The sequence below is a fragment of the Struthio camelus genome, chromosome 2, assembly GCF_040807025.1.
Source record: "Struthio camelus isolate bStrCam1 chromosome 2, bStrCam1.hap1, whole genome shotgun sequence".
In the NCBI taxonomy this organism is placed as follows: Eukaryota; Metazoa; Chordata; class Aves; order Struthioniformes; family Struthionidae; genus Struthio; species Struthio camelus.
In genome coordinates this window covers 29450839-29522927 of record NC_090943.1, presented here as the reverse complement: position 1 = coordinate 29522927, position 72089 = coordinate 29450839, and the positions used below count along the sequence as shown (strand labels likewise).

Genomic DNA, 72089 nt, shown 5'->3' with positions numbered 1-72089 from the left:
AAAGAAAATGAAGGAAAAAAAGTCCTTTCATTTTTTGAAAAATATATAATTTTGCTTTGAACTGAGAAACAGAAAAACACGGTCTTTCACACAGCCATAGTTGTAAACTGAACATCTCCTATTTCATCAGGCACCACTGGAGTGCTAGTTGCCTCAGTGCTAAATGTTCTACTTCAGAGATTTAGGTTGTTGCTGCCACTGAACTCATTCACACAAAGGTTGAATTCATCACCTGCCCTCGTGCCATTTTATGCAGACATCTCCTTCTGTGAGTCCCAGTCTACAAGGACTTTCTTACTGTGAGCAGTCCTACTTTAAAGGAGTTTCCTGTGCTTTCACTTGTGCTTCTGCTTTTATTCTAGTGTGCTGGGGAGAAAAGCCAAGACTGCCTGTAAAGGTATCAAAATCTCCTTTAAAAATTTGTCCAGACCTCTTAGCTAGTAATATGAGTCCCACAGACTATAAATTAGGTTTTTCAATATAATTTGTTCCTTTTGTTATTTTTAAAGGCTATTGAATTTGCTGCTTTGAAAAAATCTTTAAAAATTTACCTTCTGAAAGACTCGCACTGGTGCTTGGTCAGTGTCTAATGGTCTGGAAAAGTGTTGGTTCAGAACAATTCACTCCTTGCGTACTGGTGACACAGATGCTTGTCCAGGCTGGTGAAAGAGAAGCAAAGTGCTGGTTCATAGGAAAGAGAAAGGCTGTCCAGGTGCATTTTAGAAATCTCTGATGTGAAATACATTTGCACGTCACACTTCCTGTAACTGGCGCAAGTGGAGCATAGCTCTCCCAAGGTGAAGAAGAGGGGTCTGAAAAGCCAGCTAATGTTTGTTGGGTGAGCCGTCCTTAAGCCATAAACAAACACAGAACGAGCTGGGTGCACTGCCAGCTTACATTGCTTCCCCTGCTGCTCTGTAAAGCACCTTTCGAGGGGGTATTCTGTGGAAGCAACTAGAGAAACTTGTAGAAATACTGGTTTTCCTCTCTGGCACCAGAATGTGAGAAAAGCACTAAATATAAAGCTGCCCGCTACCTTGAGCACAGCTATAAAGACAGGTACAGGTGTGAGATGAACTCGTAAGTTAATGAGGGCCAAAGACATTTCCTCAGTCGGACAGCAAATCAGCTCCTCTTCGAGTCAAAGCATACAGGCACCATCTGCACAGAGATATGGCGGAACAGAGTCCTTAGACTCTTTAGCCTAGATTCTGCTCTGTCCTTACCCAAGCCAATTCCGTATGAAATCTATGAGAGTTTACTTTGCTTTTAATATTTTCAATATTAAATATTTAAAGCTGAGATGGAAATACAGGAATTATTATTAGTATTTCCACGGGAAACCTAGCTCAGGATTTGTTCTATTACTTTTTTAAAATAACATAACATAACATAACATAACATAACATAACATAACATAACGAAATAAAATAAAGTAAAAAAAAATTAAAGTAATTAAATCTGTATTCTGAGCCTCAGGAGCTTAGCAGCTTTACTTACAAACAGATCTCCTGTGCTGAGGAAGTAGTTGAAAAACAGACTTGTAAATTATTATTATTATCCTCTACTCTAGATAAAAAATGAAAAGAATGAAGTAGTTGTCCATCAAGAGTATTATCTTCACTCTGTAATCAAAAATATGTACCTGAAGGACATAGAGGCATTGTAGGAAAGCAGAGTTTCAGCATTTCATATCCATTTACAAGTTTTTTTGCATTGCCGCATTTTTTACTGTGATTTTTCCAATGAAAGCACTTTCAGCAGTACAGCAGTACTCAGCAGAGCTTTGCACACTGACTGGTGTAGTCAGAGTCAACTGTTTATTTAAGACTAAGGTAATATAATTTATCATGATGGTATATATGAGCATTTCCCACAGAAAACAGCAATGGAAGAGGCTGGGTGCAGGAACAACAGCAATAAAATGCCAGAAAGATTTTGTAAATGAGACCAATGATATTTCAAAATTTTGTATTAATGTCTTTTTACATACTCTTTCCAAAACAGCTTTTAAAAACAGTTTTCATACGGTTTTTAAAAGTCAATTACATAGCACTATCTGGCAGTGGAAGATGTAACAGTCTTCTATTTGTAATGTATCAGAATGCATTAGGTTAAAAGGATTTGTTCCACTTTCAATAGCTAACAGTTGCTTAGAAATTGAATAAAGAAATGATTTTAATATCTGATCTTTACTCAAGAGTAACCTCTCATAAAAGGTCTATTATTTATTCCTTCAGACTTTATTAAACATATAATATTGCTTGCATCCTGCAGCTCAGCTTCTTAATTCAGCTCATGATTAGAGAGAAATGCAATTATCTTAAAACGAATTTGATACATATATACATTTTGGGAGGGCACAACCACTGTCATTGTTCTGGAAAACAGAATTAATCCCAGGTTCATCGAAACAGAACTGTCCAGAGAGAATCACCTTAAAAACTGATGGCAGCTTCATTTATTGACTTGAAGCCGGTAAACAAACGTAGTTAGAACTGTGTGTTGAAGTACACCTTTGGAGAGCGGGCAGGAAAGGCCGGGTTGCCAGGCCTTTGGCATTATTGGCCTCTTATTCTTGTCTGACTAAGAAAAGAAAAAAAAAGACTGAAAAAAATCTGGATCGAACTGTGAATCAATGGGTGCTTTTTGCTTCAGCAAAAAGTGAATAAGAACTTCTAGATGTAGCTTAAATGATCAATATTTAATACTGCAGCTAACTGACTCATGTCTTCAGCAGTTGTGTTCCGATATCTAATGCCTGGCTCCACAGACCAGTTTTCCAAGGATCATTTGTATATACTTGCAATTGTTACAAGTAATTTCCTCACTGGGATAAGCTTTTCATTCTTATGCCAGTGATAAATTTTCTGAAATAGCTGTTACTGTAAAACTCTAATACAGTGAAGTCATTTATCAGTGAAAGAGTCAATGTTGCTGGACAGGAACCCAGCTCACTGCAGTTCAGCAAAACAAAATCAAGAATTTCCACCTGCTTCGTGGTGCACACAGTCCCTCTATAGTCAACTTTACTATGAGCAAATTTGACTTTGTACATTTATCTTTCGGCTTTATTTCATGCTATTAATTTTAGAGCAATTGTAAAAGCTTCATCCAGAGTGTCTTCTCCAAAGTACCACAATACCTCCCACCTGACCGCCTCTGCATCAGTCTGAATGCTCAGCAGATCTCTCCCTTTCTCTCCTTTATATATTCATCTAGAAAGTTTGGTTCAGCAAGCTCAGGGCTTTGGCTTGTTTGGTTAGTTACTGAGAGAAAGAGAGGCACATCGGAGGTGATATAAGGACCCTGAAGAAAGCATATGTGAGCCAGCCTGATCCTGGTTCCTTCCTGATCACCAGCATGAACAAATTTGCCTGAAACCTGGATTTCACACTCATGTCAGAGTGTCTGTGGTCAGTAAAGATGACAACAACAGTTTCATTCAGGACTGAGGGACCTGGACAGGCTGGAGAGGTGGGCGGAGAGGAACCTCATGAAGTTCCACAAAGGCAGGTGCAAGGTCCTGCACCTAGGCAGGAATAATCCCCTGCACCAGGACAGGTTGGGGGTTGACCTGCTGGAAAGTAGCTCTGCAGAGAAGGACCTGGGAGTGCTGCTGGACAACAAGTTAACCATGAGCCAGCAATGTGCCCTTGTGGCCAAGAAGGCCAATGGGATCCTGGGGTGCATTAGGCAGAGTGTTGGCAGCAGGTCGAGGGAGGTGATCCTGCCCCTCTACTCAGCCCTGGTGAGGCCTCACCTGGAGTCCTGGGTCCAGTTCTGGGCTCCCCAGGACAAGAGAGACATGGCACTCCTGGAGAGAGTCCAGCGGAGGGCTACCAAGATGATTAGAGGGCTGGAGCACCTCTCCTATGAAGAAAGACTGCAAGAGCTGGGTCTGTTCAGCCTGGAGAAGAGAAGATTGAGAGGGGATCTCATCAACGTGTACAAGTATCTGAAGGGGGAGTGTCAAGAGGATGAGGCCAGCCTCTTCTCCGTGGTGCCCAGCAACAGGACAAGAGGCAACGGGCACAAACTGAACCACAGGAAGTTCCATCTGAACCTGAGAAAAAACTTCTTCACTGTGAGGGTGACAGAGCATTGGAACAGGTTGCCCAGAGAGGTGGTGGAGTCTCCTTCGCTGGAGATATTCAAAACCCGTCCAGATGTGATCCTGGGCAATATGCTCTAGGTGACCCTGCTTGAGCAGGGAGGTTGGACTGGATGATCTCCAGAGGTCCCTTCCAACCTAAACGATTCTGTGATTCTGTGATTCTGTGACTGGTCAAGCCTGTCTTGCAGCTTGGAGCAACCCCAAAGTGTAGAGGTGAGAACACCTTCTCCACTTCTCACCAGTGTACCAAGGGCTGGAGTTTTGCCTGGAATGCATTTTTCTTTCAGGTCCCTGTACTGCCCTGCACTAGTAACCCATCTCCAGCAACAGACTCAATAGTACATTTTATTCCTCCTTTGTTCCCGTCAGCAGAAGCTGGCCTTGACTGCAAATATTTTAAGCTCCTCAGGGCAGAACTTGTCTTTTAGCCACACAATTGCCTCTCATAGTGGAAGGCAGATTTATTACTAGGCAGTTTATAAAATAGACAACAAATCGCCTTTATTGGAGTACGAAGGGTCAGTGTGTACCCTGTGCCACCCCACAGGGAGAACTCCTATCCTTTAACACTACAGCTATAACCAGACCTACATCTCTAGGCCTTTTTACTTCTTGGCCTTCATGCCCACAAGAACTTCAGGCATTATTATTTTCCTTGAGATAACTTCTCCATCTTTTCCATCTCTTTCAGACAAATCTCTAGGCTAAAGGCCCCACAAAGTAGTAGTGATTCTCTCATAGATCTGATTTCTCATGGCCGCCCACACTCACTTAATTTCCACTTATTTTCCTACCTGCTGGCTCTCACAGAAGTCTGGGATTTGTTTGATATATCCAGTGAGGCATATGCAGTTGGTGTTTACTGCTTCCTCTCACCTGGCTCCCCTTGTACCTGAGTTTGTGTCTGCTCCTACTTTAGTGTACACAGTCTTGTCTCTTCTCCTCCTGCAGACTCCCTGTAATGTGTCTCATCAAGGTGGCATTTTTTTCCCTCTGCTGCCACGTTCATCTGTTCTGGCTCATGGATCCTTTCATCCATGAAGGCTCACAGCATGTCGTGCTCAAAAAGCACAGACTCCTTTCAGTTTTAGGCTTCAGATTCCTCAGCTACCTAGCTCTTCTGGAGCATGGACGAATGAAACACGGTAGACACATTTGAAAGGGCCTCAAAGGGGCCTCTCACCAAAAGAGAGTGAGTTAAGGCAGCCACAAGTGGTGTTTCAAGCTAGCTGGTTCAACAGTCAAAAGCCATACACACCAGCAGCACCAGCACCAGCCCAGACTGCTCACTCACTCTCCAGCACTTCTCTTAGGAAGGCAAGTCATTGCTGTAGAAATCAATGACAATAAGAAAAATAAAAATGATAAATGTGCAGACCTTTACTTTTTACATTCCAGTTTTGACCTATTTTGCAGAGATTGGTCTAAGATTATGATCAGTCCCTTGCCCTTTTCTCAGCCCTACCATCTACCATATGCATATGTAATCATTTGATCACAGTGTAAATCTATAATAAGAACAAGTTTCAGTGTGGTGAGCAGGAAGCTATAATAACCAAGAAATAGACTTAAACTGTATTACTCCTAACATCTGCTGAATATATGATTATATGTATACAAGTGTGAACCTTGTAGCCTTCCCTCTTTGGAAAATAAGTTCACATGAATACCTATATCTCTGCAGTGCTGATTGGCAACATATTCCTGTGGGATAATAGTGCTGCTTACAAGTGGTATTTGTACCTAGTCCATCTAGAACAAAAGCTTGCTACCCTAAGATAACCTCATAGAGCACCTGAGAGCGGCAGCAATACTGAAATTCGCCAGAGAGTATTTGCATTAGGATAAGCTTGGTAATACTTCTTCTGTCCCCCCTACCTTGGTGCCTTGGTTCTGCAAGTGGGCTCCCTCCACCACCCAAATGGTTAGAACGGGCTACGGCTGGCTCTACCTCACTCTTTTTGTCTTTCTTGGACAAGAAGAAGAAATCAAAAGGATTTCTTTCCTAGCTTACAGGTTTGCAAAAAAAGGTTTTGCCCTGCCCTCTGCTAACCTCCTCCTCCGTCTTTGAAAGTGCATCAAGCTAAGCTGTGAGCAAGGTATTTTTCAACTCGGAGAAAAAATGTCCACACATTAAGTTATCTGGCAAAAGATGGGTGTCATTACAAGTTCAGAAAACTTCATCATAATGCCTAGGCAAATATCTGAGATGAGATTATCTAACAGACTCTCATTAACTCTGATGCTATTTGTACCATTTAACATCACCTTTGCAGAGTGAAGACTACCACAAAAAGTGCAAGAATCCCACATACTGAGAACAAGCCAGAAAAGAGAAACACCTTTGTAGACTTTTTAACATCTTATTCCTAACTGTTTTCTACCCTTCCATAGAAAGATTAGATGAAGCGGATAAATATCTATTTTATATATAAGACAGAAGAACTAAGCAATAGAATGCCTTTTGCTGTTGTTGTTGTATCTAATGGGGTAATTTGCTTGCAGGTAAGAGTTGTTATCATTAAGGGATCTGACCAAAGGTTATTGGTTTAGTTTAATTAATCTCATATAATCTGTTAGCTAGCATGTACAGATTTATTTCTAATTATATTTAAGTTGACATTAATATCTGTGATGCTAAGTTCCATGTGTTGTGTCAAATTACCCATGAAATATTATTTTACAGATTCTAATAAAAATAATGTGATTGGTTAATTTGAAATGAAGTAAATTGAATTTGTTTTTATGAAGTGATAACATGACCTGCTAAAAATATCATCTTGTTTGAAATGCTGTTCTTACCTTTGAGGACACGCTACTTGCACGACAATATGCACAATTGTTGCACCTAGTCTGGCTGCCAGTCAAGCAGGTTCTCTTGTCTGTGTTCCCCACCGCTATCACCTTGTGTCCCTCAAATGAGCTAGAACAGACTTCTCTGGCGATCTAGACAGCAATAAGATAAGATACTTAAAATCAGAAATTAGAAGTGTAGCCTGAAAGCACTTAGCCTCTCTCATTACGAGAAACTTGTTTGGTAAAGCATATTAAATATGTCCAGTATGTCATGAACTGATTTTTTTTGTTTACCTACTGAAATGCAAAAGTCAAAACCAAACAGGCTTTGGTTAATCTGAAATCCAAATGTTTTGTTTGATCTAAAAATGAAACAGCCTGTTTAACTTTCAGGAAGGATTATCTAATAAAGTATAAGTTAAGTAAATTATCTCAAAATGGAAAATGGAAAGATTTCAATAGTGTAGAAAAATTCACCTTTTTCCAGCCAAAATAATCCAAAAATTCATGATTTGTTTTAATCAGTCTGAATATATATTATATATCTAAGAAGTCACAAAAATAGTCGTCGCTGATTTCTGATTAGACAAAGGAAACTTTAAATAATCAGTCCTCAAAGGAGCTGCTTTGTAAGCAAACCATTAGAAAACTGCAGGGAATCTTTGTCACATGAGAAATTCAAATTGCTCTTAGCATTGTACATTATTTTGGCTTTTCCACACTCCTTTGTTTTCTCATATGTATGTTCAAAATATAGACATCAGTTTAAAAATCTAAATCAGCCTGCAGACCTAGGCTCGCTATGAGACATGAAAAGCTACAGTGCACTGAGGAAAACATATGCAGTAGTGGGAATATAAATGACTTTCAGTAATAAAAGCTCCAAAAGCTCAAGCGCTCCCCCTGGGTACCATATGTGGCAGCTGCCTTTCACTCTGCAGTACCAGGCACAGGAGCGGGCTGAGAGGTGCTGGGGTGCAAGGACTCTGGGGGATACTCAGAGATGGGGCTTCTTCCTTTGAAGGTTCACCCCAAGCTGTGGAAACCCACATGCGTTCCCTGCAATTTAGCTGGTGCACTTTCAGTCATGGGATTTGGAGGCCACCAAGCACTTCTATGTCCTAATTAAACCTCAGAGCTAATTTTTAAGACAGGTAGGTAAACGCTGAAAAACTAGGTGGGGGGTAACAGGACAAGTATTTTGGAAATTTTTTATAACTCCCTTGTGGGGTTAATAGCTGTTTAAATTCGAAAGGGCAATGCAGAGAGCCATGCTGCTTCCTAGCTCTTGTCTCCAGACCTCTTGCTTCACTGTCTCAAACAGTTAGTAAAAATGTGAATAAAAAGCAATGCAAGACCTATGGGTATTACGCTGATAGATATCAAGGATCTATAGAAAACAATAATATGGTATCTACTTAATAGTGGGAGCTGGCATCCTTTGGAGCTGCTCATTAATGGAGCATGAGCAAATAAAATAGTTTCAGCTGTGAAAAATATGCACACGCATAAGAATGATTAATAAGGCACATTGTTGTGTATAATAGTTATTCACTTACATATACTTATATTAGTATATATATACTTATAAAATAATGCACTTTCTGTGCATTATTTGTTCAACTGCTTCAACAAATTCATCCGAAATTAATTTAACCAATAATTTCACTTTTGTATACATCTTGGTATCCTACAGATGCCAGGTTCTCCATGGAGCAAGTCAGTCCACTCCACCTGACAAATATCAGTTCATAGTGGTCTAGAGCAGCAGTGCGAGTACTTTCCCAAAGAAGAGACGTTACAAAGAATAACTATGATGACTAACTCAGGACTACAGCTCATCCTATGAAGGACAATTTTAAAAGTATTTTTCTTTTTTGTCAGTGAAATGTTATACCATCAGAAAGTGCTGACCTATGAGTTACACTGTAAATGACCCAGTTCTGCAGTAAGATGAAATTTGACTTTTCATGGGGAAGACAAAGTAAGCCTCAGTGACCCAGTCATTGAAGCAGGGCACTTGTGAATCTGTTTGATTCAGAGAAAAACCCAGAGTCAGCTTCAGGTTGGCCAGTCTTCAGAAAAGAAGAGCCACTGGCTCCCTGTGGAAACCTCTGCAAGATTCATCAGAATGATTAGATGCAACAGAAATTTGCCTATACGAGAAAAAGCATTGGCAGCTCTTATGTAAAACAAAGCAAAGGGCTGTAAAACTACTTATAAATGAGACAATTAATATAAAACCAGGATCATCATGTTTTCCAAGTGCAAGACAAGTGACATGGTTTCACAGTGGAAATTAGGTCAGATCAGGGTTTCTAATGTTAACCAGAGCTGGTATCTGGTTACCAGACACCTATTAAGAACATAGATGCCATTGTTGTATATTTCATGAGTAAAGTAGATTTTGAAAAGTAGATCCAAATGGGCAAACCACAGTGCTTTTAAAGAAAGGAACAGGTAACATATGGATCAGGTGCCAGTAACCAATTGCTATCAACTCACAGAAAGAAAAACAAGATGAAAACAGTCTTCACATGCTGAAAAAATATCTGAACTTTTGGACAACCTTCTCTATCTAATTTTAGCTAGACTGGATGCTATAAAAATGCTGATAGTGTGGGATAATTACTCTCATGTCTCTGAAGAGCTGAAATTTAGAGCCTGGAGATTGCTAGCAAATGGGAAAGGACATGGCTTGTGTCTATCTCAGGCCACCAGTATTGAATGAGTCCTTGATTATAATATCTGCATCATACTTAACATGGTGATAAACACACCAGTCACCACTGAATTTTTGTGCAATTCCATGACTGAAAGGTCCTCTTACATTTCTTTCATAATTCAATGAAATATTTAACATGTTAATATTTATCCCTTTCTTATGACAGTTCATATTCCGGGTTTTTTTTCTCTTAGTATCCTGGCCAGGATCTTTGGCAAAAGAAGTAATTAGTGTTTCTCATGTCTGAAAAGAGCAGAAATTTGGGGAACATTGCATCTTCCACCCTATGGCTTTGAGAGAGGAATCACTTTTTGTAGGTGAGAAGGAGCTAAGAGAAAGGCGGGAGCACCCGGTGGCTCTCCCTACTGCCCACCTCAGCCCCATGCACATGGCTGCTGTCCAGAGCATCCCAACAGCACTAGGCCACCAACACTCACATCCTCACAATTAAGCACATGGGGTAGAAAAAATCTAACCTGTCTTTTGGCATTTCAGAACAAATATTTTCTCTTTTTTCAGGCACTTAGTCCAGAAAGGATCAGATTTAGAGTGATAGCATATTGCAGCTTCATAATCATCACACAAAAAGTCATTTTATAGTTCAGTTGCCAGTAAAGATGTAGGGGACTTAGATGTAAATTTCGACTCTTAAAAGGTTAGGATTACTAGCAATACATAAAAGGTATTAGTCATAGGGGATACTTTTGTAGAGCTATTGATAAGAATCTAAAGATCACAGAATTCCAGAATCACAGAATGGTTGAGGTTAGAAGGGACCTCTGGAGATCATCTAGTCCAACCCCCTGCTCCAGCAGGGTCACCTAGAGCGTGTTGTCCAGGGTTGTGTCCAGATGGCTTTTGAATTCCTCCAAGGATGGAGACTCCACGACCTCTCTGAGCAACCTGTTCCAGGGCTCAGTCACCCTCACAGGAAAGAAGTTTTTCCCCATGTGCAGATGGAACTTCCTATGCTTCAGTTTGTGCCTGTTGCTTCTTGTCCTGTCACTGGGCACCACTGAGCAGAGTCTAGCCCCATCCTCTTGACTTCCCCCCCTTCAGATACTTGTACACATTGATCAGATCATCCCTTAATCTTCTCTTCTCCAGGCTGAACAGGCCCAGCTCTCTCAGCCTTTCTCTCTTGTACTGGGGAGCCCAGCACTGGACATAGTATTCCAGATGTGGCCTCACCAGGGCTGAGGAGAGGGGGAGGATCACCTCCCTCGACCTGCTGGCAACACTCTGCCTAATGCACCCCAGGATCCCATTGGCCTTCTTGGCCACAAGGGCACACTGCTGGCTCATGCTCAACTTGTTGTCCAGCAGCACTCCCAGGTCCTTCTCTGCAGAGCTGCTCTCCAGCAGGTCAGTCCCCAACCTGTCCTGGTGCATGGGGTTCTTCCTCCTCAGGGGCAGGACTCTGCACTTGCCTTTGTGGAACTTCATGAGGTTCCTCTCCGCCCAGCTCTTCAGCCTGCCCAGGTCCCTCTGAATGGCAGCACAGCCCTCTGGGGTACCAGCCACTCCTCCCAGCTTTGTATCATCAGCACACTTGCTGAGGGTGCACTCTGTGCCTTCATCCAGGTCTTTGATGAATGATTTGAACAAGACTGGACCCAGAACTGGCCCCTGGGGGACACCGCTAGCTACAGGCCTCTAAGTAGACTGCACCATTGATCACAACCCCCTGCACTTTGCCATTCAGCTAGTTCTCAATCTGCCTCACTGTCCACTCATCCAGCCCTCACTTCCTGAGCTTGCCTACGAGAATGTGATGGGAGATAGCGTCATTAGCCTTGCTGAAGTCCAGGTAGACAACATCCACTGCTCTCCCCTCATCTTCCCAGCCAGTCATTCCATCATAGAAGGCTGTCAGGTTGGTTAAGCAGGATCTCCCCTTGGTGAATCCATGCTGACTACTCCTGATCACCTTCTTATCCTTCATAGGCATGGAGATGGCATCCACAATGAGCTGTTCCATCACCTTTCCAGGGATGGAGGTGAGGCTGACTGGCCTGTAGCTCCCTGAGTCCTTCTTCTTGCCCTTTTTGAAGACTGGGGTGATGTCTGCTTTCTTCCAGTCCTCAGGCACCTCTCCTGTCCTCCATGTTCTTTCAAAGATGATGGAGAGAGGCCTAGCAATGATGTCCGCCAGTTCCTTCAGCACTTGTGGATGCATCCCATCAGGGCCCAAACATAATTACAAATACCTCCAAATTTTGCAGATAAAACAGCCCTCCTGATGTGTTTTTACAAATGCAATAAACAGCCAGGACAACATAATTTCTTCCCTAAGAAAACAGATTTGGCGCCGCAACCATCATGCGCTGAAGGAGCTCTATCCCAGGCAGTTGGATCAGTGAGGCTGGATGTTTGAACCTGGCTACTTCATATGCGGCAGTAGTTAAGTCATGCCGTCAGCGAAGGGATTTATGTATATGAGTGTTGGCAAGTACAAAGCTGCTCATGACTTCTATATGATTAATGCAAGCCATGTTTGGCAAAAGCATATGGCAAACCCTGACCCTCATTAATCACATTAAGAAGGGGGATTATTTTGCCTGTCACAATGATTAGTCTGTGTCAGAAGGAAAATTTTTCCACATCTGCAGTTCTTAATATTTGCTGAAACACTTTAAAACATTGCTTAATTAAACTTCTTTTCCCTACAAATAATTCCCTCTCTCCTGCTCTTTTCACCCAATTCACTGAATTGTGCTGATAAGGGTGCCTTTGTCACGTTAATTCTTTTGAATTTTTTTTTTTGGTTAGCTATGGACTTTCTAGTGTTTTTTGATGAAACTGAATTCTGAACCTTTCTGGTCTCTGAATTGCAACAATGGCATGCAAGAAATTCTTCGTAGTGTCTGTGTTTCCACTGTCTTCTCTGAGGTGATCTTATGGCTAGCCAGAAAACAAGACTTCTCTTTCAAAAAAAAAATCACATATGATCTTGTTCCATGCAGGAATGACAGAGGGATCTTTTCCAAAAAATAAAAAGGACACCAGAGAGAGAGTTTAGACAAATCAATAAAGATGAAGATGTGCAGGATCAGTAAGAATATGAATCTGGGTCTGCTCTTTTCTCAGCTCTGCCGTCTATCGTATGCACATGTAATCATTTGATGATAGTGTAAGTCTATAATAAGAACAAGTTTCTGTGCTATAAGCAGGATATAATAACTAAGAACTGGACTTAAACTGCATTATTCCTAATAAGCAAGAATGTGCTTCTGTGTGGATATTAATTTCCAGTGAATCTGTATTTGGCAACGGAAAAATGTATCATCCCTAACACATTCAGTTAATTGTAATATTTCTAGAAAATAGAGTTTTAATCCAAAACTCTTTTGAATCAATTTGGAGACTTTGTCTCCAAAGAAGTTTTTATATTTATTTATTTATTTATTTATTTATTTATTTTTGGAATTCCAGCACTGATCCATTAACTTATCAGGGATAATAGGGAGCATGTTGCTTCTTGTGTTACAGTACTAACATATAGCATTTGTCAGATTTGATAATCTTCTGTTTACAGGAAGCTAACATTTACCGCTCATTAGTCTTTATCCTTTTCATCCTTTTGCGGCAAGGAGTGATCTGTATTTTCTCCAGTGGAGTCGCTGAGATTTGTAAGCCATGTAGCCTTGAATCTGATATCGTACACAATGGGAATACACTCTCAAATTAACTTATTGGAGAAAAATGTAAACCAATTAGGTTTACAGCTCTCAACAAACAGAATTAAAATCTTCCACCAGTCTGCCTCTAGTTCGTCTTTATTTGTGTGACTAACCCAGTGTCTGGGATTTGCAAGAGAGTATGAGATGAATTGGTTTCTCTTCATTATTTGACATAGTTCAGTTATTCCTGAAGTGTCCTAAAGAAAAAAAGCAAACAAAACCCCCTTAAAATAACTATCCATTGAGAAATGGATAACACCTACTGCCATACCTTGGGATCACTGCAAAACCTCTGTGGAAGCCAGAAGGTCACTCTCTTGAGACTGCAAATGAAGTAGAATCAACCACAGACCAAGAGTAAATGTAAGATCAAACTGGCTGTGGTCAGCTCGTTCATGAAGAAGTGTGAGTGAAGGAAAGAGGATTCAGTGTATGATACTTAGAAATGTAGTACTTGAAAGTAATGAGCAACAGCCACAGAAGGTGAAGCTGTAAGTGCTACTTAACTCCCTACTACAACATTGTAACCTCTGCAGTATCCGTTTTGGGTCAATTCCACTTTGCTTGGATTGGTACAATAAGGAGACTTTGCTGATCCTCAGGATCTGTCAGCTTTTGCAATTCTGTTAAAAGACAAATCCTAACTCATCCATGCTCAGCGCCTAGTTTGGTTCCCAGCCACGAAGAGCCTTTGACGTGTGGACGAGTCTGCCCCGGCCACCCCAGGCTCGAAGCCTTGGCGTTGCACTCAGGCTCCCCATCCCTCTGCTGAGACCCATGCACCCACAGCAGACAGAGAGGACTTTGTGCATGTCTGAAAGACAGTTGGGACACACATCTCTACAGGGATGTGCCAGGATACTGGGCCTGGAGATCTTCGGTGGCAGTTCTTCTTTATAGTACTCTACAGACGTATATCACCATTTTTAACAGAGGACCTGGCATCCTGTTATCACTTTTGTCTTTACAGCACTCATGTGAAGTAGGAAACTGTAGCTGGCCCATTGTGCTGATGACAAACTGAGGCAGAGACAAAAGCCTAAGTGCGCAAAGGCTCAGTAAATAGCTAACTTCCACCAAAATGCATTATTTCAGGGGAATGGGGTGTCCAGCAAGTGTCTAAGTGCTCAGATGGCTTTTCTGAGATGCAATGGCTTGGCCAAACATTCACAATAAGTCTGCAGGGGGTTAAGCTAACCAAGAACCACCAGACAGTCTCCACTGATACGGAGAAAAGAGACGAGACTTTAATCTCTGTAGAGCTTTAGTGCAAACAGATCAACTGAGAAGAGGTAAGTCACATTTTCTGTACACACAGTCTGCCGAGAAACACTGTGCTGCAACTGGCTATACCAACATGCAGTATGTTTGTAAAATGAGTTTACTGTTCTTAGAAAGAGTGTGCTGTTCTCAGCACCTTTTATCCATCTCTGAATTTTAAGAGCTCAGATCCCTCAAATACTCATTTCAATCTCTGCTCACTTTACAGTTTTAATTCCTAGGTGTAAAAAATACAGATCTTATGTACAGCCTGTACTGTTATCTATAAATCTAGCATTTACTGGCTTGACACACTGATAAAATATCACATATTATTCATTCCAACCTTATAATCAGAAGCTCAGAATTACAGTAAGTGGAATCTTTTCTATCCACTCTTTTAAAAGGTCTAATTATTTTATTACTCCATGTATGTACATGTGGATAAGTAACAATTATTCTGAGTATTATCCTGCATCGTAGAGCCAGTTAATGCTCAGAGATAATAGCACAGAGACAGCTCATTATACCAATTTGTACAAAAATAACAGAGAATTATTTTTCTTCTGAACAAACTTGGTCTGGTTTGATAATAGCAAGTTTCAATCACTTCTTTATTTGCTGGAAGATTAAACTATGTGCAGCCAGTATAGTGATTATTATTTCAATGACGAATCACCATGTGCTGTTTGTACCAGATTCAAAGATGAATTAGCTGTCCAAAGGATTTGCAGACAAATTCATGTAAGGCTACACTGAAAGATGTGTAAGGATGATCCTGAAATTATCCCACATCTGTTTATAAACAGCCTTTTTACAAGAAATGTCCTTTATGAGTTTGTGTTGTTAATAGCTGAGAAAACTCCAGCGAGAAGGCAAAGGAGTAAACCATGATGTTTTTCCAGGGTTACAGAATCTGGGAAGTTCATGGTGCAGATGACATGTCAGGGCACCGAGTAGGTTCATTTTTACTAAAGCCGGGCTTTTTCCCCAAAACAGGAAAACCGTTACTTACATAATGCAACACAGGCAATGACTTTCCTGTGCCCAGCATGAAAGAAATCAGCCTGGCTCCTTGGTGCTACAGCTGCCCAAAGCACTTAGTGCTCTCTGGTGGGTATAACAGCATGTCAGCCTCAATGTGTGTAAGGAAGGGAAGTTTTCTGAAGAAGATTAATTTCATCTGTCCAAAATTGGAAGTCTAGTGTAAACGAATTGTCTACACTCTTGTAAGCAATGTAGAAAGAGAAAAATGTGATGAATCATCCTCACCAAGTGCCTTGCTGCCTTGTGCACCGCAGAGTGAGCCTAGACGACAGATTAGCAGGGCACCTAACTGGCGATGGCTAAGACTAGCCGAAATGAATCCCAGCAATAGCTGGGGTTATTATTTGTAGCTGATGTTGAACTCAGCACATTTAGTACTAGAGTTATGCAATGACAGCTTCTTGGTTACAGGTACTTTTTTTCAAGTTTGTCACCTGCTTACCTCATAAGTTATTTAGGATTCGCAGTCACTTTTTAAAATTAAAAATAAGGCACATTTCTAGAAAATAGAAAAATGACAATATATTTTTCTAAAAAACCAAGTATTTTCTGCATACATGCTGCTTTGAGATGAACAAATTGATGATGCAGCTGTGGACCCTCGAGCAGCGCCACATCTCAGAGCTGGCTCTCCCTGATCGGGGAGGGATATATCAGGCTCTATTATTAACAGATATTACTCTGAAGACAAACCCAAGCGTCTCTGGCAGCTAGTGTTTTCCAAGGCCAGCACTGAGAGCGATATGGCGGAGAGCCCCAGCTCACCCACAGCCGCTGCCCAGGCCACAGAAGAGCTGGAGGAGGGAGCTGGGGCTCCCAGAGAGGGTTAGCAGCACAAGAAAAAACCCAGCTGTGGATCTGTCTACCTTCCTTCTCTATACTTTAGCGTGCAAGCATTACTGATGGCTATTATTCTTACTCAGGATTTTCCTACCTAACTGACTGTTTGCCTCAAGAATCTTCTACCCTTTATATTCTTACAAGCTCTCATCTGGTTTGTCTAGGACTTCTTCATCACTCCTTCCTCCTCACCTGCCAGTTTCCTGTTTCTCCTGCTTTTTTTCTGTAACTCACATGGTCCAAAATCACTTCATTTCCTCCCTATATAATCCCTTACCCCACTTTTGCCCTGCACAAAAAAAATCTGAAAAAAAGCAGAAAGTATAAAAGAAAGAAACAACCACTTGTCCTTCTGCAGCCTGGCTCTATTGTCTCATACTCCAACTTGTTTTTGCTCCCTCCAGCTTGCAAGATGCCCACGCAGGACCTGGAAGCGGTGCACATGATGCTGCCGAAGCCTCAAAGGCCACCAGGGTGGGACAGGACTGGTGGACTGAACTAAAGGCACAGGAAGCCAGAAACGCACTGCTGGTGTTAGGGCACAGCAAGGAGGGTGTAGAGGCAGGTTGGGTTTGGTTTTTTCCCAGAGCTAGGAATTCCTGTTTCCACAAAAAAAAAAAAAAAAGAGAGATGTGGCATGCTGGGCTAATGGGGTAAGGCGTAAGGCGGACTGCGCCTAAAGCAGGGCCTGGCAGGAAGATGCCTCGGGAATGAGGGTGGCCAGATGGCGCGGGACAGCGCGGGCTGCCTTGTTCAGCAGCCACCTCAGGGTCACTCGCAGACAAATGCAATTAAATTGCTATCAGCAGGTTTCAGAGGAAAAGATTGGACATGTTTGCTGACACTGGGGAGAGAAAACAGACCAGACGAGGGGTTGTAAGTCCTGATGCGAGACTCTCTGAGCTGGGTGGCTGATGGATATTTCTAAAGCAAATAGCGTCTGTCTGCTCAAAGGGAAGATGCTTCTGTCTCATGATTAGCCAGCACCCCTTTTCCTTTCCCCGTATTTGGGTTTGGGAGGCACTCTGAATCCTTTGCTTAGCCATTGGTGCTTTCCTCAAGTGAGTCATTCGTCACTCTAAATTTATAAGAGTATAAACATTGTTCATTTTGACTAATTATTACGGCAATTGCTTCTTCATTAATATCAAATTAGTTCAGAACGAGATTTTACTAACGAAGGTCCAGTGGGAAGCAAAAGTTAATATTAATGCTAAGCCATTCAATGGCATGTACATTTAGTGCACTGCAAATTAATAATAGGTTGGAAACTGTTCAGGAGGATTTCTATTTCTGATCTGTGGAAGTGCCCATTCAGTTTCTGTTACATCCACCAGTAATGCTTTCTCTCGGGCATGCAGGCACTACTCACAGTCGAGCAAGCTGCTGCACTAAAACTCAGGGCACAGTGCGAAGGGACAGGACTAACCCCCACAGGCTGCCCTTGCTGCAGCCGCTGCGTCTCCCATCCGGCAGGGGCCCTCTAGATGCCAAAGCCACGGCCCGTCCAGGAGCAGGGTTCCTGGGGGGACCCCACAGCTGTAGCCACCTCAGTGCCACCCACAGGTCACACAGGTGCCTATGGCCACACAACAGCCCCATCAATGCAGCAGGTGGATGACCATGTCCACCTGGCTTTGGCCAGCACCGTGCACCACTTCACCAGCATGCATAGCTTCCTACCAGACTCCCAAAACCCAGCCCTCTCTCTGCTAAAATCCCCATGGAGAGCGACAAGCAGAGACGGGCTCACCCATCCTTTCCTAGTGAGGGTCTGTTTCCAACCTAGACGATTGCATCAGCAACAGGATAAGCTTGGCTCTCAGAGACTATTTTCAGGTATCTGTCTGGTTTATTTTCAGGTCAAATAAAAATGTCTGGAAAAGTCTCCAAACCTAGCCTTCAAATCTACCAGTGGAAAGGTCTCGGTCTGGCTCTGGCTGGCCTTTGAGGGTTTGTGACAGGCTGAGGAGCACAAACACCTTTGGCTCAGGGGGATGGTTTTGACCTGAGTTTTGCCAACTGCGAGATTCCTGCAAAGTCCGCTGGGAATTTATTAGAAAAGGAGGCAGCTCACCCCATCTCAGAGGGGCCGCCTGGCAGAACGAAGTACCAAGGGGCCGTGGCCACAGAGCAGAGCAGGGCCAGGCTGGGCAGCGCGCGGAGGACTCCCGCCTGGCACCCCCTGGCTCTCTTGCTCGACAGCAGCTGTCAGCGGTAGCGTCTGACGCCCGCCGTTCAGAGCAAAGGAAGAGCGTGTGGGCTGTGCTTTCCCTTAACGGGGAGCGTGGCAGGGGACTTCAGACTACAGACTTACTTTCAAGGCAGAAAAATGATTTTCAGAGAAAGAAGCAAAATAAAATCTCCGTGGAAAAGGAAGACTTTCATTTTAATACTGTCTATCTTGCATCCCTTGGAGTCCTATCCCGCAGCCGAAAGAGAAAATCACCACTATATTGCACACAATTTCTTAGCTCACTCCTGCTTTTGATGAAAACTCGTTCTTTATTTTTCCATATCAAACATTTATCTGTGTGCCCAGGGACTGGGAAGATTTCCTTTAACCAAATGAAATATTGTACCTGCCTCTAGGCAAACATTACAGCCATTCTTACAATTTCTCTCTTCCTGTAGATGAAGCTAAGACTGTGAATGTATTTGTTTGCGGCTTTTGTTTTTTTTCCTACAAAAACCTCGTCCGGGTGAGTAATGCTGCTACTCACTAGCGTAGCACCAACAGCCAGTTGTGCGCTATAGTGCCTTTGACTGGAATTTCAGGTTCACTCCCAGGGCAAGGCGCTGACCCATTCCCATTAGCACACGGTCCCGCTGTCAATATGAGCCTGGCTCCGGGCACGCAGGTGAACTCTGCCGTCTTCTTCACTGTGTCTGTGATTTATTGGAGGAATGGTGCTTTCTGATTTCCCGGTTTCCAGATAGGCAATGCCAGCTGCAAATCTTATTTCTACAATGCTAGATGAGCTCCTTTTCTGTAGATTACAAAGGACATTTTTATCACCTGAGTCACATGAGCTAGCAATATAATTCACTGCAATACAATACCTCTATAAATATTTCATAGAAAAATGCCAGTACTAGAAATTGTTTCATATAGACACTTTTGAATTCTTCCAAAGCATGTTACACACCAAAAACATATTGTAAGACCTGTGGTCTGAAGCTTAAAAGGAGGAGCTATCTATCCCTGTCTGTTGGCAAACGGCAGAAAATACAATTAAAAGTTTGCCTGGATAGGCCATTCACCAGAATGCCACCCCAAGTTCTGTGACAGCTCTGAATTTTTGTGGCATGCAATCTCCACCACTGGGAAAGTAGAAAAAAACTCATATTTGCAGTGGAGAATACCCCCTCTCCAGTGAAGAGCTCCTGCTCAGGAATCCTACTGCTCCTTGCTCCTAAAAGGAGGCTGATGAGTCCTGCGGATTTCTCTGCCTTTAACCTGCCAGGCTGTACCTTACATGTGGGTCTGGGGTATTCACATACCACAGTCAGGTCCCGCAGCCTGACTGCAAGCCTTTCATTTAAATTCAGTGTGTTATCAACTGTATTCTTTACATAGGAAAGATTTTTTTCTGGAGGAACCACTTCAGCTCTCTCTAGGCATAGTTACAGCTTAAAAAGTGCAAACAGACACCATCAATCTCAGACACGCTCACAAATTGCAAATGCAGGAATTGGGCTGTCTTCAGCAAGCAGCGGCGGCTGCAACAGCTCCGCCAGGCTCCATCACACGGAGGAGGACCCTGAGAAGCGCAGTGATGAGCAGTAACGAGCACGCTCATCCAGGACAGTCCAGGATGGCCCTGGAGCCCATTAGCAGAGCTCACCTGGCAATGCCCTGGGTGTCCCGAGGCAGGAGGAGGAGACATAGCGCCACTAACCAGCCCGCTCCTGCTCCCGGCTGCAGCCCCTTTCTGCTTTGCCCTATCTCCCAGCACCCTCAACATCCCCTTATGTCTGTTTATTCCCACATGCTTATCATGCTTTCCAGTGGTGATTTCTGGCTTTTGTCTTTTCCCTGTGTCTGCTCACTCTACCTCTGCTGAGCAGATGTGCTTTTTCTAAGGCAGGCCCGCGCTCTGAGACAGGTAACAGATCTTTCCAAGCACAGGGAGTGAGAACTGTCTCTAAAATAATAAAGTAATCAGCATGTTTTGGGGCTTACTGAGAACATTCATTAAAAAAAATTTCAATTTTGATTTAAATATGTGGCATTTTAAGACTGTTTTCTTAAAAAAGTTGGCATTTCAGGCCATAAGCAGTGTCCGGAGACTGGAAGAAAAAAACTGGAAATGTTTTGATCTCTGATTTGTAAACGCTGGAAGTGTCACAAAACTTAGACTTGCTCTTCATTATGAGACATGATCAGATAAAATATACACACATTAAAAAATTCCCACACACAGCTTGTTTCTAGCTTTCCCACTTGCACAAGTGAATAGCAGGGCAATGTGAATATGATGCAAATAAACATGGCAGTAGAAAGAACATTAACTACTGCAGCCCACAAAGCTACCTAACTTCAAAGCCCTGTATTTGGAAAAGATCAGAGGCACAAAGTGACTCTAAGTGCGCCAAGTATAGACTACGGAAGAGGTTGCTCTTGTCAACTGCTAGCTTAGAACAAAAACTACCACAGTCACTCCAGGGAAGGGCTCTCAGACAGATTTTCCACATACAAATGAGACCAAACAGGAACGCTCCAGTGAGGGGGGAAAAAAAAAATCCTTGCCTCTTCTCAGGCTTTGCTTTACTGTCCTTCAGTCTTTCTAAGGGATCATAGGATAGGGAATGAGCTTCCCACTGAAGATGAGCTGCCTGCAGCCTTCCCTCCATGCTGCCAGTCCTCTCATCTTCCCACTGTAGATAAGAAAATCAGAAAAGTTGGAAAAAATCCTTTTTGGAAAAAAAATCATTTTTCCAAGTTTTCTCAGCTGAAAAGGAAATAATTTTGGTAAAGAAATGACACCTTGGGACAGAGAAAAACATAATCTGAACAAAAAATGTTGGAACGGGATGTAATTTTCACTTTCTTCGAGTTTTTCCCCCCGAGAAAAAGGTGAAGCCTGACTGACCCCAGCCTCTTGGCACAATTCACAAGAGACGCATCAATGAAGCGTGACCCAAGGGAGAGTCAGATCCTTTGCCATCCAAACCTTGGCCCATGAGGGCTGTGGGCCAACCCTCTCCTAAATGCAACAGGACTCCACCTCGTGCCCACAGGTATGATTTCCTTCAACGGCTTTTAGTGCCATAGCAGAAGTGACCTCCCCAGCAATGTGGAGGACAATCATGGCCACCCGACACCAGCGGTACTGCCTGGGGAGATGCCCAGGAGCTGTGGCCATGCAGGGTGGCCCCGGTGGACAATTTTCAGGAGGGCTGCGTGCTGCAGTGGGTGCTGCGGGAATGCAATGACCCAGTGAAATCTGCTTTAGAGAGAAGGCAGACGGAGCCAAATGAAAGTCAGAGAGGGTGGCTTAGCTTTCAATGATTGCTAAGCATAACGCCTTGTGTTCTCAAAACATTTGTGCTACAGAAATAAGCTGTGCAGCATGCTATTGATCATATCAGCTATTGTAAAAGACCAACTGACTCCCACTGGTAGCACTGCTATTTCATGTTTATAGCTGTTCCAGTTCCCTTCAGGCAGGAAACTAAGATTTGCTCTTACAAATGACTACACTGTAACTCATTATACAGGGATCCATTTGTTTTAATAGAAGGGGTTATGTAGTGATGATTAGACCAAAGAGTGACTGTAAATCACAGTTGTGTTTATGTGACATATCCGTGTATATCTTTTTCCATATGTTATATCCAGGAGGAAGTAATAATATTATTCATTTTCTAAGTAAGTCTGTCTGGTTTTTTTCTTTCTTTTGAGTATAGCCTAGGAATTTTCAGATTTCTAACATCTTAGTTACAGATGGGAACTTTTTATAGTTGTCTCAAGAATTCATGCCTTTGCTTTTTGTAATTATTCCTGACTTGAAAAGAAACAGCAACTTTTAAAATAATCAAGTGGTTCCTACAGTAATAAAGAGCTGAACAAAGCAAGGTGAATTCTGAAGAACAGGAAAACTGATTATCTGGTACTCGTATGGAAAAGCGCCGACTTCAAGGATGCAGAATGAAACAAAAAATCAAAACAAAAACCAAACCTCCAGTGTGACAGGAATAACCAAAAAGCTAGCTGAGTAAAGATGAAATCACTCACCTTGAAATTCATGCCACCGCTTAACTCCTATCACAACTCACGGAAAGGTAGCAAAGCAGCTTTTATCTTTGAAAGTTGCGGATTTGCTCTCAGAAGCCCCATTGACTCCGAGCACATCCACAAACTGCTGTCCTGGATTGGAGCAGAAGAGAAAGCACGCGCTCTCTGCTGAATGGGTTGGACCAAGGATGAAGACACCGTACTTCAAAGTAAGAAGTGAAAACAACTAACTTCAACATAGTGTCAATTCCTTAGGTCACGCTTGGCATTTGAAGAACCTCTGAGATTTGAAATCTCTCAAATCTTTCTTCTAGTTCTCTTAATGTTTTCTCAGGAGCTGCTTTACACTCCCTTCCTTTGGCATTGGCTCATCCAGTTCTTGAGGGGAGAGAGCGAGTTATGTTTTGGCCTATAAGAATGCTGAGTATTAGTTTTGAAATAACTGTATCCATATGGTATGATGTCGATTACACATACTAGCTTCTACAAGATTCCCTCTAAATCTAAATACTCTTTTGGCATTCCAGGTAGATATTCCTTGCTTGTTTTGTCTCACTTTATAGCTTTTTTCTGAGCAGAGATTTTTTTAAAAAATATATTATAAAATCCCTATCACAGTTTAGCATTAGAGATCAAACTAGGAAATTCCGATAACTCCTCTGCTTCTCCCTTCTGTCTTTTTTTTTTTTTTTTAAATGAGTGCTATTAGCCATTCTTTAAATCACTGCCTGTCAGCACAGAAAGGTTGTACACCCTCACCTTGGCTGCTCTTAATTCATGGAGACTATACTAAACATATTTACAAATAACCAGGAGGGCACCACTTGCTTTGCGAGCCAGCTGTTGCTTTGCAGAGCCAATGTGAACAGAGAGAAAAAGAAAATTAAGCTAATCCCATACTATGTACTTATCCTGAAGCATCTCTTGTTTGGTGGACTGCTGTTTCTGGACTTAATTAACAACATTTATGGTCAGAAAAGGACAGTGATTCAGGTATGTCTTGTAACAGAATCATACTGACAACTAAAAGAGGTTGCTGATGGATCTGAATGGTGAGGGATGAGGCCATACAGTCTTTGCATTTGCTGCTTTAACATACGACTTCATCACTCATGAACAGAAAAGGGTATTTTAACACCATGCCCTGAAACATCTTTGATTTCAGAGGAAAATAACAGGAAATGGTCTATGGCCTATTCCTATTTTCCTATTCCTGTCACTTTTGTTCCCCTTTGGGATGTTGTTGAGAGGTCACTCAAATTATGATCTCCCGTGCCACAGGCTTTGTTAGTGATTTTTAGTGATCTTTTTGGGGGAGCATAAAACTAAGGAGATGGCAGTGCTGACAAACTGAACAAGTCATTACTATATAAACTCCAGTCTCCATAGCAACAGTGAAAAGTGTTTTCCTTCCTCAGTTTTCCAGTTTCGAATCTATGGTCTCTCCTCAGGCCTGGATGAGCAGAGAGAGGTCAAAACGTTCCCTATCTTACTTGCTCATTGCAGAGTTTCAAATGCAGGCTATTGGGGTGAGTAGTGAGGGACCAAGCAAGACCAGACAAGTTTTCCTGACCTCTGGGACATGAGACAGGAGCTTGGGAAGGACAGGTCAGATGTTTATCTCTTTAGGACTTCCACATCAGCATACAAATCAACAACAGCAGAGAAAGGGGTTGTTCAAAGTGGTAGAGCAGAGAAAACACAAAATCATACAGTGACACTGTTCATCAGAATGAGTGTCCTACATCTACTGTGGGCTCAGGAAGGCAACACTATTACAAACTCACCTGAGAGGATGGAGCCATTTCGCTATATTTGTGACAAAATCAAAAGTAATTTCTTTGCCTCATATTACTGTTTTGTATCTCCTGCAGATATGCAGAGAGTGCACTGTAAATAGGCAACACTGAACTACTGAGCTTGGAAAAGCTGAGAGGCACCACTGACCACTATGTCCTATAGCTATTCAATTCTGTTACTTCAAGTTGGGAAGTACAGTTCATGATATCCTAAAACTGCTAAAACAAAAAAACACTTTGAAAAAATTCAAAAAATCTGTGACTGGCAAATTGAATTCTCCAGCATAGATGTTCCATTTTTAGCATGAGGAAGGCTGAAAACCATAAGGTTGGGAAAGGGTAAAGGGCGCAGCTCTCATTTACAGAACGGTCTCCACTGTCCGACACTAAAGTTCATTTCCCCCCTCCACTATGCAACTGAAAGATGATGTTTTACATGGCACCTGCACCCGGTTGCTTGATACTGGGTCCATGCCAGGAAATTTGGCTGCTGTTTGTTCTTTTGGAAATTGGTGGAGGAAAGATTTAGGCTTTCTGATGAAATCTCCTCACAGTCTCGGTCAGTCTCTGGCACTAAGATGTCTGCAGTGGTTTTGGCACTCTGCGTGATAGACTAGCAATTGGCAGAGGTCCCTCTGGAGGAAAGTACATTAAAGTACCAACAAGGTAGGAAGACCTTTCTATTGCTTGTAAAGGACAGTTCTTAAATCTTCTTTTCTTAAAAAAAAAAAAAAAGAAAAAGAAAAAGAAAAGAGCAATATTCCCTGTCTTCTAGTCTCCTATAGCAGTAGCTCCAGGCAAATGACATGTCAGGTGTTGAGGATCTGTAGTTATATACACTATGTTCCTCCCTGTGCTATTGTAGTAATGTGTGTTAGTCACAAATAGTTAAGGCATTTAGTCATTTAAATGAAAAGTGTTGATTTCCTGTCTCTCACAATCAGAGCAAAGTCCCACTGCATGAAATTAGCAATTAACAATGCAACAAGAAGGGCAACAGAATTAGACTGAAATACAAATGTATCCAAATAAATCTTATTGCACCTCAATGGACACAAAAATGCACTTAATTTATTTTCAAAGCTGGTCATTCAATTTAGAAAGAGCCACACAAGTTATTTGGAATAACTGAACTGGACAGGCATGGCATATTTTAATTCAAAAGAAGAAACAAAAAAGACAGAGTTCAGTTTCCTCATTTTATATGAGGAAGTCCTAAATGAGTTTGCCTTTCTACTATACCTTAAGGACAGATCCAGCAACATTCTGGGAGTACTTTACAATACCATCTTTAGCCAATGAGGTTTTCCTCTTCCTAGCCCTAAAAGACGAGGAAACTGTCATTTTAAGATATTTGGTCAGGTTCATTTTCCCATCACGTGGTAGCATGCGCTTAAATTGATTAAATGTCAAAGCAGAAATTCTCAAATCAGTCCTTACTGGGTCTTTGAATAACAGGATTATTTTTCAGTTTGAAAAAGTTACTTTAACTTATTGGGTCATAATCAAAGGTGACTGCACTGATGACAGCATGATGTTTCTAACCTGCACTCAAATAGCAGAGGGGATTTACTAGAAGGAGATTCATCTGTGAGTAGAAAGTGTGATAAGCTGAATTTGTCTGTACCTTCCTACTGTCTTTCTAGAGTCCCTGGAAAGAGAGACTTCAGACTCTTTTAGCAGTCCTCTTTAACCTAGGAATTGAAAGTGCTGACAGACAAGGGGCCCCTAATCTCAACTGCTGAGAAGCCTGAAACAATGGAGTAGGGAAGTAGATGTTGGTACAGCTTCATAAAGAGAAGCAAGTAAAATAATCAAAAGAAATGTGGTCGATCCTTCTCCCAGCCTGACACACTTGCCTGAACTCCTGGTAGAGCCCACAAGAACAGTATTTCAGAAAACTTACCTAAACTGATTTACGGATTCACAAAGAACAGAAAAATTAATGTTTTAATACTGCCAGGAAGAAAACTTGCATCTGATACAGGAAGGTGGGGAGAGGGGGAAAGGCTTGTCAAAAGGAACGCAAGATGTTCAAAACACCTCAAATGTTTAGGAGTTATTAAAAGAGAAATTATTACTAGGTCTTTTTTAGTGTGGTTTCTGAAAATAAACAGAAAGTATTTAGGAGGAAGACAATTCTGTCGTGTTATTTCCTTTAAGTGCACTGAGGGGTTGCAGCAACATGGGGAGAACCAGCGAGAAAAACAGAGATTGCTAGGGCAGATAACTGAAATGGGCACAAACTGAAACATAGGAAAATATAAGAAAAAACATTTTGTACTGTGAGGGTGCTTGAGCACTGAAACAGGTTACCCAGTAATAGGCCCATATTTTCTTTGTTCAGCCTTTTACTGCTACTGTTGCAGTAAAAGCTGCTCTTGCTGCTTTTGACATCCCCAGCAAATCTCAATGCCAGCTGAACTTTGGCTTTCCTGACACCATCCCAGTATGCCTGAGCAATGTTTCTAAACTCCTCCTTTGTAGACTGTCACTTTTTACCCTCCTGTGCACTGCCTTTTGCCATTGGACCTCAGTTGCTAGTTCCCTGCTTAGCCAAGCTGGTGTCCTAACAGATCTACTTGCTTCCCCGCATATCCATCTTCGTTTCTGTTGGGGTGTAAAATGGTCAAAGCTGGCTCAAGCCAGTGTCCATGCAACTGGATATAATTCAGGTGCAACCCTGGACAAACCCCCCAAAAAACAAACTTTCAACCTTTGCCAATAGAGAAGAACTGCTCACTTAAGAAGCTTGGAAAGCACTGACAGATATGGAAGAAGTTCAAGAAATATTAGATATTGCAATGCAAAATTCAAAGCATTAAGAAACCCTATAAAGGCTTCTGGGAAGAAATAGTGAAATCCATGACAACAGCAAGCGGCAGAGCAGCATTAAAAAAAGCAAACACAATACACAGGCAACTTGAGTGGGGGGGGGGGGGGAAGAGAACAAGCAGCAAAGCCAGTTTCATGAGAAACTGTGAAGCCCATTTCATATATTTCTGTAAGCCTGAAATTGAGGCTATCGATGGGAATATACTCCATTAAGGCACGTGTTGGAAATATAAACTAAAAATGAGGAACGAGGTTGCCCACAGGGATGAAAACAGTAGTCCTTAAGATGTGTCTTGCAGGTAATATAGTGCCTGTGAGGTCCTTTGCTATTACTTTGGCTATAGAAAGTAAAAATTAAAATCACTTCCAGTAGATAAGGCAAGGTATGATATTGTTCCTCCACTAATTCATCAGTATCACTCCCTAGAAGCCTATGAAAATTTGGCCTGAATCATCAGAATTAACCAGTCTCTCATAAATACATATCCAAAATGAAAAAACAAGAAAAAAAAAGCCCACTAATAATTTTTAAAGATTAAAGTAACTCCAAATAGTGGAGAAAAATAATTCCTTCATAAATTGTACCTCCAATATGTAAAGTTCTTCCTTTATTTGTAAGTGAGGAAGATCACATTGTGATAACTCTAGCTGGTCAATCAGTTACAAAAGCATAAACTCACATCACTGAAGTAATAAAACACTGGACTGCTGACACGTTCAATTGTTCTTTTTAAAGGTGCATACCTGTATTTTGCATGTCAAAATTGTGGTAATTTTCAATTAGACAGATTTCTGAAAATTGTTTGCTTGTTGATAAGACTTCTGGTCATATATTTTTTCAGCTACCTAAAGCTTCTGTTAATTTCCAGTTCCCTCTAAAATCCTACCAGGTGGCAGGCAATCACAGAAAGTGTTAGCACAGATAAGATTTTGCAAATATTTTGTCACTCCTCTACCTTTCTGTGGACGATATTAGATGCCCATTGACTTTCTTTCATTAACTGCACTTACAAATTGAAGAATTTCACTAATATTTAGTGATGTCCATTTTCAGTTAGCTGGCTTTGCAAAGAGCCAGTGGGACCATCCACATATGAGAAGTAACTGCTAAAGTGCTGTTAAGATCAGAGCATGACTTGGTATTGTTACTAGCTGTTTTAAAACCAGCAACCTTTAAAGACATTTCGTTCCCTACTGTGGAATTGTGGCATCTGTAAGATTTGTTTTTAAACAACTGGAATACTAATACTCTACAAAATACTGGCTACCATGGGAATAAAGAAAAGAAGATGTTGGATTTATTTAAAAGGGGGTTGTGAATGTATAGATGTTAACCTTCATCTCCAACTCACTTTAGGTCTCATTAGAAGCTTAATTTATCATATCAAATAGCAAATTTTCATTGTAAGTTAACCTGTAGAAGTGTGCATTACCTAGGTATATACGTGAGATATAAGTAAGTGCTCTAGCTAGTTTTACAGTTTTGATAGAAATAACTGCCTTTTATATTCTAATACTTGAAAGAAATCTGAAACCAATTGAAAACTGACTTGAAAGTAGATGCATATGTTTTAGCAGTGAAGGGTTGGAAACAAATTGTTTAACACCCTAACATTGTTTTTTTATATTAAAACTGTGAGTAGATCTAGTGAGGAACATTATCAGTTCCTCTAAAGCTCATAGAAGTGCAATACAATAGATCCTTACGCCCTAAACTTTGAAGTGGAACCTGATTAGCTTTTTACATTCTTTGAACTATAACAAGAAAATCTCTAGTTAAATGTGAATGGCAGTAGGAGAGAGGCTTTTCAAGGTTCCTGCACGCACATCGCATCTGCTTCTCACCCTGATGTTGGGGCTAGATGCAGGCATATAGCAGGCCAGAAAGGAGCTGAAGTTCTCTCCAACCACATCCTTGAAGCCTCACGAGCATCAACCCTGCTGTGCAGACATAATCTCTGCTTTTCTATACCTATATGGGCTAGGCACTCTGCAGTTCATCCTTGAGGCTAAAGGATGTTACTACAAAGCAAACAGCAGAGGCAGGTGCTGCTGAAGAAAGATGCAGCAGAGCAAACATAAGCGTTCCTTATACAGGAGACTGACAAGTGAACTTTTAATAGACGTGAGCAGCCTGCAACCTAAAATCATAGGAAAGGCTTCAGAACAGAGGAGGCAAGGTAAGGGAGAGAGAGAAGCAGACTGCTCCCCAAATTGCCCTCAATTAGGATCCAAGAACATAGCTTTGGAAAACAGCATGTTGTTACAGCCCGAGACACGTGGAAATGTACTTGCTTGTCAAAGCTGTTATCCCCAAAGAGGAAAGAAATTATGTTGTCTTGAACACTCTATAGGTAACAGACAGTGAGAGGTCCAGAAATAGAACAAAACTAATAATATAAAACTGGGTTTAAAATATGAAATGAAAGCTGTCTTTTAAAGAGAAAGGGGGGTGTTTTTTCTTAGCAGATAAAAAAGTAGGAATTTTTTTAGACACAGCAATCTGAGTATTACAATAGGCACACATTGTCCTGATGAAAGCTTACCTAGTACATTACCTACAAATTACTGATATTTGTTATACAGTATTATGAACAGGGGTAATTTCTGTGATTAAAGAGATAATAAATTCTGGTCTGTATAAAACAATGAATAATCAGGGATATGAAGCTTTTAAAGATCATTTGTATTCTATAACACAATGAGCTAATGTATGGATTTTTAAAAAAGATTAGATATGAATTATCTGCAATAATGACATGATTTCGAGGAATCTGAGTCTAGCTTTGAAAAAAATGCTGAGTTTACTTCATAAACCAGTGATTCCTTCACAATGAATTTAATAATGAACTACAGCTTTTATTTTAAAGCCCGTTTCACAATAAAGCTCAAGAAGAAAACCAGCTTTCAGTTTCAACAATAGCATATTCTAATACTGCTTATTTCTTTCCACTGCAGTGAACGTACCATACTTTTGTTCTGTCTACTGAATCTACATCAGAAAACAAATGCTGGTTGCATCTTTTCCATTAAGACAGAGGATGATAGCCAGATGAGCACCCACAGGTGCCAAGATTAAAAATAAAACCTTTCTATTTTTAAAACGTCAACTTACTTTTACCAAATTCTTCAAGTCTCCACGTTCAAGAGGAAATATATATTGCAATTAACATAAGTGTTATCATTATTACATTTTAACATTTATCCTTGCAGAGACAGTTTCAGACAAAAAGTTACGGCATCAGCATCTCCCATTATTCCACAGAAAATGCATTCTAGTCCAATTGAAAAAGGAAGTTTCAATATACTTCTCTTTGATTTAAAAGAAATTTGAAAACCTTTTAGTTCTTGTATTCCGAGTCCTTAGACATGGTGAACTGCTTATTGGGTTTAGTAGCCTCATTCATCAGTTCCTTCAGCTGTCCAATTTGTTCATCACGGAAGTCATTAAGTTTCTCTTCTGTGAGCTGAATTCCAAGCACAGTCTTTTCTCTTGAGTTTTGTCTGTCTTCATTAATTTGTTGCCATATCAGTGCTGCATAGTTCTAATGAGGAAGGAAAATAATGGTCACAAAAATGACAAAAGCAAGATTTAGGTCAAATTTTAAATATTATTCCAACTCTTTCACAGCCCTCTACCATAGTCTATTAATCAACACAAAATGACAAAATACACAGCTTCTGTAAAAAGGAAAGTTATTCAGACATCTCCAATATCTCCTGTTAATTTTAAGTAGCTAGTTTAAAATATACATCACACACGTAAAGATGTACTTGCAAATTTTGTCCTATCATGTACCACTACTGAAAAAAAAAAAAAAACTTAGTTCTAGATCAAATGTATTTGATGTCGGTATAGCTAGTAAAATATTTCCGTTTTTATCTAGTAGAACATCAACAGAATTCACTTTGTAACCTAATACAATCGGAAGAGTATTATTCTTGAAGACACGTATTAGAAAAAGGAAGCTAAAAGGACTATGCTAAACACACCAGAAAACAGCTATTTACAACACAGTACCTAGCATTGCAGCCTGATTGTCAGTATTCAACCTATTAAACAACACACTGTGCCCAGCAAACTATACCCGCCACAGATCCTCTGAATGCCTTCTGGTGCAATTATATCTTTCACAACTAAAACTAAACTCTCTCAACTATGTGATTTGATAAGCCCTTACTCTCTAGCTCTGAGTAGGAAAGCTGTGAAGCATATGCTTCAGTCCTGCTGACTTCAATAATCCTCAGCGTTCATTTAAGACAAACAGACTAGTGAACATAACTTTCCTGGCTTCCCTTCCCTTGAGGTTTTTAAGATGTACCTTTTTAGAGTTGTAACGGATACGCATAAACCCTCTCCAGAAGCTATCCCATGAGTGAATGAATCCTTACTAACGTCCGTCACAGTGACTCTGAAAATCCCTGTGTCACCCCAGCCCTGACTTTCTAGAAATCTCACTGTAACATCTTTATCTACCCTCTTTATGGCCTAAAGCCTTCCTCCCCAGCCACTCTCTCATTTTCTGGGAACTAATAAGGTCTTCTGCACCTGGCCACTGATTCTTCCGAAGACCGCAGGAATTCATTAACTGTGAGACTTCTACCAGTCTGTCAGCTTTGGAAGAAATTGGTTAGCAGATTTAAAAGTTAAGGGAGAATGAGAGGGCGGCTTCAAAGACAGGGGGCTTCATACTGCAAGGCTCATTCCTCTCCTTCCCCCCCCCCCCCAAAAAAAAAAAGAGAAAATCACCTTTCTGTACTGTTCTGAACGTATGTTTACACAGGTAAGTTTGTTCAGACCTCTTTTTAATCCTATTATAACAAGATTTAAATAACAGCATTTAAACAGCAGCATTTAGGTCAGTGGATAGACAGAACGCTCAGTATATATTAAATCAGTATTGGACTGAGCGCCACTATAAAAGCAGAAGTTTCTTAAAGCCAGAAATGGAAGTGGCTAACAGGCTATACCTGGAACGCGGGCACAATTTGAAAGTTGCTCTCACACCACTTTGGAGCAATCTTTGACAATTACGACTTGTCTAAATTGCAACACGCAAGGTTTTGCAAGGACAGCGGTTCTGGAAATTTAATTCAGCTAACAGTGCTAACACTGACACTGCTGAGTTCAAAGCACATCACCACGACCTCTGTGCACTCACCGGTTCCTTCTGCTCAACACTTTCCTGCTGCCAAAGTCTCAGCTCTCACAATATATTGCTCTCAGTTTTGCTAAAGTAGTGAGCGAACTGGTCAAAAATCATATAGTATGTTTACTTAAGTCTGTGAACCTACTCAAGTGTTTAAAAGTTAAGCATACACTTAAACAGCAAGTTGGAAGAGAGCCTAAAATTTTATTTTCCCTTAAGAGTAAGTCAAAAATCGAACTCCACAATTAACAAATTCATTCCAAAAATGCATTAAGGCTTCAAATTAAGGCTTCACTTCTATTTTGGCAAGGTGTCCTTTAAAGGTTATCTTTAAAGTTTCAAATGCAACTCTGAACACAACAGAAGAAATTGAACTAAACAAAAAAACTATACTCCGTATAAATAAGGTGCTGAATAACTGTGTTACATGGTAATTTTTTTTTTTTTTTAAATAAAAGATAAATATAGGGAGGATTGAAAAGCATAGGATTTTAGCAGTGTGACATGAGTACTATTTCCATTTCAAATTCTCAAATGAACAGAGCCAACTATGCTAATTCAGTCAGCAGTAAAATTAAAGTCATTAATTCAGCTGTATGTCCAATATATTCTAGAGTAGTGGGTGTGCAGCAAGAATATTATTCATCAGCATATGATAAATTTCACCACAAACATTCACATATGTACACTATACTGTTTTATGAATCACATCGAATCTCACTGAGGTCAGGAGGATCTTACCACTCCTTCTGTGAAGCTTAATCTATCCCACTTAAAGAAAATAGATAAAGCTGGAGGAGGAAAACAAGTGAATTTTTACTAACACTGACTGAACTAAATTGGTTTCCCATTCCCATTAAAAATATCTGTAGCGCTAGAACTTTGTGTTCAAGTCACCTAGTAATACAACAATAAGCGCTTCACAATGCTGTGATTCTTGCCCGTATCACCTTCCCCTTTTTCACATTAAGTCTGTATTCAGGAAGAGGGGCATGACGGTCAATGCCTAGAGTAATTCTAGGCCTCAATGGTATTACCCTATGGTAGAGTAGGTTCATGGTTGACAATGAACTGACTATAGCTTTTTCCTGACGACTGAAAGACTAAACAGTAACAACAAGGAAAAAAGAAAGTGATTCAAAAAGCCTTCAACTTCATGACTTACAGAATTTTTTGTAAAGTTAGCCAGACAAATGTGATTTCTGAAGCCTTCAGCAGGGGAGTAATATACTGACATATTACGTATGAACTATTCCGACTCATTTTATCTCCAATTTCTACACAGAACAATCCGAACAGCAGTGATTTTTGACTTGTTAACTTCAAAAAAAATTATCACCATACCAAACTGCAACTGCAGCATTTAATTCAGTAGCAACACTGAAAGCCAGCAACGTGAAACTCCCAACGTTTATTCAGGGAACTAACCAAATATGCAATACCTGCTCTGAGAAGGATCTGAAAAACGCTCCATGCAACGTCCAAGCAGCTCAGATTGCACAGTCGGAGAAACATCCTCCCCACAGCTCATGAAAACCAGCCCGGGAACTAGCCTATGGCTACTGCAGCAGGCGAGGGCTATCATACTCACAAATAACTAGAATATGAAGTTCCTTTAAAGATAGGTTATAATTTCACAAACCTTTAGTTGGCTATAAGATCATCTGCTCCCAAAATATAAAGTGAATTACTGTTAATGAACCCACAATATTTATTTTTTTAACCTAACATCAAAGCATTACATTTCACAAAGCAGTAACGTTAAAGAACATGGATCTCAGGAGTGCCGGTCATTGGAAAAGCAGAAATGCTCTCTCTCACATATGCTGGCAAGGAGGAGCAAAGACTTCTAACCAAGTCCTGCATCTGAACACAGGGAAATGGACTATAATCTGATTTTCCCCTTTCCTTCATGACAATTGTTCTGCTTCACAACACTCCAAAGCGGCTGCCATCCAAACGTGTCACCACTGGTTCTCTGCTTGTCCACCCATTTCCTAGCTGAACAAATGTTTTGTGCATGCCAGAAAACCTCAATAGTTGTGGTTTCGCGTCAATTTGTAATGCAAACAAAAATTCAATACTGGACCCCAAAGAAACGCCTTTTGGCTGGCTCCTGACAGCAAATGGAGCATTCTCATCCCATTCTACCGGAAAGCAGTGACATACCAATGAAATGCATTTCAACGCTTACAAGAATAGTGGAGGAAAGAACAAATACGTAGCATATCTCATTTTCTCCACCGACAAAGCCAGTTCAGGAACTGACAAAAGTTGGGATATTTAAGCGTTTAATACATTGCTGTTCTCTGAGAAATTCATAGAGTTATTATGGATCAGTAATTTGTGGGAAGCTACTACATAATTTGCTGGTATGTAATTCTATCATTTAAGATTCAGTTTCCATATAGAAAACGTGCCATTTTGTTCACTGCACACAAACTGTACTATGCCAACTTCTAGACAAGGTTCAGTAACAGGCTTAAAAGCATAATGGGAAAAACAAGCTAACATTTTTCTTTCAATGATATGCCTTTGGTCTCAAAACATGACGACTACAGTCCCTCACAGGAAAGCAGGGGGCGCTGACGCGTTTGCAGTATGCACTACTTTTCATTAAAGCATACTAGATACAGAATTTAATTATTTGCTAATGTCATGCTCTCCGATAGAACTGAAATACGCCCTTGCTCAGTTTTCCAAACAAGGAAATTCACCTCGCTTCTGCCTTTCTTATTTTACACATAACTGCACCTTCCAAATACAACAAAACTCCTTAGTTGATCATGACAAAAAAACTCTGAGTTTTCAAGGGAACGTTACTCCAGCTGCAGCTCGTACTGTGCTCAAAGTACAGGAGATGTGCTACAAGAGAAAACACAAGTAGTGAAGACCAGTAAGTCTGCAGAAGTAGCAGAGCCACGCTAAGTGCAAACAAGGACAGCAGAGGTAGACAAGCAGTGTCGTCTCTCTGACACAGCAGGTGAAGCGTGGCAGGACAGCCAGGGACTACTTCCACACCTCAGTTTTTTGAGGGGTTGACTGGCTGTTTTTTTTTTTTTTCTCCTGAGTAGCTCTGACTGCAATGATCCCCAGCCTACACCAGCTGCATGCCATCTGGGCACCCGCATGAAAACATTACCTGGTGAATGGGAAAAGCCTTTGCCCCTTGACTGCCATCAGAAATACGAACGATCGGAATCAAGTCCGAGGTTTCTCTGCTGACAGTTTACCCTCTACAGACGTCTGACTTATCCAGCCTGTGCTCCCGGAACGCTGGCCATCCAAACCACAGGCGCGTTCAGAGTCCTCCTCCTCCCAGCGTCCATTCCACTCTGAACGGAGGGTAACGGCGTGAGGCACAGACCGGCCAGGTCTCGACACTGCCAACAGCATGAGCAACCTCAGGGACATGCTGAAACACTGTTTGTAGCCAATAAAATGAGACAGAAGCCTCACTGAAATGCTCCAATGCGTTCTTTAGAGATGCTCAGTTCTGTTCGCAGATCATGATGGTAGCCTACAACATGCAATCCAGACCACTCTTAAAACACCGTTACATGATTAAAAAGATAAACCTCTAAGCGTATTCTACAGAAACACACAACATATTTGCTGTAATCAATAACTACAAGGGTTTTTTATTGACAAATTAACTGAAGTAAATACAGTTTTCCTCTCCAGTTCACAGCCATCTGCAGAATGCATGAATTTATCAAAAGAGCACAGGAACAAGTAACATTTCAGGTTTCAAAATAACAAACGTTACAGAAAAGGTGCCAGCCTCGTTGTTCTCAAAGTTTAGAACGGGATTAAGAACAAATGAGAAAATACGCACGCAAAACCCTCATTTGTGTGGGTGGAACTGCCCACCCCGAACTGCCAAAGGTACAGACTGCTGTCCTGTTCAGTAAACGCTGACAGACCACTGCTTTACTAATGGTGGAAATAAATTCTACGGGAAACTTAAGAGCCCACTGGCACTGGGAAGAATGGTAATCATCTCTATTTTCCTTGGAGTCTTCCTCAAAGGAAGGCTTAACACGTAGAATGTCACATTTTAGTCACTCAAAAAAATTTTCTAAAAGACTGATTCATTTAGATAGAAAAAGTCAGAATGATTACACCTATTCACAGTAACTACTTGTATGACTTGCTTTGTTGCCAGACTGTTTAAGTCTAAAATTATCATTTCCTAAGTTACAAGCAGTTTAAGTACAAAGCAAAGATACTCATCTATTCCAAAAGACCATCTTCACTTGAAGTCAAATTAGTGATAACACTGATCAAACAACAACATTGTTGGGGCCAGATTAGGAGCGGCTATTCTAAGAAATGTTAAATAAACAGGGCACAATCAGGCCCTGAAAACTGTTATCAAAAGGAAAATTATTTTACATTGGTTTTCTGAGGGTAATATCAGAAAACACGCGTGGCTTGGCAGACTACCCTCACTGGTCACTGGAAGCTACCTTAAGATTGCAGCATTTCAAATTCTTGTTCTGTTACAAGGAGCAAGATCACACACACACAGCTAGGAACGTAGCACACAGAAGCAATGAAATCCAACAACCAACCAAGGAACAATCTAGCCTTACTCTTTTGCAGAGACAGGTTGATGTATGTTCAAGCAGAATTCTGTAACTGATTTACTACACTTTTTGCAACAAGACTATTTTGTTTGTTAAACTACATAAGTTTCAGTAAAAAATGAAATCTTTAAAGAAATTATTTTTAAAGTGGAAAATATACCTCATGTATTTTATCTGAAGCTGTACGTGTATTCAAAAATGTAATAGTGCTCCCAGGAAAGTTCTACCAAATCTCCAGCTCAGCTTAATACAGTATTTCAAAATATATTTTCATGTACGCACGTATATATTAAACCATAACAACTTACCACCTTTAAAAAAACACTTTAAAACAGTTTAGTAAAATAAAAAGGGAATAAAAATAAAAATTGTATAAAATACTATTACTCAGTCAAATAAGTCACCTAATGAGAACAACCAGCTACCTGAAGTCACGTATCCCCTAGCACGAGCAATGTATTTCTAGACAATTTCAAGACACCTTTGTGTAAAGAATACATCAACATCATTTAATAACAACTAATAAAAATATAGAGTAGTGAGTAAGCCTTCCTCCTGCTTTTTAAAAATACTCATCAAATCTTATTTGAATGATACCAGATAACGACATATGGCTTGCATTATCAGAGTTTTGTATGTGGAAACATAAAATAGTATTCGCTGTGGCAAAGCATGAAGATAGAATCTCATTTTGCGGTATCCAGTATACATCCAACCATGGAAAAACTTGGGAGTAGAGGAAGTCTGGAATAAAGATTTCTAATAAGATTATTGATGTCCAACTCCTGGTGCAAGCCTTAACAGAAAGTGAATGACCACATCTCTCTTCAGGGAGTGCCAGGCATTAAACTACCAGAGCACCCATTTTACGCATAACAGCAAAACACAGGCAACTACTAGCGAGAGGAATTTCCAAGAATGCTCAGCAGGGGCTTAATAGTGTGCTTGCATCCAGAACGCTTTTGCTGAAGTCGTATGTAAGGCAAGTGGTTAATGCTGAGCGCTTTCAAAAAAAAGTTTTCTGACTCAAGATTTTCCCAGCACAGAGGTGTCAAAGAAAGCCATAACATGGCCCTTCAACAGTATGGTTTGGGCTAAAGTAGCCATAGCTGCAAAGTCAAGAGATTTGAGACAGTACTGCAGCCAATAAAGGCAAAAATAACTAATATAAGCAAACAAATTTTCTAACTTGTGTTCACCACAACTTCAGGTATCACTTAAATAACATTGCAACCCTCTTTGCACTCACACAAACCTCTGTAGCTCTGATTAAGTGCCCTTTAAACTCAAACTCTTTGGCTAATGAGAGGATGGAGCGCAAAGCACAATTGCTGTTGAACCACAGGATATCACTGACTATACAGACTCAATTAGCTGTTCACTTAGAAGCGCAGACCTTGCCCTTATACAGCAAAAGTGTGGTAGGTCTCACCAGATTGTGGCCAGCTAGACTGGATAACAGTCTATTTATGACAATCAAGTTAGCTGCAGCTTTTCAGCCAGACCCTAACTTCCATAGGCATCTCTTAAAACAACCATCAAAATGCACGAGCATGAAACATACATCTGCTTGCTGTGAGTGCTCTTGGCTTATAAATTCAGTGCTCACCTAGTACTTATTATTTGAGCAGGTGATGTATTGCATAAGACTGTGGCAACATTTAGTATCGCTGCGTGAAAAGCAAACTTAAGCATACTCTTTCTTTTGGCCAAAATTTCTGCCATTAAAAAAAAAAAAAACAGCTTTATGCTGTTGATTGCTGGTTTGCTTTATAATAGGATTTATTTGCATTCCATGGAGAATAATAGATGCTGCTGTTCTGAAATCTATTTATCACCTTCAGACAGCTCTTAGACATAACAAATAAGATGTTCTCTCCTCAAACATGCTAAGAAATCTGCCGTTTCTTTTATATTCAAATTTCATCCATTCATGAAATTTTTTTTAATAACAAAAGAGTTCAACTAAACAGAACTCAGAGTTTAACATATTAAATAGGTAAGTTTTATTCAGAGGCTTGCTATATACAAAAATATGAGCACTTTAAAAAGGGAGGAGGGCTGTGTAGAATACATTACCAACTACCAGAATGTTAAATTGCAAGTTTAAGCACATAGAGGTAAGAATAAAAACAGGAATCACAGGGAATCCCCACAGGGAACAAGCACAGCCTGGGGATAAAGCAGAGCAGCTAACCCACTGCTGCCTGTCCTTGCCTCTCTGCTGAGGCAGCTGGTACAGTGCTACTCCAGAACAGAAAGGAAAAACGGGCAAAGCAGAGCAGCACGCAAAGGAATTATTTTAAGCATAAATGGAAAAAACAAAATGTATAGAAATTACATGATTTGCCAGAGACCAAAGTAGTTCTTCATGCCTCCTTCAAGAGCACAGGTGTAGACCGGGGTTGTATCACACCACAGAATCCATCTCATTTTGGGATACATCTCTTACCCCAAAAGAAAAAGAACATAGGTTAAATAAAGGCCTACCTATTCTAATATACCACATTGCGATTAACGCAAAGCTCTAAACAACTTGTGTGAAGAGCAACTTGGATCAGCTCTGCTGTATTTTAGTTGTCAATTGCTAGAAGAAGAGATTTGTAGAGACCGTTCTAAGCCAAGAGGATACTGTAGCATTTGGGATGGGATTGTCTAAATCTAAAAGATACTTGCCAAATTGAAGGTAGAGACCTAGGTTGTCTTTATGCTGAGTGACAGAGAAAAACCTCTATCCATCATGAATGTCATGTGATGATGAGATAGACTGTCCTCTGGGTCTCACCATTGTGAAAGCACCTAAATCTCTCACTGGCTATAGATGACTGGCTTCAATCAACTTTCGCACTTTTAGATGGCAAAGTGAATCCTATCCTTAGTTAAAGCAGCAACAAAAATATCATTACTACATGAATCAGTCTGTAAACCCTGCCCTGGAGTTCATATCCTCTTTGGGCAACTCTGCTGAAGCCAGACTTGGTAGCATCCTGAACTGAAGCACAAGATGGAAAAAAAAGAATAAAAAAGTCGCAGTTCCTTTTTACCCTTAGAAAACTTAGAACTGCCAATTTTCATTTCTAAAACAGATCTGAACAGAAAAGGCATCAGAACTGTAATAATATCACGTTTTCCCAAGAGATTCAGATAGGATAGTGTAATACATGATACCAATCAAAATTTCAGGGTAGTGATTCACAGTAACATAATGATGCACACACTGTAACTATACCTAACTGTAACTATACATAACTCTTACCATATAAGGATTTTGTTTTTTGTTTGCTTGCTTGCTTGCAGTTTGGGAGGGGAGAATGAGAAATTGTTTAGCTAAAATGGAGCCAGGTAATATAATTATGTAATACTTAGTAATCAGCATAGAGAATTATTATTTGATCAGGAAGGTATAAATGGACTACTTTTTTTGAACACAGCTTACTAACATTGTTAAACTGGAAGGAATGACATTTATTTAGAGGAATGTGAAAAAGCTCAAGGACCAACTCCGTTTTGTTTATAGCTTAAATATGTTATTTTAATGCCCTTTTTTCATGCAAGACTTATGAGATCATAATTTGAGGTAAAGTTGGAAAGTCTGTGGCCTGACCATCAAAGTAAACACATATCAATTCTATTAAGTAAAGAATGGAGCACAACAGCATTACAATATATCAGAGTGACTCTACTGTCATTTGTGGAAAAGCAAGCTGCGATTAATCATTTCTTTCTGGATGCACAATACTTGCATCGATATCGTACATCAGGGCCAAAATCTAGGTCACTAAAAGCTTTTCACTTCGCCTGATAACAACCACAGTCTTTAAGATCCTTTTCAAAATTCCCAGACAAATAGACACACTAATTACTGGCACTTTACGAAAAAAAAAAAACCAAAACCCTAACAACTGTTTTATTAACATAATCACACAGCTATAACTAAAGCACACAACACAAACATTCACAGTCTTCTGCATCTATTCTTTAAATAACGGATAAACTTCTTAAATTTATGGTTTTTTTCTTCCAGGAAGTATTACTTCCAGATTTTCAAGGAACATAACGATTTTACATCTAGATATTTGCAGAAGGAAAATAAAACCTGTTTCCAAGGCAACCCCATTAGTTTCCAGACTGCTACATACTAACCAAGAACGTGCAAAAGATTACATATTCCAGACGACACCTGAAAGACCTTCCATACATGTTCTTCTATTCAATTCTTCAAAACATACATATATCCAAAAAGAGACTACTCCGCATTCTTATTTTTCCACTGCTCATGTTCTTATGTGCTCACTAGAGTCAAAAGCTTAACCTAATACTGTAAAGAAAATCTTAAGTATAAACAAAAAATTAACCCGCAAACAACCATCTTGCATTGATTTCACTGACATCCCAACTGTTCTTTCAGCTGAGCGTACTTTGGATTTTTGACTTTAACGGATCTGTAGAAGAAACGTTTTTTAATTAATTAGGTAAAAATCTAAAGGCAATATTTAATAAACAAACCAGAAGGTTATTAGTCTAAAAGTCAGACCTGTTCATCACAACGCAAGGAAACTGCCGCAGTTTTAACTGAACATATCCTACATTCTCTGTTCCAATACAGTAAATGCAATTCTTTCCTGTAGTAATTTAGGAAAGCAAATTTGGATTAACATTTGAAGTAGAAACAACCTATATAGAACAGATCCAAACATAAAGTGCAGCATATTAGTTACACTTTTACTTCAAGAAATCCAGATAAACCATCTTTACTCTGAGTTACGTGGTACAATTCTGTTGGCTCTGTATCCATTCAGATTCTTTCTCCACACAAAAACAGTGATATATTTATCATCAGCATGAATGAATGACAAACTGCTGCATTTTTTTTTATGCTTATTAGCAAATACATCCTTTTTTCTACTGTATATGATGATCAGGAGAGGAAGATTTTTCACACTGACTGCATCATAAATTCTGTAAAAATCTCTACTCACCGTCCATTGATGATGCCAATAAATAGGTTGCCTCAAGATTTTTTACTGCTCAGAGGACATTAAAACTGTTCAGGAGGTCTCATTTGTGTTTCAAGACTTTTCAACATTAAAGAATTATCTTGACTAGTATTTACATGGCTTTAAAACAACTTTGAACTTGTTAATTAAAACAATTCAATGCTGTTTTAAAAATAATTCAAGATTTGTATGTTGAGGGGGTTTTTTAATACATTTTAATGTTTTTTGCTTGCTAGTCAAGGAAAAAAATAAATCAGGAAAAGAAAGCCTTGTGTACACTTGTCAACAAGCATGCACCACGATGACCTCCTGTCTCAGTCTCCACGCAAAAGGATGACTTTTAGAGCTACCTATTTAAGATAAACTCCCAATTAGGCTACTTTTTTTTCATTTAGATACAGGATTCACTACAGAGTTAGGTCAAGACAGCTAACAAGAAAAACTTCCAAATAAATTGCCTAAATACACTGGCAGAATAATCTGGAATAATCTTTACATCACATCCCACACAGAGGTGCTTGCCCTTGCACTACACAGACGGCAAATTATGGAGTCTTAATGAGCAGCGTTTTATCTCACTCTGAGGGGGAGAGGGGAAGAGGAGATGATATTAGCATATTTTGTTGGCCCTGAAGAACGTTTCATGTTCCTCTGAAAAAAAATCATGCTCGCTAAATAAGGAAAACAAAAACCACCAAGCAACACTGTTCTCAATGTATTTCCAAAGCCTCCGGTCCAGGGGAGAGCTTTCACCGGTCAAACTCCAGTCTGTTTAGCAACGTGGTAGAAACCAGTTTGGCCACACATTCCTCCTGCTCACCAGTAACTGGAAGATGCGTCAGGCAAGTACAGCTCCGGTGCTGTTCCTCTCCCAGGACAGGGCTGCAGCAGCTTGTAGCTCCAAGCCCTGGCCATGTAGCGCTGCAGCAGAAAGCATCTGATCAGCAGGCTTCACCTGCTAGCCCAGTACATGCCCTGTGTCTTTCATAGAAAAGATGGGTAGAGGCAAACAAACAGTTCTTTGCACCAGATCCCACTTGTGGGCTGCTAGCTGAGCTGTCCCTCTGGGCTAGACATTGACTGCGCCGGCACTGCAGAACAGGTATTTCCCGCTGCCCTGGGCCCCGGCCGCACACCCTTCAGGGCCCTGACCATGCTTCGCTTCGCAGCTCACCTGGCTCCCTTTGGATCTCTGATCCAGAAGCAGATGTGCTACAACAAATTCAACGATAACACCCACCTGCTCCAAAGCAGAGACACAAACAATAAAGACAAAACACACTCACTGTTATGGTAAAGAACTATCCTGTACTATTGTCTGCTGCCCTAGAAAAACAAAACAAAATATAACTTGTCTATGTCTTCATATGAATTTTTAATTTCTTAAAACAGGGAAGCAGTGAAACCAAGACACAATATCAATATGAAAAAAGGACATTGAAAGACCAATTTTTCTTATATTTCTTTTTCTCAACTGTTTATTTAAGTGAAACTCAGGAATGTATCCATCAGAAATCAAACTACGCCGCTAGAGCAATACAGTCCCAGTTAGCAAGATCTGCCATTCTATCATCCTACCAAAAACAAACCAAGCTCTCCTAAAACAAAGTTTAAGATAGATAGCAACAGATGGAAGAACCAATGACAACACGTCTTTTAAGGATATTTCTTCATTTCAGTTTAATACATTATGTATCACAGATCCATTTGGGGGTATTGTGAATGACTACGTAATTTCTGAATTTCAACCACAGGGAATCATCATGTATGACTGCAATCTCTGCGGTTCATTTTTACCTAGCGGTCTGTTTCAAGCACTTCTAAGTTTCAATGGGAGCACAGAACGCCAAACATTTTATTCAGTTAAAGGTGACTTAAGCTATAGAAATGCAAAATCTCTATAATGCCAATATAAATGTTTGCATGCACATCCTTAGGTGACTTTGTCTCAGTTTTGGGGGTGGGCAGAAGAGTAACGGGATCATTTGTATTCTGCGGCATTTATTTATGAGAAAAATACAAAATAGATCGCTTCATCTTTGCTGAACTGCTCGTTATATCCACCATATGAGCCATTTAAAAAAAAAAAAAATGGCTTTGCAAAAGATCTTCTTTTGCAGAACCAAGCGCAGTAATTTTTTACTTCATCAGGTGGGTGTAGAATTTCCCTGGGAAAGTTCTGCCACTATTACTGTCAAAATTATCGTATCTATTTGAAAGATCTTTAGGATCCTATCTTCTCTCAAAAACGCTGCCTACAAGCAATCTAATCACAAGTGAAAACAAACAAAAAAGTTACATTACTCAGGAAAAAGGAGACCTTTGGCAAGTAACATAGTAACATGTGCCAGTGATATATCACTGTCTTGAAAGCTTTAATCAACAAATAGAATATGCTAAATAGTACAAGGGGTCATGAGAACTTCAGCTAACACAGCAGAATGAGAACATTTGAAGGTGGAAAAAAAGACAAAAACCAAATAAAACAAATTTAAAGTGCTCATTCATACTACAATTAAATCCATTACACCCTGTTGCATGCTTTCTACTAGACTACTAAATAAATTCAAGTGAAGCACTGTTAGATATCAATTTAGCTAATGCATCCTACAGTTGTAATGCTATGAAAGACATTATCAGGAACTAAATCTCTCTGATACCAGAGAATTGATTTTCAAAAGAAAAATCTACACAAACTCACTTGCTTAATTTATTCCCACCTATACTTGTTATTGCATGTTAAAAGTGTATATTTGTGCAAATAAATGCACAAGCAACACACACACACACAAAAGAAGTAGACAGCATTTACATCCAGTATCATACGGGAGTCCAAGCCATTGCTAATTGCCATGAAGGTTTTTCACCCAGTTATGTTAAATACTGTCTAGCACATTAACTCTCAATTCAGCCATATATGTAATCTATATGGCTGATTTGTGTGTCATAATATAAAATGTGATAAACTAACACATATTAAACATTGTTGAAATGTAAACACACAAGCAATATCACACCTGCACAGTTTAAATTTATATATAAACTGAACAACAAATCATTAAGCCAAAATCAATACAATATGATTTTCAATTCTTCCCTATTTGCACTAGGGGACATATTGTACTTGGGTTGAAAACAAGTGATTAGATGTACCACAGAGGTTACTAACGTGTGTCAGTGATCACGTATCTTGACAATACTCAGCTTGTGCTTGTAGTTTCGCACCATTTAGTGTGTGAATGTTAAACTATGACTTTCTTGCTTTTATCATTGTAAATAGTTATGCTTAATATCAGAAACTTTGGGAAACTTTTCAGTTCTGCTAACATTTGAAAGCCATACCGTAAATTAAATCTTTTCTCCATGTCCTCTACACAAAACAGCAAATATGACAAGGATACATCTAATTACATTACAGTTTGTATTTCAAAAATAAAGTACTGGAATTACTACAAGTATTGGAATTATCACTATACTGTTACTAATAATTATAAGCATTGAATAACGCACCTTCAAAAGTATACCCTTCCAATAAAACATACAGGTAAAGTTATAATCATACAAGAATATAAAGCAAGCAAGGCTTTGCATTGTGAAAAAAAAATTTGTAAGACATCTAAAAATGCTATTAAAGACCTGTTTTTGCATGCCATGAGGCAAAATCAAAGATGTGTTTCTGCTACTACTGAAGCATGAGCTTAAGTATTACATTCAATTAATCCCATTAAATAAGTGAATGCCCTTTTCTGGTAAACTTATGAATAGGCTGATGAGCCTTTCAAAAAAATAATTTTTTTTAAATGTTTTAAAATTTTAAAATGTTTTAATTTAAAAAAAAATCTTTCCAACTTAAAGAATGCCTTTGCTGGCCAACAGAGAGGCAGCTAGAGTTGTATTCAATATGGTACTTACAGTCCATCATTTAACATCACCAAAGGAAAAAAAAAAAAAACTAGTTCATTTAAAAAAAATGGACATTTCATGATCTCCCAATTAAAAGTAATGCAACTATCCTTTTTTTCTCCCTCCCCAAAGGAATCTACTCCTTTAAAAGTGGGCTAAAACAGCATCACTGCTGATGCCGGATTGGGGGAGCAGTTGATAACATTGAGGGCTGGATCTCAGCAGGACCTCGGCAGGATGGAGAAACAGGCAAACTCGAAGCCCTGCGCCTGGGCTGGAATATCCCCTGCAGCGGTGCAGGGGGCCCGGCCGGCCAGCCAGAAAGCAGCTTTGCAGACAAGAACTGGGGGTGCTGGTGGACAGGCTGAGCACAGGGTGCCACGTGCACTTGCGGTGGAGAAGCCCAGATGCATCCTGAGCTGTACGACTGCGGCCAGTAAGTCAAGAGAAGTGATTATTCCCCTCTTTTTGGCACTGGTTAGAGCAATTTTAGCTTCCCAGTACAAAAAGAGACACATTGACCTATCGGAGGGAGCGCAACGGAGGGCTACTTTGTCCAATGAGGAGGCTAGGGCACATGACCCACAAGGAGAGGCTGAGAAGGCTGGGTAGCTTGGTGGAAATAGACCTCCAGAGGTCTTTTCCAATTTAAGTTTTTCTATGATTCTACTTTAGTAATCTAGCAGTTAAAAAGCCGAGATTCGCCCAAGTTAACCACCTTAAGTAAAAAAACATTGTAAATGCAAATCTCAGGTTACAGACAAAACTTATATTTTATTCTGATATTATTCAAAGGATAATACATTTGGCAGTGCAATATCTAAAGAAAAAAATTATCATACTATAGCAAACAACTCTTTTTCCCTAAGGCATAACTTTACGTCTTTTGAAGTAAAGCTTGTAATTGGTTAGTTCACACACTTAAGAGATTAGTAACAGATTATCTTCATTCAACACTTAGAAAACAGATTCTTCAGATCTTGACTGCATGTAGCAGAGAGCTAAATGTCTGGCAATCCTTCCTGGCTAATAGGGCAGTAACCTTTTCCTGCTTTATTTTTCTTTCAGAAAAACACCTTCCATCTCTTCAGAGTAGAATATTCAGAAACGTTTCTGCATGGATATTACCATCCAGCTTTGAGATCCTGTTTCCTAAGGAAAAACACTATAGGCTATACAGTTTTATCAGATCAGAGACAGAATAACGTCAGAGAATTCAGAACTTGTGAAATTTGTTTCTTAACACCTTTCAGATCTGCACACAGATTCCAAAGACAACAACAACTGATCTGGAGACAGTTACATAAATGATTGATGTTATATAAAGTTATATAAATGGTTGATGAGAACCTGGTAACATAAGAGAAAAAGAGAATCTAACAGTAAAATAGCACTGTCACTTGACAGCAGAGGAGTCAGAGCTCTGTCTACATTAATAATTTAAAACAGTGCTAGGGAATGCTTCCAGGTATTAGACTTCAATCATCAACCCTGTTAATTTGGTACAATGGTCCTTGGCAGAGTTTTTGATTAAGGCTAACTAGTACTCTCCTCTCAGCAATTCTCAGGCAGTCCGCGAGCTGGCATGGATCAGGGACCACTCGCAACAGGCAATTTGGATGCGGCCATCCTGTTTGGGAGGGTAACAGAGTTTAATAGGATGGACTTGGGCGGTTGCATTGCCAGCTGTAAAGCAAGCCCAGGTACGTTTAATTTAATTTACAGATATAGCTTTAGAATGACAATGCTGAGGCCAAACAGTCAAATAAACAGATTCCACTATGCTCTGCAACAGGTACATTCCCAACTCAAACTTTTATTTCACATATTGCTTGGTTTTGTTTTAGAAAATTCTCATATGCATTCTCCTCTGATGTACAGTTTTTCTCATCAGAACAGTTCTTTCTAAAACCTCATCACTCAGCCTGCAAAGACTCTGGGCAGCGGACAGGCCCCTACAACACAGTATGTGGTCTGAAAGGAACAGGGATTTAGCAATACGTTACCGTGCTTCCTGTTCAGGTATCAATATCTTTGGGGCTACAAAATTCATGATTAATCAATTTTCTAGAAAATTAAGCACAATGCTTTAGAAAGTGGTATGAAAAGAAGAATTAATGCAAAGGCTCAGTTCAATGCAAATAGGTAAATGCTTAGGTTCTACAGCTACAAAATTCAGGATCCCTTCTCTTAATCAAATACTCTGATATATGTAAAAGTTTACCTCCATACCTAGAGGAAAAGGAGCTGAACATCACTTAGAGCAAGTTTTCCGCTCCTCTTAGTGAGAAAAACAATACCTAGATATTGTTGGGCACGTTCATACTTACCATTTTTTCCTTACTATTGTATAGTAAGGCCTTATTTTACTTCCAGTTATAAACTCCACCTTTCTCTTTTTCTATTTTCCTCATCTTTCCTGATCTATCTAGTTTCCAGTCAGATTCATCAGTGACACTTATGAATAGTGTACATAGAAGCTACTGTCTAAAATCGTGCTCTATCGAATAAAACAAAAATATATTTATTTACTTCTTAAACAAGATACAAATTTCCCTTCTATATGGAAATATTCAATTCTGCCTGGCAATAAAATAAAATGAGTACCGTACCAGTACTCCTTAGACTCTGTTCTACGTTTGCAAACAGAATTAAATACCTTCCAAGTACAAATGACACTATGACAATGAAAAAGTTTATTGCTCTAGTAGAATATTACTTTAAAAAGTACTAGGTGGTCTTCAAAAAGACCAGTCATTCCGAAACGAAACATACACACCAAACTTTCAAACTCCTTTATTGGAAGTATCAGTGTAGTCTAGCCAAAATGAACAGCAAGAAAACTATAAAGCGCTTAACCAACCCGCTCTGTACCTCTGCCATTACGTCAGCCAGCGTTGTTAAAAACTGCAGCACGTTATAAAGTCGATTATTTTGTCCAACATACTTTGTACTAAAAGTACAGCAATTTCAACAGATGCTTTCCTTCTTACTAACCTAAAAGTGAATCTCAGTTTCCTCCAGGAACTATTCCATAATCCAGACAGCCAACATTTGTAATGCTTCATTTTGTTCCTTTAAACTTCACTCACACCCTGCCTATTGGCATGGCCACCCAACTGGCCATCTTCCAACTTAAAGAATTAACAACTTTCTCAATGATGGACAGCTCTGCCAAAGTAAACTCAGAAAAATAAGGTCAATGTTTTCAACGTTGTTGTGACTGACCTTATCAGTTAGGTGGCCGTGACGCTGAAATACCTACGTACAGGAGGCAGCACAATGCTGCTACTGTCCATTGAGAAGATGGTCAGGCACATCTACAGTTTTAGAAGAGCTCATTGAAATCTTCCTATCATTTCAATGGGCTTTGCTTAAGGTCATATATACTGAATAGCAAGAGAAGTAAATGGGCACCAAGCTCTCAAAAGATACCATATATGTGCAGTGTGTGTACATATATATATGCATATATATTACACACATAGACCAAAAATCCTAGATGGAAGGAAATAATTAACGACTAGAAAATTCAGTGCTAGCCACCGCTAACACTGAATAGTTGCCGTTAGATAAAGCTACAGGAAGTATCTCTAAAAGGAGAGGCAAGTTTGTTGCAATAGCAGAGTCAGAAGAGCTTTTTCCTGGAAAACTGACATGAAAGAACAAAATGCGGAATAGAAAATTTCATAGGAAAAACTTAGGAGAATACAAAGGAAAGACCATCACCCTGAACAACTTCATGTTATCCTTTATTAATAAACAGGTAATTGGTTAAGTACTTATTAAACAAATATCAATAAAAAGATTCTCAAATCTCAATCTGATAGTCTTCTACTATGAGATGACCACCTTGGTGGAAGAGAGGAGAGCAGTGGATGTTTACATGGTTTACACTGAGTTTAGAAGGTCTGTTTTTTGTTTGTTTGTTTTTTATACTGTCTCTCATAACATTCTCAGACACGCTGATGCAGTGCGGGCTAGACCGTAGACAGGAAGGCTGACTGAAAACTGGCAGAAGTGCCAAGCTTAGAGGGTGGTCATCAGAACCACAAAGTCCAGCTAGGGGCAGTCACCAGTGGTGTCCCCCGCGGACTGATACTGGCGCCAAGGCTGTTCAACATCTTAATTAATGATGTGGATGATGGGACCAAATGTACCCTCAGCAAGTTTGCATGTGGTACAAAACTGGGAGGGGTGGCAGATAGACCAGGGGGTTGTGCTGCCATTCAGAGGGACCTCGACAGGCTGAGACATAGGTTGGCAGGAACCTCACAAAGGGTCATCAGCTATTCAGCTAAAATACTGTTCAATGCAGCTACCAGAAAATGATGAAGAACAAAAGCAGCTTATTTTATGTACTGCTACTTTCACTACCCAGGGTTCAGTGCACCAATAGGAAACCAAACAACATTAAGCAGCTCAAATTTGAAAGATATGTATTTAATATTTTATAGTGTAGGTATATTCTTATCTTGATATAGTCTTCTCAAGAAAAACAAAAACAATGCCAGGCAAACTGTCATCAATGTTTCTTAGAAACAAGGTTTATCACAAATATTTTCCTTTATCAGTTAATTCTGGACGATTAGTCTCCTGCTTAGCAGTGGCACCTGCAGGCAGATAGGCACTCAGCAAAAACCAGATTCGCCAATCAAAAGTCAGTGCTTACATTATTCATGAAGCACCTTTCACTTCCTTCTTGACTGACAGCATAGTGATGATGTTCTTAAGAACAAAACTTCTTTCAGTTATAATGATGGCACTGTAGTGCCCACGAACCAGAATGATGTTACGCTGTCGATGAAACTTCTTATCACAAACAGGTCAACAATAGAACCAGTGCAAAAAAAAAATCTCATCTTTGTAACTCACTAGGGACATGATATACATTTGTTATTTAATTAAAACACTTCACAACACGGCTCTCAAATAAATTCTTAAAATGACTTACTGTAACTGCTGTTAAAAAGCTTTATAGTAGGTTTCACTATGAACAATCAATTGAATTTAAAAATTCAAGAGGGCAAGAAAATTAAATGAATATCATATTTTGCTGTACACCTTAAAAAGAGTTCTAAGTGTAAAATCAAATTTAAACTACTGAAAGTGAAGTACACAGAGTGAGATAAGTCATTTCAACATAAAACAGAACATTCTTAATTTTAAAGCAACCAGCTTGCAGATTAAAGCTGATCTATACTCTCCACATGATGCTATTCTTATAATCCACAGTTCCTGTAACTGTGACAGACTACAGCCTTTGTGGCTAAACATCCATTCTGGATGAGTGACACATGCCAGTATTCATTTTAGAAGGGACAGAAGGAATAGGAAGAGATTCAGCTTAAATGTTTCAGCTGTTTCCAAGAATTAAAGTAAGCATAAAGAGTTTTTTTTTTTTTAATTACTATATTTTAAAAGTCCTACTCTTCAACAGCACCATCCAACACCAACGTATCCTGCAACAGCACCTAAAACGTGGCATTATTATAAAACCTTTTACCATTTTGGTGAAGAAATTGTCCATATTTGGCTACAACCACATGCTTCCAAAAATATACTCAGCTCAAACATGCTCAGTAGATTTATTATTTAATCTTTTTAAACTTTTGCATCTAAATACTGAGATTTCCTCTCCTCCAAGCTGTCGACTACTGTGACTGATCAGAATTTTGTAATGACTCCTCTCAGCTGCCAAACACTAGGATGAAACCAGAGCAGAAAGCTGTTGTGTCAAGTTATCTCCCTCATGTTACCACAGTAGTGATGTTAAAAAGCACACCTTTGCTAAAGTATGACATCTGACATCAGATCTGCAGCTGAAGAATTGGCTGGTTATCTAACTAATAAAATTTAATTTGAAACATCAACAATCCTTCAACTGTTTGGCTTAAAAGTTAAGGGAGATGCTCGTCGGTAAACATAAACCATGCTCACAAAAAATCGTTTATAGAGGCTCCCCAATGAGAGATCAGCAATCTTAAGAAGGGAACATGAGAGCGCAACTTGAAAAACAGTGGCGAGCTTCAGAAAGCAAGCTTCGGCGTGACCAGGGAACCGGAAGGTCAAGCGTCGGGGAAACACACCAAGGGGTAAGACAGAGTTGGAAGTTCTCTTTTTCCTGACAGGGGATCAGAGAGCTAGCTACGTTAAATACTGGAAAGCAAACTACCCCAATGTAAATTAAAAACAGGAAGTACGGTAAAAGATCGTAACAGCTACCTCAAGAGAAAATCACAGCAAAGTTTTCAAATTAAAAAGCCCTCTAAAAACCTGCCATAATAGTTTAATGAATTTCAATATACATTTTAAGATATAAATTAATAAGAATGGAATCTGTCAAAATTCTAACTCAATTATATTTTAAAAGTTTTAAGTCCTACCTTTTTCTAGTAGAGCAACAAGCCCACTAAACAGCATTTGCTGCCACCACGTGCACACTTCAAAAACTGCAGTCTTACTAAGGATGCTCACTTTCATGTACCACCCAAGTCAGAATCAGCTCTCAGACTACATATGAGGTTGTTACAGACTGACTTACTTAGCAGGTGACTGAGTTTGAAAGATTGCCAATGTAATAAGTCGTCTTTTGCCAATACATAGATTGCAGAGTGGACAGTACTATACACTGAACGGTATACAAACTCTATGCAGTTACATAATCCATATGCATTCTCTATGCAACAGTAAATAGGAAGACACTGATTAGGATTATGTGCCAAATGATATTTGGTGGCCTACAGAAAATAAACCAATAGCAGTGGTCCATTTTATGCAGATATTAAGACCATGAACACAATTCAATATCTTCAATTACAACTTCTCCAAAGAAGTAATAGTGATGGGGAGTTGTCTTAAATTCCACCCTTCCACCAGGCTTACTCTGGTTCAGATTCAGAAAAAGAAAAAAGAGATAATGCTGCTGTGACCCAGTCATCCCTTAGAATATAGCTTCCTCTAAATCATGGTGGCATAGAATAATTCATGAAAAAGAAGAAAAATGGCATAAAACTAGTTTATCAATTTTATGTTACTCAGGAATTCCCTTATAGCAAGGGAACCTACAGTGTGAGGATAAGTTATTAACCATGCGTGAAAGATGGGTGCAGGATCAATACAAAAGGTATTCCACAAATTTAGCTACTTACTGCCAGGGTAGGGTGTTTTACAGATTTTCTGCTCAGTCTATTCCAAGTACTGAGCTGCAGCATAAACAGCAAGATATCAATTAGGAGATCTATGGCTGTAGATACACTCATGCAGCTTCACTCTTAAACCAACCAGAACTTTTGGCATTATGAAAGCCAGCTAAAAGGAAAGAAGAGAGGCTACTAAATGTAAGATTATGAAGTCAAAACCTTGAGGTTCATCTTGCAAAAACATTTGATTAGCGGAATCCAAAATTACAGTATCTGTATAAAAGAACCTTGATCCTTTAATGGGTCCAAGTACAACAAAGTGTCGTAAGAACTGCTCTATATTTAAATGCAAAATACAAATTCGGGGCCTTAAAAATTCTGTAAATGGTATAATGGCACTTGGGCAGATATTTGATATGATGCTTTTTTCTTTTTTGTTTACAATAAATTCTGAAACTATTATTTAGAAGTGCTCCAGATTCCATTGTAACTCACAGAAAGTATCAATTTTGTGTCTACACAGGACAGAAAAGCACATCCGTATAGTATGTGTAATTGCAGCACTCATAATTTTATTGCAGTAATTACAAAATAGGGTACTTGACAGCACTTGTGGAAAGTTGGCAGTTTATAGTGTTGATACTGGAAATGCATTGAAAACACAGAAGAACCTACCATGCTTACAAAACACTACAAGCTGGCAACATTTACACCAGTAACTAATGCCAGAAGGAAGGTGTCATTAAAAAACAAACAAACGGAAATCGGTGTAAATTTGCAATTCCAGTGTACACCCAGTCTGCCTGTTTGACCCACCACATCATCTTAAAATATAAGAAAGTCCAAAAGATTTCTGGATCAGTTATCTAGATAATATCTTCATCTGAAAATCTAACCTGGTAAGGCTTTCTAGCTTCTTCTGTAAAATACTTGAATAATAAAAATACTTAGTGTTGGAACATCAAAATGGGGTCAAAACGAGTAGAACGCCTGTCTCCTCCTCCTCCTCCTTCCTTAAGTCAAAGAGGAAACAGGAAATCTAACAAGACTTTTGCTTGCATATACAGAACTTAGAGACAACTTTTTAAAACACTGACCTTTACTTCCTATAGATCTGTATCGAGTTAAACTTTGAAAAGGTTGTCAAGAAATGCTGAAAAAGCAGAATCAGGTTAATCTGTACCAAATGAAAAGATAATCTGCTACATTCAAGGAGTGCTCAGGAACCTGAATGTACACCAAAAATCTGATTCTTGATCATTATGGATATATTTTTAAAAATCTTGAGGCCCTTGGAATTATGTGCAATTGTGTATATAATTTCTGTACGCAGACTTTTGATTTACTGAGTTTCAAACATGTATAAAAGCATTGAGATGCATGTGCACATGCTGTGTCTCCTATGGTCTGCACAGAATTTTATACCACCACTAGATGGAAACCTCAATTGCCTTTTAAAATGACAATTCGGTAAATGCTCCACTGCTGGTTGCGTTTCTACAGTGTCTGACCATTTATTTCTATTTTCTTATTTAGATACGTTGGCTGTTACAAATCTGTATTCATTAGAAAAGTATCAATTAGCAGGCATACACAGAACAACCTGTAATATCTTAGAATCTTAAAACTTGAAGACAACAGGCCCTGCTGATTTCCCAAGCAAGTACTATTGAATGCAAGGAACAGTGTTCTGCATATTAGAGGTTAATCCCACTTCTATAACAATTTAAACTTTTAAATTTGCTTTACACCTATAAAAATTGCTGCAGTCTCACAATAAATTTCAGTTTGGGTTTAATTAATACCACGTGTTAAATATCAAAGAATCGTTATATATTTTATAAATATATGCGACAATCAAATCATATGAAACTTATAAGCTTATTTGCCCACCACATATTTATATAAAGTTCCATCAGTTCAATGGAATCTACCCTGCAATTTATGACAACCTGAGGTGACTGGCACATAGAAGCGGCTGACATTACTGGCCAATGTGACCCCAATGACTCACAAATTCTTTCCTGTTGTGTCAAAATAGTTGGAAATAAAAACTTCTGCTAGCCGACAGGCACAGTGATCAGGACAGCCATCTGACTAGCTACATTCACGCACATAAATAATAACATACAGATAACTGATACAGCAACAGGACAGAAGCAATAAGAATCTCGACAACACAACTTATACAACATGGAATTTGGAAAACAGAATAAAGGTCTCTAACAAACACGAAACCTCACATTTGCCTTTACATCTTCTTTTCTATCAATCCAGACTACACAATTATTGAAACAGTAAAAAAAAAAAAAAGTGTATTTACATATAATCAAGTTAAACAAAAGTCGTCAAATCAAATGCTATACCACATCAACATGCACACAGAAACAAACAACTTACTGGCCTTAGTAGTGGGCAGGCCAACCTAAAAGAAAGTGGCTCCGTTCTCCAAATGAGAAGTACTGAACGCCCCTTCCCATGCCAGACGTATATCACACGCTAGTGGGCATCCAACAGGTTAGCTCAAGTCTCTCTGCACGACAAAACTCCCAGACCGCATGGATTCTCAGCGAAAAAGAAGCAGGCCTTAAATCCTGCTTCTAAACCTAAATTTGAAGGAGAACTGAAAGGATGGAAGTGAAGTCATAGTATTAAGATGACGTATTAGCATGAAATTTTGTTGTAGGGACCATTTGGTCAACCCTTGCTTTTATTTTTTTGGTCAAAGCGATCATTGCACGTGAATGCTGTTTCAGGAAACGTAGCAAATCATGCGTGTACAAGGCAAAAAAGCGCCCTTGCACAGGTGGATTTCAAAGCTTATGCCAAAGCAGGCCACCACAGATGCCAGGTCAGAGCAGCCAGATTTCCTGCTTCTGGTCATACCTCAATGCCACATGCTCTTTCATTTATCTGCCACACTACAAGGCACTCAAAAAAGTGAGAAATTATTTCCTGTCTTTTGAGAAATAGCAAAGAAAATCAAGGAAATTGTCTCCAATTTAGTCCTTACAAATTAATACCCAGTGAACACTCTAAGCAGGGGCTAAATACATAAGTCTCAATAGGAACTTACTCTTAATAAGAGGGCTTTCAGCCAGATAGCCATAAAATCGCTAAAAGCAAATTCCAAAGTATCCAGTAATGTTACAATGAAATACTACTCCTGAATCCTATTTCACAATTTTTATTAAAGCCATAAAATGGCAAAAACCTTAAAATCGTATTTCACTTTAAAATGTATTTCATTGTCAGGCAAAGAAAAGACCACTTATATAATGTACTTCCCTGAAACTTGGAGCAGAAAACAGAAAGTTAGCAGCAGTTTTGGACTTATTCAATCTATATATTTGCTGGAAGACAGTCCACAAGGCAATCCAAATGTCCCACTCCTGTGCCAGTTTGACTCCAGTATTAGCCACAGCTGCTCCTACCCCCACCCAGCTCTGGATATTTGCTCTTCAAGTTCTTTTCTCAACACGCCAAGATATTCTTGAGCATCTAAAGCCTTTAAAAAAAGTCAAGAAGGGGGAGGGAAATCACATTAGCCCAAAGAATTAAGCAGCACAAAAATCTGTATGTATGAGAAAGTATTCTCAATCATTAGTAGAAAGATAGAAGTACCAGGACTATTATGTACCAGGTACTGTTATGAGAACATCCCACAATCATTCCAGCAAACTAGACACTGCAAGCAACATAGGCAATTTAAAACAAATTTGATTAATGACAATTATTATCAGATCTGATGTGATACCAAACAGAAAAAAATAGCCATTCTTGAGCAGCTAAGGTTAAGGGATCAGATCTCCCAGGCAGAAACAGAGGTAAGTTCCACCTGAATTTGTCAAAATAACATTCAGATTTGTTGTCAGGAATGAAAAATGATCATCGTTCTGAGCATAAAACAGCAGATGCCAGCTCCCAAATCAGCCTCAGTTTATGTGAAAGCTTTCAAAAAGGCTCCCTGAGTTAACAGAGGCCCAAACTTTTCAACAGCAATTTATTCAATCTACTAGACGTGATAAAATGTCACGTAATTCAGCACAACCATTCTGCCTGAACTCTAGATGGTCCAGACCTTCCTATCTACAGGGTTAGTCTTTTTAAACAAACGAGGCCTGAAAGGACAGGCTTCAAAATTAAAGAGAGAACAATTCAATTAAATGATGCAAGACAAACAACTATTTAAATTCCTTAGCTGAATACTCTACATTATAGATGTAACCTACACCAAAATAATCAGCAGTATCTTAATACTACCTGTGCTTAAGTAAAGCATTCTCATCATATGAGTTACCATACGATTCAGAAGATGGCTGAACTAATTTACTTATCATATCCTGTCAACATTAATTGAATAGCATTCCAAGGTAATAATCACTATCAATCTAACTATATCAGCTGCCTCTTGTTAACGAGTACCAATTATTTTAATTAAAATATTAAATATTTAGAAAATAGAAAAAAGGAACATATATTGATAATTGATACACCTAATTTGAGTCTACCTGAACAACTATAATTCCTAAACAAAGCTTGTTTTCTTTGCATCTCCCTTTAATATTTCCTAGCGGGTTTTCAATAGGCAAAGCATTACTCTAACATCAATGCTACAAAAAAAGCAGGTTTTACATTGTTCTACTTTTATACAAATTTAAAATGTACTTGCAGACTATATCAATCAGTCTCATTCACTTAAGTACTCTTAGAAGCAAGAATATTCCCAGGATAGCTTCTGTATTTTCTAAATTCAAACATGACAGTTTAGATTTCCCACAAAATGACATTAGCCACCTACATTCTGAGCTACAGGACTGGGTTCTAACAATAAATCTCTCCCTACTTCTATGCGGTAAACTAGGAGCACTTTTCTCATCTCCTTTAAGTGAAAATGGTATTGCAGAAATACAAGGGCAGTGAGGAAGTTCTTCTAGAATCATTCACATACTAAGACGATACTGTTTGGGAGTCTGTCACCTCTTTTTTCATTTCTGTATAAAGTTAATTTTAGAAATCTCCCTGTAGTGTTCCACTTGTACTTTGTGCACTATAAGCATATTCAACATGACTGTACCCTTATCTGAGAACTAGATTGCATATTCATGTTCTATATCGAGATTTGGACTCATCCCAACAGCAATGTAACACAATCTAATATTAAAGCACTACAGTGATATTAGAAGTTACAGTTGCTTGAATGCCCTGTAAAATTAAGATTCTTCCAATAGTTCTTTTTAAAGTTTTAAACAGTAAAATCCTGAAACAGGATTCTACTGTTAACACTTCAACATGTGTTTCACAAGATATAAAGGGAATTTGCATGCTTGATTTCCTTGATTAAAAAAAAAAAAAAAAATTAATGTGCCTAGTTTCCTTGAATCAGCATTATGGTTTAAGTAAAGTTGGAGGGAAAAAAACAATTTGCTTGGGGCAGCCCTAACTTGTGATTAAAACACCAGGGCAGTTAACTAAATAGTTGGGAAACTAACTAAACCAGAAGCTCAGTAAACTAGAAGTTTACTAAACTAAACAGAAATCAAACTGGAGGACAGGAAAGCACAACACAAACACAGGCTATGAGCCCATCCAACGATCTTCAGAACACCGACACTGTTTCATCTTTTACTAGCAACGTAGCCCACATGACAATTTCTACTTATTATTCTGGGATTGAAGCTGTATACTTACAACACTAAAGTATATGCATTAAGGCACATGCATATCTTAATGAGCAAGTAAATTAAGAACAAAAATGCTTCATGTGTGCAACATGCCAAAAGGCCACTATCAGAGCTGCTACTCTTGCATTTTTCCTCAAATAATGGTTAAACCTGAACATGGATTACAAGTACCACTTTGCATTGACATTTTAGTGGTTGGGGTTGGGTGCTTTTTTGGCTTTTTTTGTTTAAAGAAGAAAATAGACAAGAATAGAAGAAATACAGTCATGGTTCACGTATATAAAGTAGAAGGTCAGAGCTTCGAGCGTTGCTGTGTGATTCATACGCCCTTCAAGCACAGGGCACTTCACAGGTACACTGTTGTGTTTTCCAGTATCTGCTTGGGAGCCTCCACTCTATCCCCAATCAAAACAAAGAAACGGAATAGTGACCTGTTGCCCAGGAAGAACTGCACTGAGAACTTCAAAGTCAGTTAGGGCATCTTCCGCAGTTATCTAATCCAAGTTTAATTCTAGAGTCCAGCCTCCTCTGTTATCCAGTTCAAGTTTTCAAGGATCTGGGAAACACAACATGTTCTAAGATGTCCCACAGGCCAAAAAACATCAGAGTCTGATTTAGAAAATTCTGCCTTTGAAATAGGTAATGATTTGGGGGAGGGAAAGGGGAGGAGGAACACAAAACAAAAGATTAAAGGAAAGATGAGAAAAGCCACTCAGTTCCGTTAATCTCTCTCACCATCTGCTTAGAAATGCACATATTTGCAAGGCTCTTTAGTATCTGTTTGAGTGTGTGGATAAAACTAGTTTTCTTTCCTCGAACATATCATAACAAATAGCAGTAAATGTCAGATTTCAAAATTCATCAAGTTCTGTTCCCTGCAATCTAAGTTTTTTTCCAGTTTTCCTTGTAATCTACTTTTTTTGGCTGGGAAACATTTGCACTACTTATTCATTTCTCAGAAGCAACTAAAGATATTTCATTTTATAAAATTTGCTCCTTTTCAAAAAACGCTTTTAAGGAAAATTCTAGCATGCAAGATTGTAACCTGTAACTCTTCTCTTTATCTCATGTTAAAATTGCAAGCAATGATGAAAAAAAATTTTGCCAATATACAATAAACTGTAAGGGAAAACTAATAGCATCAGGCATTTGAGAGGGAGATACAAAATTTCTGATTTTAGGAACTATTAGTTGGTAAGAGGCATCTAAAATATGCTTAGTCCTTTTATCCAAAGGGAATACCAAGCAGTATTCTCCCCACTGATTCCTGACACCTTAGTGCAAAACCAATGGAATTGTTTTACTCCCAAGATTTTAGCTATAGTGGGGAGAAGAGATGAGTCTACCCATAATCCTCCTGTTGCTAAATCTGGAAGCATTGTACATTACCTATTCCAATCAATTTTCAAGACAGAGTTGAATACCAACTCCAAAGAAAGGAAAATAATTTTGAGATAAAAAAAATACTACCAAATCAGTGGTTCAGTGAGCATAAAAATTAGTGAAGCTTAATTGTCTACAGATGTGTCTCTCGCCATTGCTTTCAAGCTCCAATTGAGATTTTTTCCTCTGCTGAAATTTTTGTAACATTTCCTTCTCGTGTCGATTTTGAGGCTCTATTAACATGCACATGCTACAGCTCAGTCATTGGGAGAAAGCACCTAAACAGTCTCCCTCATGTACTGATTTTCACAAAACTTGTTACAACCTGATTACTTCTGAGATATCCACTTTTCTGTTGTATCTGGTTAAAATCAGCCACTACGTTCGGAGGCAGAGGGACACAAGCAGAAGCAATGCTCACATAAAACTTGTTTCCTTAGGAAACATACTAGAAAAGATAAAAGTATCATTCAAAAATGAAAAATAAGTTCATGTGGAAGCTATTTATGCATATGTAATTATTTAAGCATAATTACATAATTATCTGTATATTTATATAAATTATATGCATATACACGCAAAGTTATTTTTTATATATATTGCTATAGTTATATATAGTTAGGGCAAGAAAGTAAGAACCATAGAAGTAGACCTGATGAGAGAAGCAGAATTACATATCAGGAATTTTACCTCCGTAAAGAGTTCATCTTTCAGAAAACAGTGTACCAGAGAAAGATATAACAAGAATCAGCAACAGTAAGTTAGGGGTAATTATTACCAACAGAATTAACAGATATCCATATTTTCCTTTTTCTGATACATATCCTTAAACAATGCAAAGTCTAGTAAGCTACTGCTGACAGCCACCTCTTCTAGCCACGCTATTAGCTGCTGTAACAGAAACAGCAGGCCACAGGAGTTGGTCAACCAATACAGGACAACTTTAAATAAATTACTCTTCCTTTCTGCAGTAAGTTTTGGGCCTTCCCTTGCCAACGTGTAAGTCCCGATGCACGCAGTTTAAAGTGGCCTTTCCCCCTAGAGGCCAAGACTGTGTAATGATGCACAGGGGGGAAAAGGTGGCTATTTTATAGGTATCTGCTGGAAACACCTATAAAATAAGCTCAGGTAAAAGCCTGATCTTGTTTCAAGTGAATACTGGTATCCATTCTAGAATGAGAAAAATACAGGTTGTGGCAGATATATACGGACACGAAACGCAGCCGAAGGCTCAGGCGATCCTCCTGCCGATTCACGGATTTAGCCACACGCTTCCTCGTCCTGCCTGTTGAGCTGGTGACAGAAAAGCAACTGACCAAGGTGGATGTGCTATTTGCTTCCACCTGCTTCACGAACCTGTTACAATCATACGCACTGGTGTGAAAGGCCTCAACAGGTGGCAGGGAAGGTGTTTCTGCAGGGCAGAAGGAGCACACAAAACTCTGGAAACCCAGAAGGAGCTGAGACTCCCCTGCAGGAGCTGCCCGAGAGGCAGGTAACCGAGCGAATGCAGCGCAGCCTGCTGCTCTGGGCAGGCTGAGGAGCACGTTTCCTCCCTGCACGCGGGCCTGCAAAGAAACAGCCCTGCATTGCCCCCTCGCCAACGCGCTGCCAGAGCGCTCAGGTGCTCCTTGCCCCACCACTGAGGGGTTTTGGTGAGAAACAAGCCGGGCACCCCAACTGAAAGACCAACTTCTGAACCACAGAATTGCACCGGGGGACACCCGACAGGCAGCAGGACCCCGGCCCCAGCACCCACGGGTGCGGGATAAGGCAACAAAACCTGGCCCCCCGGGAGAAAACAGAGGGCGAAACCCCCAAGTGCAGAGAGCAGAGAGCAGTGACGCGAGCAGGGAGGCAGGGGCAGGAGGGCAGCCAGCCAGCCGGCGCAGCTCGCTCAGCAGCACGAACCACTGGCAAAAAGAGGGAAAAATATATACGTAATGCGCTAGTAGAGGGCGACAACGAAGGAAACCCTGCGCAGCGGGACACCGCGCAGAGCGCCTGCGGCCCAGCCCGGGGCCGGCACCGACGCGGCACCCCGGGAGGCCGGCGGCGGCCCCCTCGCCTCGCCTGGCCTGCGGCCGCCGGGGCCCTGCCGCCCGGGGCGGCCCCCGCCGCGGGGCCGGGCCCGGCGGGCACTTGCCTCCCATTCGCGCAGGAAGCGCTGGGCCTCGGCGGGCCCGGCCGCCTTGTGCCTCCGGAACTCCTCCTTCACGTAACGGTCGCCCAGGGCCCGCAGAGCGGGCGGCAGCGCCCGGTGCAGCAGCAGGATGCGCCGGTAGAGGCCCCGCGGCCCCAGCTTGCCCGGCATGGCGGCGCGGCGGCCGGCGGGGGCGGGGCCGGGGGCGGGGCGAGGGGCGGGGGGCGGGGGGCGGGGGCCGGTCCCGCCGCCGCCGCCGCCGCCGCCGCCGCGGGTGCGGAGCGCGAGGGCGTGGGGGGATTGCGCTCTGCTGGCCGCCCGCGGGGGAGAGGACACGGATGGGGCGGAACAGACTTGGCGCCGAGCTTTTTGCCGACGATTCAGCTGCGCGGCGTTCGTTTGTGCAGCTCTTGAAACGGGAAACTCAGCCGCCAAACTTACTTTAAAGAGAGATGGAGGGTGAATGGTTAATTCATGTTGCTTAGAAGCAATGGCCGTGGGGGATAGCAGAGGAGGTGGTCATGAGCTATGCTAAAAAACAACAGCCACAGTTTATTTTTACCTCTGTTTTCACCCCCAGTAGAAAAAAAAACAATGCGTTTTATACCTGGGGATAATTTGGAGCAAATGATTTGGCCCCCTAAAACCAAGCTTCATAAGCTTAAAGTTGATTTATTTGCTTTTTTTTTTTTTTTTTTTGTAACTTAAGCTTGAGTCCGAGAAGAGGAGGAACTGTAGTAAGAAATCTCGCTGCCTTCCTGGGTCTGCTCCGGACTTTGTGCCACCACCTTGTTATCACTTAGCTCCTGCTTTCTGTTACCTCCCACATACAGCCCAAGTTTCAGCTCTGCAGTTCTCAAGTTTTTTCAGCTGTTTAACATCATACCTAACCCACCCACAGGGAAAAACCTTCAAATGTCAACAGTCACGGATATGTTGAAAAAATTAAAAAAAGCGTCCAAAAATCGGGCAGGGGCAGCAGCGACGAAAGTCCTGCCTAATCACAGGTTGCTGTTAAGCTCCTGCAAGCCAATCACATAACTGAGTCTTCAAAACAAAAAGGAAACTTTTCTATGCGCCCGGTGAGCATTAAGCTTTCCCCAGGATACTGGGAATTGTAATAAAAATATACTGCCTTGTCAAAAGCCCAAGTCATTATATATGAGCTACGTAGAAAAAAGCAAACTACAATCTAATTCACTTACTGCCATTTGGGGTGTTTGTTTATTCTCCCAGGCACTTCAGTGATGGAAAACAGCTTATTGGCTTCACTTTTTCTTACTCACGGTTCCCAGTTCTCATACCTGCATGTAATGCTCTCTGGGTAGGCACGCAGGTGCTGTCGGGGGAGGCCTAATCCTCACACCTACTTGGTTTTGCTGTATTTTCAAAATGCAGTTTTTGCAAACGTTTCTTTCAGTAAGATTTTTTAACGCATACTGCATTTTGTCCATAGTCGTGTCCTTCAATGCATTTCAGTTTTAGAAAGGGTGAAGTTAAAGAACAAATTGGCTTTATCCTATACTGGTGCGATTTCACTGCACTATCCGAGGGTGCATTGGTTTGCAGAGTTTTTTTAGATGATTTTGGATGTAATGGCCACTGTACCTACATGGCACACCTTGACAGGCTTTCTCCTGGATACATGCTTTGTGGTTCGTACCAGCTCTTTTCCCTCCGTGGCCTATGAAAGCCCTCTGCTGGGCACTTGCTTTGTGGCTCACACATTAATCCAGCTACATGAGCCAAAACTGTGATCTTCAAAACTTTCTACTTTTTGCCCTTCTGTTCACAGAGACTAAAAGCCCCTTTGCCCATCATCTGGGGCAAGTGATGTCTGCCCAGCAGAGGAGGATCGCCGGAGAGACGATGAATGCACATCTTGGCTGCTAGAGCCACAGCTCTTGAGCCTCCTGCTTGTGCCTTTCGGAGCCAGCTGCCCTGCGGAGCATGCCGATTTGTCAGCAGATTCCCCACGGAGGGGATGGCAGAGCTGTAGGTTCTGCAAGTCGTCAGTAAAAGGGTTACGTCCGTCTTTTCCCAATAACAGCTTTTCTATCTCTAAGTCCACGGAGGGCTCTGCGCTACCAGGGGGTGCAGGTAGGCAGCAAAAGCATTTAACGCCCTACCCCTAGTGCAGGGACACAAAAGGACTCAGAGTCAGGGATCCTTAAGATACAGACCACCCTACTGGACATAGAATATTACTTCCATATAATCGTCATCAATCGTCTGTACTCAGATTATCCATGAGATAAGACATGAGATAGACAGCTTGGGTCCAGCAGCGATTACAGTCAATGTGCACAGGTGCGACTATTTTGCTTTTCTCTTGCAAGCGTCCTTTCAGCAGCAGTGCCTCTGTGTGGGGCACCGGGGTCTGTTCTGTGTCCTCCAGGGCCTGGGAGCACGTCCTACTCTGTATGGGGCACCAGCAAACTAGGTACCTCAGGAAAGCAATTCATCCCACTGCTCTTAAGCAAGTGGCTAAGGATAAATTGCCTTGTTCTTCCCCCTGTCTACAGAAGGGGCCTAAATAATTAATTTAAGCTAGGTACCTAATACAGCATGTACTGATTTAGATACTCAGTTAAAATTTTTCCTGTATCCAGCTGGGTTTATGAGTGCTGTCTCTGGGTTAATTATGCTGAAATTGGAACGGATCCTACAAAGATCCTTCGTACTTTTGGTTTGGGAGAGGTAGTATCAGCTCTGCCACAGGGCAGCACAAAGGCTGGCTGCGTGGTTTAGCCAATACTAAATCTTTATTTACGTGGCTAGGACTAGGCAAGTGCCATCCCCATCTTTGCCCAAGAATGCCCAAGAAATCTGTGGTAAAGCATAGGTGCAAAGTCCCAAGCCAATGTTGTAGTTGCTTATTCGTCCTTCTGTACCCTTCAGTACTAGCAGCAAGCCAAAAGTAGAAGACATTTTTTGGCCCCGTGAATCTGCCAGAGCAGGAATCTTATTCGCTCCAGTCCTAACCTCAAGTGCAGAAAGAGTGGAGGAACATTTCCATGTTTTTCTTTTTTTTTTTTTTTATCAGTAATGGGTTGACTAGAAAAGATGAAACTGAGGTATTTATAGAGCTTTTATAATTGTTGTAATTTTAAAAATTATCAAGAGCATCCTGAGAAGAGTTCTTTTTGTGGATAAAAATAAATTATTAAACATAGAACTCAATGCCATGATACTCTTTTCAAAAAACTTTGGTAGTCCTGATGAAGTATGATTGTATTGTCTTCTGTTTAAATAAAAGGATAATCTGCAAACTTCTTCTGTAAACTGTAGGTTAAATGTTAAAGTACAGAAAGCTCAGGTGCCTAGGTAATAATTTCCTTCTATGGAAAAAGTTCATCATATAGTCCTGTCCTATGTTTCCTATCTTTTCACTGTGCTGATCACAACAAAATTCCATCTCTTACTTCAAAGCTATGAAGTTCTTAACAAACTCTCTAAAAATTCAAATAAATTCAAGACAGTTCCTTTTTACATACTATTTCAGACCAAGACAGACTTCAGTGATTCAGAAGCCAAGCCAAAGATCTGTTATGACGGCGCAAATTGCCTGCTAAATATTCTGCGGCATCTTCCAGCATGCCTTATAAAGTAAGAAGATGAGGAATTATCCCTTCTTTGTGGGAAATGAATAGTTTTATAAATGACTTAGAAAAAGCTCCTGAAAACTGGAGTTCCACGAAATGATTCTGCCTCCTGACAAAATCAAACAGAGGAACAGTGTCAGTCCTAGCATGGGTCAGTGTGCTTCAAAAGGACTTAGTGCAATTTACATCAAACCCTGCCTAAGAATTGTGGGTACAAACTAATACACGTGGATGCTGTTATAAAATGGGCTACCTCTTTCCCCAGGATTTGGGGAAATAATGAATGATTATTGACTAACGGTGAAGATACCAGCTGTTTGCTGTGGAGACAGCTGTGCTGTGTGTCCAACTCAGGCAAACTCATGGTCCTTCATACGGGCTGCGCTTGGTGTGTCCAGCAGACTGATCAGCACGACATGGGAATGATAGCACGGCAGAGATGGTTTTCATTCAAAAGCTCCATTTAAACACGGAAAAAAATCCCGTAGTAAATGCTATATGATGTAACTTTGGGATGTCTTAATAGAACGTGTGTTTATGAAATGAATAAACTACACAAAGATTTTGGAAGGGAGACATAGCCAGCTATTTCTGGACTTCAGTCAATTGCATGATTGGCTTGTTCATAACTTCTGGGAGTTAAAAGGAAATTTTCTCTTGGTTTAAATTATGCTAGAGCTGCTCCTTGCAAGATTTCTTGTTTCTTCATGTGAAGCATGTGATCTGTATCATCCAAAACACATTTTTTCACAGTCAAAGGAAGCGATTCCTGAGGAAACTCTGCTTGCCCCATGTGGACTTGAAAGATGCCAAGTGTAGTGGGCATCTTCAGAGAATTTAGTTACCAAACTCCATCAAGTTCCAACTCAAACATGTGTGAATGGGGCTTCTCACTGAACCAAATGTAGGCAGCTTCGCACCAGAAGAGTGCCAGGCTCTCTCATACCTGGACCCTTCTGCTCATCATCTCCTCATCTCCCTCTCAGCAGTTCACCTCTCCCTACCCTAGTGCCACATTTCACGTCCCTGGCCTACAGCGCAGAGGCACCAGTATTTCTCAGGTAAGTGTCTGGGAAAGAAAGAATGAAAGATTGCAGAGAAACTATCATAATTTTCTCTAATTTCATTTTCAGAAGCATCTGCTATTTACCTGAAATTTTCTAAAATAGTTCTAATCAGTGAAATTATCCAAAATGAAAAATTTTAGGTAGAATGATTAAAGGGTGTCAAAACTGGAAGTAAAGGCAAGCAAGATCTTTTTCAGGGAAATATCCTGCAACTTCATTTACAGACAGTGGTGCCAAATCAGACTATGAGCTGGAAATCATCTTTGTCCTTAAACTATTACTGTTTTCAACATTCAAAGGAAACACGCAAAAAGATGGCATTCAAAATTGCTTGGATCATGAAATGATTTTTCTATTTCTGAAAATTCAAACAGAAATTTAAAATGTCAATGATTAGAATCACTCTGAGTCTTTTTCTTTTACGAGTAATCTTTTTGGTAAATATATTATTAATCCACTTAGTTACACTGCCACTTGTGCTGTTCTATTTAACCATATTAAAATTCTACAAAAGATGCAATATTCTCTTGCTAATTCACTTAACTAACTACAAAAAGCATGTTTTATTATTTCAAATATAACATAAAACCACGCACCATTCCTTGATAGAGTGTTGTTTTCCTGGTCTACTGAGTAAGTTGTTGTAAAACTTAAAGCCATGCAAAGATACTTCCACAAATGCATTAAAATTCCTTCCAGAAGAGCACCAAAAAAAATTGTTATGGATTGTAATGAAGGGAGGAAACAGAACAAGGGAGAAAATGGCCCAAATAATAAGCCAATATTTTGAAAAGCTGCAGAGAGGACCATAGGTGTGCTAATGCAAAACGAGAGTTTAACCTTTTAGAGCCAGGATGGGGGCATGAGCGAGAGTCTCCTGCACAACTTTTCCATGGGTTCAGAGCTCCAGATAACGCTTGGGCAGGCTCCAAGTCTAAACCCGGGGAACAAAACTAGCTAGCCTACATCACTTTTAAGCTTTTAGCCCAGCTTCACATTAACCCACAGGGAATTTAAAACATAACATAAACATATGTTTAAATGAAGTTAGAAGAAAGCTTGTTGTCCTGTCTCCTGTTTTAATTAAATATGTTTTATATGAAAAGCATAGCTTACAAATGCAAGCTATGTGGTTTCTCTGGCAGCATTGCAACTCTAAGTAAATACCCTATAGTATTATTTTGTTTGCTTTCTTCCTTAATTAAGTTTTAAAAGTTTCCTCAGCACTCTGTGTGGCTGCTTCAGTTTTGGCAGCAGCACTGTGGCAAAGGGGACTGGGAAGAATATGCTTTCTCTTTTTCTCCTTCCTCCCAACCGGTGATCCCATCTCTGATCCATCTCTGTGATGATCTGAACACACGTAAAGATGAGGGGCCATATTCCAGGAACGGATCATGAGCCCTGTCGTACGACTGAGAGAGCCCACACTCTCCCACGTGGAGAGAAATAAAGCAAATGACCGGACCGATAACGGACGGTGCGGCTGCGAGAGGCCATACCTGGCTGCAGGCTGCCCAGTGCAAATGAGGGCTGAGCTGCAAAACGTGATTTCATATATGATGTTTTTTCTACTTTTAGGGTGTTTGGATTTGTCGTTTTGCTTCAGCACAAAACCACAAAGCACAAAGCGCAGATGTGAACTTCCTCAGAGGCTGAGGCTGAGGGCTTTCAGGCTCGAGGCTTTGTCATAAAACTGTTTCTGTTTAAAGAATCCAGATTATTGTCTTCTGGTTCAAACGAAGTACACATAACCAAATGCTGTCCATCGTTTTGGCATAAACAATGTTCTATCAGCAAAACACATTTCATGTTTTCGACTCTTCCTTGCTCTTTGAAAGCCCTCTGAATTCATCCAGTTTGTCCCGGACAATTTAATGTATTGGCCAACTGCTGGAATACTTTACTGGCCTTGCATTAAAACATTTAGCTTCCCTTCTGATGTGACTCCCTGGATATGCATCTCTTGTCTCTATCCAGTTTCCGATGTTGTAGTCATGCAAGGTTATAAATCCAGCATGAAACAATGTGTAGTTCTGTAACTGTTTGTGCCTGCCTCCGGTGTTCCCTGTCCTGAAAGTCAGCAGTGCACCACGGACTGGGGGGTATCTGAAGGATTATTCATCCTGTTTTTACTGTTCACTGGATGTGGTAATATTTGTTCTTTAATTTCTCGGTAGTTAGGATTTTTCTTTGCGGCTTTCTTGATATAGCATCACATATTAATGGTTGAGATTCAGGATGGAGCTATAAGATACCGCATGAGAAAACATAGCTGTAACATAAACACTCAAGGCTCCTTGAACCTGTTTCATATAACAGTGCTATCATCGTACATCAGTTCCTCCCTCCTCCCCCTTCCCCAATCACCTGAAGGCAGGATTGGTAGTGATCAAAAAGAGAGGCTATAGTTCTTAGTACTGAGATGATCACATCTGAAATATGGATTTTAATAATGAGTTTATTGCCATTTGCTTTGTGAATCATGGCTCTGCACTTCTCCTGAACCAAAACAAAAGTTATCCGCAAGGTGCCACAAGAATAGTTTTCCGATGAGAAACAAGTAAGTTACAAATCACAGATTCTTTACTGATTTGTGAAAGAGGTATTTGTTTTTTATTTCTTGAGATTCAGTGTTACACTGAGATGCTGAATGACAGATTATTCTTATATGCTGTAGCGTAGTAGCAACTATAGCTGCCATAGAAAGAACAAGCCCCTTCAATTGCAAAGGAAACTAATAGAGAAAGAATGGTTGATCATTTCAGTCTAAAGTGTTAGACGGTAAGACGGACACAGTCAGTTCAAAAGGAAAAAGCTGGCAACTTTCCGCTAATGGCAGATTGCAATTACAAGGTGTCACAGCATCATTTATTCTCCCGTTTCGATTTTTGACCAGATATAAATTATAACACTTTTATATTAATTAATGGGGTAGAAAAAATAATGTACACTTTGAAAACCCTTGACAATGAGTCTTCAAAGCAGAGTGTTTTTTGGTGCAACGGTGTGCTACTGCAGTTTATGCTGAGAATAGCATTTTATAGGATTTTTCTCTGAGCTCTATAGTTCAAATGCTTGCTTGGGTCGTCTTGAAAATTGAAGAATCCCATCCCGGTCTAGGGTATAGTCTGTAATCCAAATGTGAGGTTGTTTGAGAAAAGGGTCATAACCAAAATGCAGCCCACCATTAAAAGATATCCCTCAATGTCAATATCTGACAAGTCTTACTGTGTTTGAGGGGTTCTTTTAATTTTTTTGCCTGGAGGAGCGCAAGTATACCACGAGCTCTCCAAATCTAATATCATCTGCTGGGATGTTGCTTTCAGTTGCAGACCATTGCCACTGCTGCTGAAGGGGATCGATACTTCAGAAATTCCTTAGGAGGAAAAGAATCGCATCTGCTCTGTTGTTCGGCTGCATATAACAAAATTGTGCTCTTTACAGCTTTCAGAGGGCTTTGTTGTGACTCATTTACTGTCTTTTTGCATTCTGTTTTCAAAGTTATGCCCTGGGAGCTGTTTCTGATTTCAGACCTGGATTCCAAAGTGCTCTAAAATCCACAGGCATCTCTGACATGTTTTGCAAATTGTTATACCTCATCAGAGCCGGGGGCAAAATTAGCCATGCAAGTCTGAAGTCATTTGGTCTAGCAGGTCTTCAGATAGTACTCCTTGTTTTCAACCTTCCCATGACGGACTGCATTTAATATGCAAATGGCTCTGAAATCCACTGGGGTGTGATGATTTGTCTTGAAAACTCAATCATGACAATGATTGCAGGACAGTTCATGATGCAAATTCAGGGTCATTCCTCCCTCCCCTTGGAACTGCTTATAGCAATTTTTGATTTTGTTTTTTCATGAACAGCTCACAGAAATCTGAAGCTCCAAAATATATATTATGGTCTGAGCCTCGGCTCAGTTCTTCAGTTTATCAAAGGCCATTTTAGAAATATTTGACATTACAGATGCTTTAGAAATACAGCAAAACAAAGCTTAAAATTTCTTTTGTGATTCCAGAATGCAAATCCCTTTTCTTGCTGTCAGTAACTGCTTTAGCTTCCTGCTCAGTTATTGTCTGTGTGATGCATACACTATGGTGTAAGCAAAAGAATGGATCTGCCATGCACCACTAGTGTGTGCATGCATATACATATGCATATTTTATACACACACACACACACACACACACACACACTCCTCCTAGCATGCATATATATGCCTGGATACATACATACACACACACACGTGCATGAATGCACATAAAACGGTTTCACTGTTGCAGTGGTCGGGAGTAATGTACCAAAACCAGCTTTCCCTGTTTTATTTTGTAATTAGATCTGTTAAGGTTTTCAATATGGTGATTTTTTTTCTTTCTGGTAACTCATCCCAGTACTTCGCACAATATAAAATCTACCCTGTACATGTATACTTGACACTCACCGTTTACTTTACATGCTTGCATTTCAAAATGTGCCTTCGGCTACATCAAGAATGCCCTGAAGTACTACATCCCTGCTCAACCGACGGGAAACTTGAGAAATCGGGTCATACTGCGAATCCGTCATTCAGTAAGACCATGGTAGAGGTGGGACCATAACTGAAGACGTTCCCCCATCTCAGTTCAGTGCTTTCGCCAACAGCCCATTTTGCCTTTGAGGTTTGCATAATTGTGTATTAATCCGCAGTGTGTCTCTCTGATGGCTTTTACTAAAAACTTTTTGGGCAATATCTTGTCATCATGTGACAAGTTACCCACAAACCCAATGTAAAGTGTATGGCAAGTTTAGAAAAATCTATCTATAGACACTGTAGAGGTTGTCTCAAAGGGAACATACCATTATTGAGGTTTCAAGTCTTAACCCTAGAATGAAAGGAAAGATGTTCCAGCAGCAGAGAGAGTTGAAAATGCCCCCACCAGTGAAGAACTTGAAAGATGCTGATTGTCTCTGATTGACGTTGACTAGCAGAAATATGTTTTCAGGCAAGTCTGAAACATTCATTAAACAGGGAAAATAAAACAGCATTACAAAAACAGAGGTTTCCCCTTTGCACTTTGGTAGTTACAAAATATAATTCTGG

The 72089-nt window shown here is 40.2% G+C and overlaps 1 protein-coding gene across 1 annotated transcript; it reads right to left on the bottom strand.

Annotated features, from left to right (window-relative positions):
- Positions 1-30166: 30166 nt before the first annotated feature.
- On the bottom strand, positions 30167-62543 carry SDHAF3 (succinate dehydrogenase complex assembly factor 3). The gene is made up of 2 exons (XM_068934917.1): positions 62341-62543; positions 30167-30888 (listed from the first exon to the last, which is right to left on the bottom strand). Exons 1-2 carry the CDS (start codon positions 62506-62508, stop codon positions 30685-30687), a joined length of 372 nt encoding a protein of 123 aa, XP_068791018.1. The 5' UTR covers positions 62509-62543; the 3' UTR covers positions 30167-30684.
- Positions 62544-72089: the final 9546 nt, after the last annotated feature.

Excerpts from the sequence above, each read along its gene's own strand:
- SDHAF3 (XM_068934917.1), bottom strand. The coding sequence starts at position 62,508 with ATGCCGGGCAAGCTGGGGCCGCGGGGCCTCTACCGGCGCATCCTGCTG. Across the intron at positions 30,889-62,340 it reads GCTTCCTGCGCGAATGGGAG|AACTATGCAGCACTGATATG; the intron begins GCAAGTGCCCGC and ends CTTCCTCATTAG.